The following is a 70,251-nucleotide window of genomic DNA, read 5'->3' as shown; positions in this document are numbered from 1 at the left end:
CCGGCCCGCCGCGCGGCAGTGGCGGCGCCAGGAGCCTGCGAGGCCCGCGAACGCGCGGTGTCTCCCCACGCCGCCCACCTCCGCCCCCGGGGCTCGTTCCCGCGGATGCCCCTTCTCTACTGAACACCTACGCGTGCCAAGGGACGGGGCCTGCGGGGCAAGGCAGGAAAGACTGCGCAGGAAAAGCACTGCCAGTCGCCAGTACCGTCCCTTTCACGTGCTTTTGGACAGGGGAACTTTGACTCGCTCCCTTCCTCTGTCCCAGCTGATCTGTTTCCCCAGTTTAACTGTCTGTTCAAACCCACGCTACTTAAGAAGACATTCCCGCTTTATTTCATTTATCTATTATCTGCTTATCACCTATCCATCCATCAATCTGTCTTTTTTTCTTTTGAGGTAGGGTTTCACCCTAGTCCAGGCTGACCTGCAATTCACTCTGTAGTCTTAGGGTGACCTGGAGCTCACGGTGAGGTGATCCTCCTACCCTGCCTCCCAAGTGCTGAGATTAAAGGCGTGCACCAGCGCATCCGGTCGCAATCTATCTTTTTTGTTTGGTTTTCAATTTTTCGAGGTAGGGTCACACTCTAGTCCAAATTGACCTGGAATTCACTATATAGTCTCAGGATGGCCTCGAACTCACAGAGATCCTCCTACCTCTCCCTCGCGAGTGCTGGAATTGAAAGGTGTGTCCCATTCCCCCCACTTATCTATCATCTGTCTATCTTCTGGGCATTCAATGCCTTTGTCTGGGTTCTGCAGGTTGCAGCAAAAGGTAGTTCTGGGAAAGAACCTACAAAGGGACCAGGAAAGGTGTGGTAAAACGGGATTTGCATTCATGGACAATGTAGATTTTGGAGCAAATCTCAGCAATCATAACACTTCTTCAAGTAGTCTTGAAAGATAAGAATTTTTTTTTTTTTTGGCAGACCAAAGAGTAATTCCTTTCATCAAATCTATAGTTGATGACAGCTTCTCTTTAGAGAAGTACTGGAGCTCATAACTGAAGAAGTCATAGGAATAGAGTGTCACAATTTGGCACTCTCTAATGAAACAATGGACCCAGGCGATCAATGTTCCCACTAGTGTGTCTAATTCCTTCATTGTTGTTCAAAATAGCATTCGGTGCATTGCCCCTTTTAATCTGCCCCCCCCCACCAGAAATATTTTTGTTCCTCCTTAAAATTCATGTGTTGAAGAAACCAGGTCATTTGTTCTGTAGAATTTTTCAGTCTAGATTTTGTTAAATGTATCCCTATGGTGTCATTTAACATGTTCTGCAGCCCCTATTACTTCCTGTAAATTGGTCATTAGATATAGAGGCACAATCAATTAATGTTTGATTTTCCCTCAGAATATTTCATAGACAATATTGTTTAATTCTATCAGGAGTGATGTCCCTTGTCTGTTTTGTTGTTCTTATATGAGTAGCCAACAGTGGTTCATATTTCACTGGTACATTCATATTTCACTGGAGAGTGCTAATTTAGGACATCTCATTTGTATGATTTCCTGTTCATTTATGAGCTGGGCCACTTCTTTAAAGAGAACTTTATGCTATTTGTTTACCCTGTAGTTCATTTCCAATAAGAAAAGCAGGGTGAGGTTTGATCCTCTCCTTTACTATTATTTTTTCAATTATTTTGCATCCTCTAAAATTGACCAGTGGCCCTGTGTGGTGATGCACACCTTTAATCCCAGCACTTGGGAAGCAGAAGCAGGAGGATCAACTGAAGTTTGAGGCCAGCCTGAGACTACATAGTGAACTCCAGATCATCCGGGGCTAGAGCTAGACCCTACCTCAAAAAAATAAATAAAATAAAATTGACCAACGATTTAAAACCAAAAACCAAACCAAAACAAACATACCATCACAAAGGGCTGGGGATATAACTGAGTGGTACTACACTTGCCTAATATATGATACGCCTTGGATTTGATCCCCAGCACTACAAAAACAAAACAGAATAAAATATCATTATCATCTCATCGATTTAAATATAGTTGATGTGTTTCAAACTTGGTAGGTACTGATTGCATGAGGTTTTTAAGTTAGAAGATTTCGTATTGAAAACACTAAGCTCTAGCTTATGCAGATTTGGCAACCTGGAACCCTTTCCAGAAGTCCAGTTGGGCAGCTTTCACTGAGGGACATTGTCTCTTCAGTGGGCACTGATTCTTGCCTTGGTCAGTTCAGGTCTTTCCAAGCAAGCACCTTTAACCTCTGAGCCATCTCCTTAGCCCTGTTCACGTCTTTTCCCTGAGCCCTCAAAGTATATGTTTGTAAACTAGATACATTCCAATGGTCTTAGCTTATAAATGAAAGAACTAAAGCAGTAATTTCAGTAGCTTAGCTAGTACTAGACAGCAAGTGCCCTAGATGCCCACCAAGAGGAGAAAGCAAATAGGAGATAAGCTAGCGGCCTGTAAGTGATCTGTGCCTCACCTTCAACCTGAGCTGAGTCAGGGATCTGGGAACACCTCAAGATAACCCTCCTGATTCCCCAAGCAAACTTTGCAGAGAAAACTTGGGAATATTCCAAACTCCTCTCCTTTTGCTTCCAAAACCTAGTTAGTCACCTAGCCTTCTAATTAGTCTCTCTGCCTTCGTTCCTGGCCCCATCTCATTCAACCTCTTCCTGTGCAAAGAGGTTTTTCCAAAATATAGGTCTAATCGTGTCACTCTTGGCCTCTAAAATCCACCATCATCTAAATCAAACTTGTAAGCATGGGCTAAAAGGCCTGGCTACCTTCTGTTTTCTAGTTTGTCATGACCCTGTCTTCCAACCAGATCAAATCACCCATAGTGCTCTGTGTGCACAGTTCTGTATATATTTTTGTTCTTTGTATTTTCTGTTTGCTTCTTCACATACCCACTCCCTGACAAGCTGACTCCCACTTACAGATTAAGCCTCACTTCCAGCTTGGGCCTGAGAAAACTCTCTTGGCATGTCTTGGTTGCACCGTATGTGTGTCCTACTCTGCCATCTGCAACATGCCCTGTTTCAATTAATACCTTGCAAGGCCTGGGTGGAGCCTCATGCTAATCCCAGCAATACTCTGAAGTTGAGGCCAGCAGAGCGAAATGAGTCAAGGCCAGTCTGGGCTTCAGAGCGAGGCCTTGTCTCAAATATCCAGTAATAATTAATAATAATAATAATAATAATAATAATGGTAGTGATGTTGGTGCCGCTGATCATAACAGCATCTTGCTCTGCTAGCAGGTTTTGCTTTGTTTTGGGTACTTTAGTTTAGTTTGTACTTGTCCTCCTGAGGGCTAGGGCCGCCTCTCCCAACACCTCCCCCAGGAGCACACAGTAGGCAGGTCGGTGAGGATTCCTTAGCACACAAAATATGATGAAATTTCCGATTTCCTGAAGCTTGGGCGAGGATGATCTTCCTTTGTACAGAGACCGTGCAGAGTATTCCACAGTGGGCCCAGAAGGAGCTAGGGCTACTTGGGGTTGATAAAACATCTCTGTACCGTGCCCAGCGTCTGCCACTTGGCGGGGTTACAACAGGGCTGGCCCTGGCGGAGCCGCGTGGGTCTGTGGGTTCAGGGCGAGCGCCGCCACGCAGCGCCCCGCCAACCCTTCTCCTCCCGCTGGGAGGATAATTAAAGCGCCAAACGGCGGAGCGGGCGGGCAGTGTTCCCGGGGGCGCATTTCATCGGGGCTGATTAATGAGGCCGGGGAGTTAATGAGGAGGAAGTTAAACGGAGGGAGCTGAGCTGCGGAAGCCCTCTTGGCGGCCCTGGAGGGGGAGGCTCTCCGAAGGCATCTCCCGCCCTCCTCGCGCCAGCCACATGGTGCCCCTGGCCCAGGGAGAGGCGGGGTGGCCCCGCCACATGCAAGCCAGCCTCGGTGGGGAAGACGTTATGCTTCCTCTGCAAATGCTAAACAGAGAAATACTTTGCCTCTACCACGTAAACACAAGACCTCCGAAGAACCCACGTTTCCTTGTTCCTGGGGGAATTTTGAACACGTGTCCCAGACCAATTGCAGATTTCGTTCCCAATCAGAATCAGGAACCAGCTCTGTTATTGCCAACCGAGTGGCCTTGGGACAGGTCATTTAGTCCTGTGAGACTTGGTCTCTGTGCCTGTAAAATGGCATCTTACTCCATATGGCTGGCTGTTGAGAATATGCAGGACATGAAGCACTTAACAAGCAGGCTCTACTATTGCATCTTGATTTCACAGATAGAGACATTGAAGCAGGGGGTCATGGCATACTTTGCCTGTGGTCACTCAGCTACTTGCCTGTGTTGACCCAGTGACCCAACACTTCATCGAGGGCATCTGAGAAGTGAATGCACACCATCCCTAGCATGGTGCTAGCTCTCAATGGGATTGTCAAGATCAAATCATATGACACACATAGGCCTGTGTGGAATGCTAAGCAGATGTGAAAATAAGCCATTGTTTTTTTCTTTTTTTTCTTTCTTTTTTTCAAGGTAGGGTTCCACTCTAGCCCAGGCTGACCTGGAATTTTCTATGTAGTCTTAGGCTGGCCTAGAACTCACAGAGATCCTCCTACCTCTACCTCTCCAGTGCAGGGATTAAAGGCTTGCGCCACCATGCCCTGTGTTTGTTGTTGTTTTGGAGGCAAGCCCAACAGATTGGCCTGTTTTTATGAGAGAGAGAGGGAGGGTGGGGGAGAAGGAGGGACAGGGAACATTGGCTGGCCAGGGCCTTCAATTACTTCAGTGGAACTCCAGACATGTCTGCCACCTTGTGCACATGTGTGACCTGTGTACTTGTGTCACTTTGTGTGTCTGGTTTATATGGGATCAGGAGAGTTGAACATGGGTTCTTAGGCTTCACAGGCAAATGTCTTAACTGCAGCCCCAACCCCCTTTTTTTAAAGACAGGGTCTCATGTAACCCTGGGTAGCTTTGAACTAACTCTATGTAGCCAAGGCTAACTTTGAATTGACCTTCCTGCCGTCACCTTCCAAGTGCTGGGATAACAGGCATGCATGACCACTCCCAGCAGAGGAGCCACTATTATTCATATTGTTTGTGTCTTGTTTTAGACTCAGAGTAGACAAGGCAGTGTAGGATGAAATCCTCAAAGAACAGTCAAGGTTGTGGCCTTTCCAGGCTGTCTGCATCCTTGGACCTTAATCTTAGTGACAGAGCAGAGTCCACCAGTCACCAAAACCACCCCTCTGCTCGGTCCATAGGCACATCAAATGGCTCGTGCCTCCCCACAGGTTGGTACAGCTGCTGCTGACTAGAGGGTATAGCACAGAGGCATGAGGGTCTGTTTGGACTCACTACTTTTTCTCCTCTGGGTTAAACCCTGGGGCCAATGATAGTTAATAATAATAGTTACTCTTCAGCAAGATGAGATGCATAAATCTGCAATCCCAGCACTTGGGAGGTAGGCAAGAGGATCAGGAGCTCAGGTCTAGGCCAGTCTGAGTTACATAAGATCCTGTTTTAAAAATGTATATTTCCAGTGCTGAAGAGGTGGTTTAGTGGTTAAGGCACTTGCCTGCAAGGCAAAGGGCCCAGGTTCAGCTCTCCAGGACCCATGTAAACCAGATGCACAAGCTGGCTCATGCATCTGGAGTTCATTTGCAATGGCTGGAAGCCCTGGCATGCCCATTTTCTTTATCTCTCTCTCTTTCTCTCAAAAGTAACATATACATATCTATATATAGATATATATATAGATATATATAGAGATATATATATAGATATATATATATATTTTAAAGATACATTTCCATGGAGCTGGGAGATGACTCAGAAGTTAAAAGCATTTTCTTGTAAAGCCTGACTGGGTTTAATTCCCCAGTACCCCCATAAAGCCACATGCACAAAGTGGCACATGTGTCTGGAGTTCATTTGCAGAGCCAAGAGGCCCCTGGTGAACCCATTTACTTTCTCTCTCCATCTCTCTCTTTCTCCTTTCCTTCCCCCTCTCTCTTGCAAATAACAAATCAATTTAAAAAAAAAAAAAGATGGATTCCCATGCGAATCTGCCCCTGGACAGCCATGTAGGTCACTTGGGTTGTGTCTTATTTGCCGAAGGAGAATGGTATCTCTGTCCTTGTGTCACAGAACTGCTATAAGAAGGCAGGCATGAAATCTTGGCTGCAAAAAGACATGATTTTGCAGTTCTTTGTGTCTAGGAATGGTTTGGAAAGAGACTCCAGGTCACTCCCTGGGGCATACCAGGGGTTTCTAGCAGTAACAGCAGGGCAAAGAGCCTGAACTCCCCAATGAACTTACGTTCCTCCCCTCAGCAGCCTGACTATGGGATCCACAGCTCCATATTGATCTCCAATAAAGAATGATTTGAGACCAGAAGCCAATCAGTCCAAAGTGTGAAGGAGTTTGAACTGCGCCCATTGCCTCTAGATGGGTTTCTTCTGCTGAATTTGGGACACCAAGGCTGCTCAGGCCCTCTGAAAACATATGTATCTGTCTGTTCTTGTCAGACACTTCCACCCTTCCCACTAACCTAGTCCTGAAACCCCATGCTCACTAACAGTAGGCACCACCCATTCATGGTGGGGGCTAGCAGCACCCACAAAAGGGGGAGCACCAGTAATTTTCTCCAAAGGAGCTTGTGTCTAGAGAAACCAATATTTAACATTCCCATTTACATTGAAAGCGTGATTCTGATTATGGGATGGTAATGAGGGGATTAGCTAGAGAAGAGAACCCCCTGCCTGCCGCCCCTTCCTGTTACTCCCCCCCTCACTCTACATGGTGGCCTTACTCTTGGAGGAGGGATGTGGGGGAGGGGGGCTTGGGCACTCCCACTGGGAGAGCATCCAAGATGCCAGAGCAGGGCAGGGGTCCTCCAAGACCCCATGTGAGAGCCCCTTATTCATGTCTGGAATCAATTAGGCCCAGAAGGGGTAACAGGTGAGATGAGAGGCACCTGACTCTGGCCCTTCCCATTTGCACCCCTGTCCTATACAAAACCCCTTTCCTGCTGGATTCTGCCCTGAATTTCAGCTAGGTGAGTTTCTTATGTTATGCTTTGCTGAGATGCAGGACTAAAGGAAAAACTGTATTAAGAGAATGTTGGGGCCTGGCATCGGGGCACATGCCTATAATCTCAGCATTTAGGAGTTAGAGGCAAGGAGGATGAGGACATCAAGATCATCCTTAGCTACAAAGTAAGTTTGAGCCTAGCCTGGGTTACCTCAGACTGTCTCAATGCATACACACACACACACACACACACACACACACGAGAGAGAGAGAGAGAGAGAGAGAGAGAGAGAGAGAGAGAGAGGTGTGGGGGGGGGGAGAGGGGAGAAGAAAAGAGAGAAGAGGAGGGTTGAGGAATGGAGAGAAGAGAGCAAAATTTGGTTTGGCCCTGGCTCCTTTTCCCTGAGTTCCCAGTATCATCACTGGAATGGTGTCCTGGTTCTCCTTGTCCCAGACCATGTCTTTTAACCAGGCATCAGTTTACCTCTTGGTCTTCCTATGTGGCAAGCAGGGACGGAGAGTACCCAAGGGGGTCACCTATCCCAAGGCCCCTGTTTGTTGGTGGACAATGGTGCTCAGACAGGATAATTCAGTGTGTGATTGTGGTCACGCCCCCCTTTTGTGCCCCTTTCAGAGCCAATCTCCCAGGCCCAGATGGGTTAATCCATAATGCAGACGAGCAAGTAATTGGCTGTCAGCCCAGTCCCCTGAAACCCCTCCCTATTAGCACCACTGCCCTAATGAAGCCCAGCTTGGAGAGCCCCCTTCTCAATGAGGTGCCGGCCCCAACTCAGCCAGGCACACATGTGTCTCTGCTGCTCTGCCTGAAGCCTGGCTCCCTTTAGGGACCCCCCAGCCCAGCCTCCCCGGGGTGACCCAGCTGCCAGGGCTGCAGTGGCCCTGGAGGGGAGGCTGTGATGGATGGGAAGGAGTTAGTTAATAGAGCCCAAAACACATGGGCCCTGTCTCCACATACATCCTATCCCCCAAGACACTTTTACAGCTTACACTGGCAGCATCTCGTAGAATATCCCCACTCTCATCTCCAACATGAATTGTGCTGAAATACAGTTTAAACGGAGGTTGGCCCAATCTTTTGCCAACATAAATTCCTTTGTGAGTTTTGGGCAGAGTTAGCTTAAGACAAGTTAAAAGGTGAATTTGGCCCTTAGTCTTCAGTTTCTTAACTAATATTTGAATATTACTAAAATGTTTTCTTTCCCTTAATTTTTGGAGCTTTATCTTTCTATCATTTGTATATATATATATATATATATATATATATGAGATAATGAAAGAGAGAGTTAGTATGGGCTCACCAGGGCCTCTTGCTACTGCAAAGGAACTCCAGATGCATGTGCTACTTTGTACATCTGGCTTTATGTGGGTACTGGGGAAATCAAACCCAAACCAAGAGAGTTTGTAAGCAAGTGCCTTTAACCACAGAGCCTTCTCTCTAGTACCTGTCTTTATCTCTTGTCTTGACCATACCTCTTTTCCTACTCATTTCCAAACCAGTTCTTCATTTACAGGCAGGACCAGAACCAAGTTCAGTAGATGAGACCATAGCTCCAAACAGGAACTGCTTTACCTGGAACAGAAGATAACTCCACAGGGCTTCAACTCCCTGTCTCTAGAAGGATTCAAGCTACGCCTGGATGACATCTTTTCAGAATGCCATAGAAAAGGGTTTAGGAGTATGTTTGCCAGGATATGTACATACATTCATGATGAGAAGATTTACCTATTCCAGTATGTACCAGGATACAACAGTGTCTGAGTCCCTGCACATATGTCCTTTGCCCACCATTCTGTTCCTTCCTTACATCTAATTCAGATGTTGGCCTTGTGGCTCTTCATACCAAACTAATAAAGTAAGAAAGATTTGGGGATATTCTTGGATGACCATTGAGTCAGGGGCTCTGTATCCTAAGGAGATGATAATCTGCCTGACCCTTTTTGAGTGATAATTTTTTATTTTTCATTATTAAGGTAACAAAATCTCACAAGGCAGCCTTCACTGTGTCAGTGAAAAGTTGATGGATGCACATCCCAACAAGTTACACTTTTCTCATGTTTTGTTGAAATAAAGCACCATATTTGTGGAAGAGAAAAAAAAAGATAATAGAAGATTTGAGAATGGGAGGAGTGGGCATGGCAGCACATAGCAGTAAGGATTGTGAATGACAGGTCAGTTTGTTCACATAGTGAGACCATCTCTCAGGAACAATTAAAGAAAGTAATGAAGAAGTTGTATGTATTCCTAATTCACCCAGTTCAACAACTGCATATACTGTGGTTTATTTTTCTTTCCATTGTATATACATAATAGACAACAGATAAATGTCTTCTATGTACCAGGCATAGTGCTTAGAATTTTTCTATGTGGATTGTAACTCCAGATCCACTCCTATTCCTTCTCCTCTTCTAAATGACAGGGTGATTGTCCTGAAATAGGTAAATCTTCTCATCATGGAGTATTTAGAGATAGGAGTCTGGGACTGTCAGTATTACAATCTGAGGGGCTCTAGTCACAGTGAGAAATCCCTTTATGATTAAGAGAGGAAAATAAACCACATGCTGATAAGTGCAAGGCTAAAAGGATGGAGGCAAGTGACTAAGGAAAGTGTAGCCCCTGTATGATTAGGTGGGGGAGCCATACTTGGTAGTGAAATAGCATTCAGAGACTGCTCCTAGGAAGTTCTGAATATTTATAAGCTATGCAATCAGGTCCAGGAAGGCCAGGCTTAAAGAATAAAAGGGCATCAGGGTGGGGGTAGTGAAAATGGAACAGAGGAGATGAGAGAGAAGACATGAGAAAAGAACGACATACAAAAGGACTTAAGGAAAGAAAAAATATATACAAATTCTCAGGGCTTGTTAGCATAGTGACTTTGTATGTCCCTGAAAGTTAGGTGCATCTCTGATCACTGTGTTGTTGGGAAATGAAGTCACAATAGGGTGAGGATTTCCCACATCAGACCGTGCTTCTCTGTGGAAGCCCAGTGAGATCTTGGATATTTTTACACTTAGGAATTGAGCTCCTTGAGAGTCAGTGGAAAGGAGCTCTTTATAATGGGAGGCAAAAAAAAAAAAAAAAAAAAGGTTAGTGTGGGGCAGTGGAGGGAGGGGCTCTAGGGCAGAGGAATTCCTGCAGATTCTGGCACTAGGTCCAAATCTATGAATAATACAAGCACAAAGGAAGCTTAAACACTCAAGCATATAAAATAGAAAAGTCATATAAGTGCTTAACAGAAAGGCATTTCCCAGGAAAGAGGCAAGGGAATATTCCTTTTTAATTGAAAAATAGGACATAGGGGATTTGAAAATCTTAATTGGTTTCTTCCTTTGTGGATTGTCTCTGCCTACAGAGAAGGGTGTGGAAAAGGGAAAGAGGGAGGGAAAGACAGTCGAAAAACTAAGAAGTAACACAGAATCCAGATGTGGTGGTACACACCTTTAATCCCAGCGTTTAGGAGGCAGAGGTAGGAGTTCTAGGCCACTCTGAGACTACATAGTGAATTCCAAGTCAGCCTGAGCTAGAGCAAGCGCCTACCTCAAAACAAACAAACAAACAAACAAAATCTCAAAGAAGTAACACAGAAGAGAGTGGAAAAGTATGCCAGGAATGACAGACGTGAGTGGATAGCTACATAAGGCCAGAGGACTTCATAGCTAAAAACAGAATGGCAGAAAGAATCTGAGATCTTAGTGAAATTCATTGAGCAATGTGATTTGTCATTCTGTCCCTTGAATAACACAAGGAAGTGGAATGTGTGGGCATGAGTGTGGCATATTAGAGTGCAAACATGTCTTCTGCTAAACTAGGATGAAGGTATTTCATAGAGATGCTACATGCCCTCTTGGTAAAGCATACCTATGCAGAGTGGAGCCAAGTTTAAGTCCTGGATCCTCTATTTCCTGGTCAAATACTTTTAGGAAAGTTACTCAAGAACTCTGCTTAAGTCTTCCCATCTGTAAAATGTAGATGATAATTATAGTTAATCTAGAGTTATCAGGAGAACTAATGAATTCATCTACCTATCTGTGTCTCTCTGTCCATCTGTATGTATGTATATAACACACTCAGAACATTCCTAGTAATAGTAACTTTACAATACATGTCTTCATTAACATGAAATGAGAACTTTTACAATATGCCACATGTTATTTTTGGCACCAGAAATACAAAAGCAAATAAGTTCTCCTGCTCTTTAGGGGAAGGTGGAGTTTATGGAAACGATATAAGCAAATGAAACACCATCTATGAAGGCATATAGGACATGGATGAAACAAAGTGGAAGATAGAGGTAGGCTTCACTAATCAAGTGACTACAGCTGGATGGCCAAAGTGGAAGGAATTCATATGGTGGTGTTGACACAAAACATGCAACTCTTACCTTAGAGCAAATAAGAGATAGTTCATTCTGGAGTCACATGTGAGTGACCATGGCCTGGGAACACAGATTCAAGTTACCCAAGATTCCATGTTCCAATGTGTTAATAATTTCATGAAGGTTTTATGCTGAAGATTGCCCATGATAATTTGGTTTTGCACTTGCAACATTCTAATCTCTCCACATTGTAACTCTAAGCAGCTGCATGGTCTTCCAGTTTCTTTTCAGGAAATTCAGTCATGGTAGTCAATGGCAAGAAGAGAATACTCTAGGAGGAGAGAATAGAAATACAAACAATATCACACAAAGACTATCAAGTGGAAAAAAGGTAGTTTGGTGTTGGGATAAAGATGGCCAGAGAAGCTGGGTAAGATAAGGAGTAAAGGAGGAGGTCATGAGAAGACAGATGGCATCTCACCTATGGTGACATTTGTGTGTTACTTGTATGGGGTAACACACCTGTAGGCTAGCTAACAGGAAGTGGGTAGCCACTGTGATTTAAATTTTGAAAAATTTAATGTGTGTTTATGCATGTGTATGTGAAGAACTGAGGAACAACTTTTGACCCAATTTTTGCCTTCTACCTTGTTTGTAAGGTAAAGTTTTTGTTGTTATTGTACTGCTGAGCTACTAATAAATTCTCCTGTCTCTGCTTCTCTTCTCACCTTAGGTACACTGGGATTACAGAAGGTGCACTGGGTTTTACATGGGATCTGGGGATCCAAACTCAGGACCTTAGAGTCATGAGGAAAGAGCTTTATCCATGCAGCCAACTCCCCAGCCCAACCCAATTGTGAGTTTTAAATAGACATGTGGTAAATTGCATGATCAGATCTGACAGCTAGAGACAAGCATGTGCCTTAGTGACTAGAACTTAGGAGGTGCTTTGTAAGTCAGCATTGTCAAATATATCGCCACTCCCTATAGGATCATTAGAAGATGGATTCTCAGTGGGAGACTAAAGACATGGAATTAGAAGGCTTTGGATGGGTCAAAGCATAGTGGGAGCATAAACTGAAGCAGTGGTAATGGTGAGGTGCAAATGATGAAATTACAGCCTGGGGGGGCACATTCAGTTTAGGGTTTAGGGCTCAAGGGAGGTATAGAGCGGTAAAAAGGATGGCAGTATAGGTACCACGCCCAAGCAGCTTGGGGGGGGGGGGAGCAATAAAAAAACAAAACTCAGCAAAATACACACTTCTACTAAAAAGTGAGGTGTGTAGGAAATTGAGACAGCAGCAAAGAAGTAGGAGAGATCCAGAGTATCCAGAGCCGGCACAGGACCACAGAAGCAGCTCCAGCAGGTCCCGGCCGGTACTGTGACAGCAGTGTGCCAGAAAGCCGCCAGGCTCGGCTTGAGCTGCAGGAAAAGCCAGGTGAGGGGAGTTTCCATTCACACCAGAGCTCTCCACAAACTCAAGAAACATGAAGGGAGAATGGCAGTGAACAATGGAGGAGCAGATAACAAGGTAGAAGAACACGTGGAACAGCGAGAGAACTAGAGCAGCATCAGCAGCCTCCCCTCCCCCACCGCCAGTGCCCAGCTCAAGCAAACAGAGCAGCGGTCCAGGGACCTGGCCACGCCTACTTGAACCTACAGCGGGACCCAGGCAGGAGCAGAGGTAACTGACCTTACACCAGGGAAGGGTCTCACCTGGTCACAAACTGACTTGGAACACTCAACAGATCAGAAATCTTAACTTCCTTGTTGTCAAAATTAAGGGTGTGAGTGGGGAAACACACACCCTAAGGGACAGTTAGAGGATCTGGTTGTCATAATACCTACTCTTGGATAAATATTATGAGCTGTTTTTCATTGAAAGTGTACATTGTTTAGTTAAATTTTAGAAACTATCTGTATTTGGTTTGACTCAGCCTACTTGAATACTCTCATAGCAGGCAAACCCAACACCTAGGGTCACTTTTGTAGATACTCTGAGAGTCTTGAGAGCCACACCTAACACCATAAGCTCCTACCTTGAAGTTATATAACATCAGATTGATTGATACATCTAATAATACCCAGCTAACTAGAAAATCCAATCATTAAATAATCTAGGATTCAAAAATACATACATTATAACATAGGAAAAAACAAAAATCAAGACAATATAAGCCAAAAAGTATTAATGCATCAGAAATGAACTCCAGTGAGAATGAGTTAGAGGAAATGCCTGGGAAAGATTTCAAAAGAACGATTATAAATATGTTCAAAGAAGTCAAATAAGAAACCAAATGAAAGAGGAAATCAAAGGAATCAAAGAAAACATAGGACACCAATTTAATGAAATAAAGAGGTCTATACTAGACATAAATAGGGAAATAGAAATACTAAAAAAAAAAAACAAAACAGTGAGAATTACTAGCAATGAAGAACACAGTTAATGAAATAAAAAACTCTGTAGAAAATCTCACCAGTAGAATGGATGAAGGAGAGGACAGAATATCTAAGCTAGAAGACCAGGTAGCAGATCTAATACAGTCCAAAAAAGAGAAAGGCAAACTAATAGAAAAGTATGAGTGGGAATTTTAAGATATTGGATACACTATGAAAAGATCAACCATAAGAATTCAGTGCTTAGTAGGAGAAGAATTTCATTCGAAAGGCATAGTAGGCATCTTCAACAAAATCATATGTTGGAGACGAGGAGATGAGCCCTGAACAGATCTTTGCCCTGAAATAACCTCTGCCCTGAGATAACTTCTGCCCTGAGCAACTTCCGACCTTTCCTCATCCCCCCACCCTGCCATACCTAACTGATTCCATCCCCTCACCCCGCCACACCTAACTAATTAACATCCTGCCTGGTGACTGCAGAGACGTGAGAACTATACCGGGAATTCTTAGAATAACTGCAAACTGTCCTAGGCCAAAGGCCAAGAAGATTCTGTAACTTTCCACCACCTGCCTCCTCCAGCCCCCCCTCACCCAAGACCCTAACCCTAACCCTTAAAAAGGCCGCTGTGGCTCAATAAAATTGGACTCTTGACAAGTGTACATTTGCTTGAGTCTCTTCCTCTCTCTCGCCCATCTTATTTCAGGTTTGGGTCCCCCTCGCCCCCACGAATAACAAGGTCCCGCGGGTCAGGACAAGTGGCGCCCAACGTGGGGCTCGAGGTACGGACTCCTACCGGACGGAGACCCCCAGTTCAGCGACCTCCGGAGGATTTGTTAAGTGGTCACCGCTTCTCCGCCCAAGAAGACGGCAAGACCTGGTAAGTTTTCCCTCTTCATTCCGTCCCATCAAGATGGGCCATTCATTGTCTAAAGAGGCTTAAAGCCTCTCTCAGAGAGCGAGGAATACGGGTAAAGAAAAAGGATCTTATACAGTTTTTTATTTTTGTTGATAAGACATGTCCATGGTTTATGATTGATGGACTTAACATTCATCCCAAGAAATGACAAAGGGTCAGTAAAGAATTAAATCAAAACTTACTACTGAAGAAATGGCAAAGAGTCGACACCTCTGTCTCCTGCGTGAGATATGTGTCGACCCCAGAGCTCTGGTTTCCTAAATAAAGCCTCATGCTTTTGCAGCAAGTTGGGTCTCCTGTGTGTCTTTGGGTACGTGCTATCTCGAGACTTGAGTGAAGGTCTCCCTCTGGGGGTCTTTCAATTGAGAGCTCGTCCAGGGATTTGCACGTCTACCCAGGACTCCGGAGACCCCCTTGGAGGTAAACAATGTAAATGTCTGCAGCGCTGCTTGTCTGAGTGCTTGTCTGAGTGTTTGTCTGAGTGATTTCTGTGATTTCTGTTGCTCTGATCTGTTTTGATTTCGGTTTGGGCAGCTGTTGTTCAGGACCGTGAGGACCTGACAATGGTGGTTGGCAGGACCACAGGCTGCAACCCTGGGGGACGCCCCAGGATCTGAGGAGAGTCAGGGTGGCTGACAGTCTCCTATCTGGTAAAGGAAGATTGTGTATTTCTCCTTCAGGAGAAACCACGGAGGCATCTTCCATCTGAAACTGCATTTGGTTTTCTGTTCTGGATGCATCGGAGGTGTCACAGTTTTTGGTTTCCTTTTTGTCAGTATCTATTTTGTGTTTGTTTGTGGACTCTTGTTTCTAATTATGGGACAGACTATGATGACCCCCCTGACTCTGACGGTATCTCATTTCTCTGAAGTTAGAAGTAAGGCTCATGACTTATCTGTAAAAATTAAAAAAGGTAAATAACAGACTTTCTGCTCCTTTGAATGGCTGCCAGAGGGAGCATTTGATCTAACCATTATTTCTGCTGTTAAGAATATTGTTTTTCAGAAGGGACCCATTCTCACCCAGATCAACAGCCATACATCCTGGTCTGGGAGAGCCTAGTGATGGATCCCCGGCATGGGTCAAGCCCTGGATCCACCCCCCGCCACGGTCAGGCTCCCGAGTCCTGGCAGTGGCCCAACAAGCCACGAGAAAACCAAGCCGAATGGCCACAGACCCCTCGGCTCAGCCCAAAATATATCCTGAAATAGAGGACCCTCCCGAGTGGCCCTCTGCCCCGATTCCATCTCCCCCACCTTAGCCCCCTGCTCTCCCTGCTCCAGCTTTGCCCGAGGGAAGAGGAGATGGGCCCATTGCAGGGACTAGAAACTGAAGGACCTGATTCCACCGTACAAGCCTTTGGTCCTCCCCCTGACCCTAGTATGTCTCAGGCCCAAAGGAGCAGCCTACCTAGCTCCCAAATGAGATTGATGTGGGATTCCCTCTCACCTGACCTGAATGGAATTACAACTCAGCAGAAGGTAGGGAGCAACTGACAGTCTACCGCCAGGCTCTGATGGCAGGTCTCAGGGGGGCTGCTCGCCGCCCCACGAATCTGGCTAAAGTAACTTCCCTCTATCTTTTTAGAATGCTTGATGGAGGCTCACTGGAGATATACTCCTTTTGGCCCTACTTCTCCGAGTCAACAGGCAGCAATAACAATGACATAGATAAGGCAGTCCGCTCCAGACATTAAAAAGAAATTACAACATCTGGAGGATTTACAAGATCTAGCTTTGACAGACATAATTAAGGAAGCTAAAAAGGTTTAGCATAAGAGAGAGAGAAAAAGAAAAGAAAGACCAAAAAAAAAAAAAAAAAAAAAAGGAAGCAGAAGAGAGAAAAAATAATGGGAAAAGGAGACAAGAAAGGAACTTAAATAGGATATTGGATACAGTGATAAAAAAAAAAAAAAAAAACCTGAGGGCTTTAGGAAGCCCCTTGAGAGGGATCAATGTATGTATTGCAAGGAAAGAGGATCTTGGGTTCACGAATGCCCCAAAAAGAAAAAAAACTGGGAAGGAATTTTTCAATGTTGGGACATAGAGTGCTTGTTAAAAATGTCTTTTGAGTGGTACTTAGATCAGAATGTTAATGTAGATGAAGATGTGTGGATGTGAAAAAAAAAAAAAAAAAGAAAATTTTCAGGCTGAAGTATGTTGGGATAGTTTGCTTGAGCTTTATCAAATTTAAGTCATGGGTAAAACATAAAATTGTTTTATGTTAATAAAAATTTCTGTGGTGCATGAAATCAATAGCTATCAAGTTTAAGCCAAAATCATTGGTTGTCAAATAATGTTTTTTTCTTTCAAAAAGATTTATCAAGGGTTATATTAATATTTAGCTAGCTGTTTGGGCTCAGAAAAGACCAGATTCTACTCTGTTATATGTAAAATAACTGTTTCAATTTTGGCATCTTAAGTCCAGTGCTTATAACAAAATTAACCCTTAAGACATATTCCCTACTTTAGGGCACAGCCTCATGCTCAAACAATGGTCCTCATCTGAGAAAAAAAAAAAAAAAAATCAAGCTCCATGGTTCTGTTTCCAATGTTCTCTGGGTAATTTGTACCCACACAGGTATCTGAACTAATCAAAGATGTTTTCACACAGGTGCTAAGACCTTATACTGTCTTACTTTTTTAGGTTAAATAAGTTAAGTTTGTAAATCAACTGGTACTGTTTTCAAGACTGATAACAGGTTCTGCCTATACTTATAAATGTTGGATATTTAAAATGGGAGATGTGCCTACTTTCTATACCTCAGATATATGGCTTATGCTACCACAGTACAACAACAATTTTAAAAATAGGACAAAATGATTTTAGAAGCCCTGTGCCATTCTTTAGTTAAGTCTATTTCAGTAATTAAATGTGCTCCATATGTATGTATATCCAAGCTGATGTAACTTCCTTTCTAAGTGTGTTAATCACCTATGTAGAAGCCAAAGCCAATTGGAATCATCGGAGTAAAAAGTGTCAATATTTTGGCCTGTTCTCCCATGTCATGAGGCCACTGGAGATGATGGGACACTTCTACACTGGCCCCCTGGTAAGTCACCTGTCTTCCTGAGCAGGGAGGATATGGAGACCCAAACAAAAGTGGTGTACAATGTAAAACAGGAGAGTCACAATTGAGAAGCAATCAGTCCTCCTGACTTCCCAAAGAAGGGAAAACTACTTGGCCAGCATGGCCCTGACTCATCCTAACAGGCCAAAGACACCAGTAAGCTATGGGGCTACTCCTGTGTCCCTAAAGTCTCTTTGGAGAGCCATTAATGACCTCCAAAATTAATCCTTAATTAACTTTTGGCTATCTGCAAGGTCTTAAACACTCAGAGAAAAATGTATAACCAAAGATAAAAAATAGCTCTTTATTATTAAGATTAAATGTTATGTATATGTTTCTGATAACTCTGCTAGCATCTCATCTGTTTTACAAGCCATGTTAAATACTACTGTGCCATTTAATGAACAGTTCTGAAAGAAAATCTCAGCCAGCTCATCCTCAGATGGTCCTGAGATGATCCAAGCCTGTCTACCTGGATTCCCTCGACCTACAAAAAGACCAGTTTGCTGTGTGTTCACTTCTCAGTAACTCCTTACTTTTATTCTTTCTTTCCAAAGTTATCTTTCAAGATTATCTTCCTACACTCTGGGGTACATTAAAATAGTTCCCCTCTCTAGGAGAGATTCTCTAACTGCAACAAGTCTCCACTTCGTGTCCCATTCAGCAGGAAGTAGTAAATGATCTGATGTCTTCGACCCAGCCCCCTAAAGCAGTTAGAGTGTCTTCTCATGAGAGGGAGAAATAAAAGGGAAATAGACTGTCTATACCATACGTTCCTGTTGTCATAGATAAAGTTTACTTAAAATAAGTTTATTTAAAGTTCCTCAAATAAAATTATAGAGCTTGATTGAAATGCCATACAGATTAAAAGTTCTAGGACCTCCCTTTTATGAGGGAATTGCCAACCTTACATCTCCTGTGTCTACTAACAGTGCAGAGGGATTATTCTGGCACTCTGCCCCAGAGGGGGGTATTACTCTTGCATCCATTTCCGGCCTCGGACTGTGTCTATTAGGCCCTGATATGCTCCCTCCTCTGACTCTTGAACCAATATGCAACCAAACTGCTATTATCAATGACTCCTTTATATATACTAAAGCCCCTAGTAACTCCTATCTTGCTTGTTCCACGGGGCTGACTCCCTTTATTGTCAACAAGGACTTTTTACAGACTAAGGACTATTGTGTTGTAGTTATAGTTTTGCCACGATTTTTCATTCATGATTCTGAAAGTTTTACAACTACTATAGATCAAGGCATTGCCATTAGACCAAAAAGAGAGCCTTTAACTGCCCTCACCCTGACTGTGCTCCTGGGACTTAGTGCTGCAGGGGCCGGGACAGGTATTGCCTCACTGGTAACCTCCCAACAGCATTTTTCACAACTCAGTGCCTTAGTGGACAGAGATCTTAACCTCATACATGAGGGGATACAAGATCTCAAAGATTCTTTGGCCTCACTCTCTGAGGTTGTACTTCAAAACCGGAGAGGGCTAGATTTGGTGTTCTTAAAGGAAGGGGGACTCTGTGTAGCCCTCAAAGAAGAATGTTGTTTTACTTAGATAAGACTGGGCTAATACAAAATAGCCTTGATAAAGTTAAAAGAAATCTAGAGGATAGAAAAAGGACTCGAGAACAACAAGAATCTTGGTATAAAAATTGGTTTTCCACATCTCCCTGGCTAACTACTTTGCTTCCCAGTCTTTTAGGCCCTTTTGTTGGATTCCTTTTGCTTATCTCCTTTGGCCCCTGGGCCTTCAGACGACTAACCAGTTTCATTAAGCGTCAGGTAGATTCTGCAATCAAGCCGGTGGAAGTCCACTACCTCGCCTCGCCACAGAAGAAACATCTGCCGCTGACCCGCCAAAAGAACAAGACAACCCCCCATCTCGACCCTTAGACTTTACCTCCCTGCAAAAACCCACCCTGGGGTGGAAATTTTGGTCCCGCCCCTCCAAATAATAACTCAGGTCTCCGCGACCCCTCATACTAATTAGCTACCAAACATATTTCCTCCAGGATCCTTATGGGGCTTTGACGGTCTTGTTGAGAGCAAAATGCGTTACATTTCCACAAAGTGAGTGGTCTGGTAAGTCAGCGACGGAACGGGTGGTTAAGTCTTGACCCGCCTAAGACAGGACGACCTCGCCAGGAGGAGGCCGATCCAATGACGGGTAAGGGTCCAGCACTGCCCTTCTAACAGGCTCAGACCATTTGTGCCCCTTGTTCTAAGGTCAATCCAAATGACTTTATCAAAATCAATGACCTATGAGTAACAGCGCTCAACCTACTCTGGGGAACGCTCGCCTCTCTGATGTCAGGTTACTGTCAGGTTGCTCCTCTGGATCCATTTTTACTCTTAAACAAAAATAATTGGCCACCAAAACAAGCCCTTCTTTGGGACATCATTAAGGGGTCGCGGTAACCTCCCTATCCTGGTCCTTGTATACAGAAGAGGGGGAGATGTTGGAGACGAGGAGATGAGCCCTGAACACATCTTTGCCCTGAAATAACCTCTGCCCTGAGATAACTTCTGCCCTGAGCAACTTCCGACCTTTCCTCATCCCCCCACCCTGCCATACCTAACTGATTCCATCCCCTCACCCCGCCACACCTAACTAATTAACATCCTGCCTGGTGACTGCAGAGACATGAGAACTATACCGGGAATTCTTAGAATAACTGCAAACTGTCCTAGGCCAAAGGCCAAGAAGATTCTGTAACTTTCCACCACCTGCCTCCTCCAGCCCCCCCTCACCCAAGACCCTAACCCTAACCCTTAAAAAGGCCGCTGTGGCTCAATAAAATTGGACTCTTGACAAGTGTACATTTGCTTGAGTCTCTTCCTCTCTCTCGCCCATCTTATTTCAGGTTTGGGTCCCCCTCGCCCCCACGAATAACAAGGTCCCGCGGGTCGGGACAATCATAGAAGAAAACTTGCCCCAAATTGGGAAAGAGGTGCCAATGCACATACAGGAATCCTTTAGAACACCAGCCAGACAAAACCTGGAAAGAACCTCTCCTCACCATATTAAAATCAAACTACCAAACACACAAACCAAAGAAAAAATATTGAAAGCAGTTAGAGAGAAAAATCAAGTTACCTACAAAGGCAAGCCCATCAGGATTACAGCACATTACTCAACACAAACTTTAAAAGCCAGAAGGGTGTGGAGTGATGTATTCCAAGTCCTGAAAGATACCAACTGCCAACCAAGGTTACTTTATCCTGTGAAACTATCCATTCAAATAGATGGAGAAATAAGGACATTCCATGACAAAAGCAACCTACAGGAGTATTTGAAGACAAAACCAGCTCTACAGAAAATACTTGACAGAATCCTCCATGCTGAAGAAAAAGAAAAACACATATAAGTTATCGGGAAAAAACAAACAATACTCAAATGCTACTTAATACAAGAGAGCAAAGGTAAAACAGGAAGAACTACAAAAAAAATGGCAAAAAATAATACACCCCTTTCAATATTCTCTCTTAATATCAACAGCCTCAATGCCCCAACCAAAAAGCATAGGTTCGCAGATTGGGTTAAAAAGCATGATCCTTGGGCTGGAGAGATGGCTTAGCGGTTAGGCGCTTGCCTGTGAAGCCTAAGGACCCCGGTTCGAGGCTCGGTTCCCCAGGTCCCACGTTAGCCAGATGCACAAGGGGGTGCATGCGTCTGGAGTTCGTTTGCAGAGGCTGGAAGCCCTGGCGCGCCCATTCTCTCTCTCTCCCTCTATCTGTCTTTCTCTCTGTGTCTGTCTCTCTCAAATAAATAAATAAATAAATAAATAAATAAATAAATAAAATTAAAAAAAAAAAAGCATGATCCTTCAATTTGTTGTCTCCAAGAAATCCACCTTTCTACAAAGGATGGACACTATCTTAGGGTGAAAGGTTGGAAAACTGTGTTTCAAGCAAATGGACCTAGAAAACAAGCAGGGGTTGCTATCCTAATATCTGACAAGGTAGACTTCAGTCCAACGTTAGTTAAGAAAGATAAGAATGGTCACTTTATATTGATTAAAGGCACCCTCCAACATGATGATTTCTTTGATTTATATGACCTACCTAAATTAAATCAAGATGAGATTAATCACTTAAATAGACCTATAACAAGCATGACGATCCAAGCAGTTATCACAAAACTCCCAAGTAAAACAAGTCCAGGCCCAGATGGATTCACTGGTGCATTTTGCCAGGCCTTCAGGGAAGAACTAATACCATTGCTTCTTAAGCTTTTCCATAAAATAGAAAAAGAAGGAATCCTACCAAACTCCTTCTATGAAGCCAGCATCACCCTGATACCAAAACCAGGCAAAGATAGAACAAAAAAAGAAAATTACAGACTAATCTCCCTCATGAACATAGATGCAAAAATTCTCAACAAAATATTGGCAATCAGAATACAAGAATATATCAGAAAGATAATTCATCCTGACCAAGTAGGCTTTATCCAGAGATGCAGGGATGGTTCAACATACACAAATTGATAAATGTAATACATTATATAAATGGACTGAACGTCAAAAATCATATGATCATCTCATTAGACACAGAGAAAACATTTGACAAAATCCAATTCATGATAAAAGTCCTACAGAGACTGGGAATAGAAGGAACATATCTCAATATAATAAAGGCTATTTATGACAAGCCTACAGCCAACATATTATTAAATGGGGAAAAACTGGAAGCTTTTCCACTAAAATCAGGAAGAAGACAAAGGTGTCCACTGTCCCCACTTTTATGTAATAATAGTACTGGAATTCTTAGCCATAGCAATAAGGCAAGAGACACACATAAAAGGGAGACAAATTGGAAAGGAAGAGATCAAGTTATCATTATTTGCAGATGATATGATTCTATACATAAAGGACCCTAAAGACTCTACCAGCAAACTGTTAGAGCTGATAAACACTTACTGCCATGTAGCAGGATACAAAATAAATGCACAGAAATCAGTAGCATTCCTATATGCTAACAACAAACACACAGAGGTTGAAATCAGAGAATCACTCCCATCCACAATTGCATCAAAGAAAATAAAGTACCTTGGAGTAAACCTAACCAAAGAAGTAAAGGATCTCTACAATGGAAACTATAAAACACTCAAGAGAGAAATTGCAGAAGACACTTGGAAATGGAAAAACATCCCTTGTTCCTGGATTGGAAGAATCAATATTGTGAAAATGGCAATCTTTCCAAAAGCAATCTACACATTTAATGCAATCCCCATCAAAATTCCAATGGCATTCTTCATGGAAATAGAAAAAACAATCCAAAAATTCATTTGGAATCACAAAAAGCCTCGAATATCTAAAATAATACTGTGCAACAAAAATAAGGCTGGTGGTATCACCATACCTGATTTTAACCTATACTACAAAGCCATAGTAAAAAAAAAACAAAAAAACAAAACAGCATGGTACTGGCACAAAAGCACATATGTAGAACAATGGAACCGAATAGAGGACCCAGATGTAAGTCCTGGTAGCTATAGCCACCTGATATTCGATAAAAATGCCAAAAATACTCATTGGACAAAAGACAGCCTCTTCAGCAAATGGTGCTGGGAAAACTGGATATGTATCTGTAGAAGGATGAAAATAGATTTTTCTTTCTCTCCATGCACAAGAATTAAGTCCAAATGGACTAAAGACCTTAACATCAGACCTGAAACTCTGAAATTGCTGCAGGAAAAAGTAGGGGAAACCCTTCAACATATTGGTCTTGGTAAAGACTTTCTGAATACAACCCTAATTGCTCAGGCAATAAAACCACAGATTAACCACTGGTACCTCATGAAATTACAAAGTTTTTGTACTGCAAAGGACACTGTGAATAAAGCAAAGAGGCAACCTACAGAATGGGAAAAAATTTTTGCCAGCTATGCATCTGATAGAGGATTAATATCTAGGATATAAAAAGAACTCAAAGAGTAAAATAATAAAAAAACAAACAAGCCAATTAAAATATGGGCTATGAAGCTAAATAGAGAGTTCTCAAAAGAAGAAATACAGATGCATATAAGCATCTAAAAAATGTTCTACATCCCTAGTTATCAGGGAAATGAAGATTAAAACTACATTGAGATTCTATCTCACTCCTCTCAGACTGGCTACCATCATGAAAACAAATGATCATAAATGCTGGCGGGGATGTGGAAAAAGAGGAACCCTTCTATACTGTTGGTGGCAATGCAATCTGCTCCAGCCATTGTGGAAATCACTGTGTAGGTTCCTAAGATAACTAAAAATTGATCTACTATATGACCCAGCTATAGCACTCCTAGGCATATATACTAAGGACTCATCCCATTTCCTTAGTAGTACATGTTCAACCATGTTTATTGCCACTCAATTCATAATAGCTGGGAAATGGAACCATCCTAGATGTCCCTCAACTGATGAGTGGATAATGAAGATATGGCACATTTATACAATTGAGTTCTACTCAGCAGTATAGAAAGATGAAGTTATGAAATTTGCAGGAAAATGGATGGATCTATAAAGGATTATACTAAGTGAGGTAACCCAGGCCCAGAAAGCCAAGCGCCACATGTTCTCTCTCATATGTGGATACTAGCTACAGATGATTGGGCTTCTGTGTGAGAAGGAAAGAACTCAGTAGTAGAGGCCAGTAAGTTAAAAAGGATATATAAAGGGAAGAGAAAGGAAGGGAGGAGGGTACTTAATAGGTTGGTATTGTAAGTAGAAGAATAGATTAACGGGGGTAAAAATGCCCAAAGTGAGGTCAGAGGAAGAGATTGAGTAAAGGAAAGGTGGAGGGAGGGCTAATCAAATAAATGCAAATAAATCATATCATATGGAATGCTCCGGTTTCAGGCAATGGAACACTCAGGAGCCATAGATCGTTGTTAGAAAATGTTCAGTGCCAGGTTAGGATACCTCCAGTGAGTTGTTGGCCAGGGAGGTCCCTGATGTCCCAAAAACATTATAGGCCATTGCCAAGGCCCTTTGTTTCCCACCAGGAATCGATAGGATGACGCTATTGCTGAAGACTCCACATACTTGAGCTGCAAGACCACTGAGAAATTCTGCTTGAACTGAGCTGGTAACTTCCTCCATGTAGATCAGCTGACGGAAAGCTGGAAGAAGCCATTCTGCATGTAGTTCAATGGGAGAAATAGATACCACCAGTGAAGATACTCAGCAGTGAACACTGCAAGCCTTATAATCAGCCAGACAGGCCAAGTGAGCCAACTGGTGCAACAGTGGCACATCTGTCATGGTGGAAACCAATTGACCTCCAATTGGACTGGAGGCCTGCTCCATGGGAAGGAATACATCCCTGGTACTGAAAACATAAAACAGGGGTAGTCATGAGCCCTAGGGGTGTAACAACTGCTGATGTGAAAAATGTATATACTATGCTTATCCAATTGCCCAGTAAGCACTTCTCTTAATATTTATACCCTTATATTAGTGCTACTCTCACCTTGGGTAGAGAATCTTCTCTATTCAGATGGCAGTGACCTTGGGATGACTCAGAAGGTATCATAGGGCTGGAAAGAAGTGACTGGAGTACTGAGTAACATCTCTATCACACCTTCCAAGGGTCAGGGTCTAATGCGGAAGAGGTGGCAGAAAGAATGTAAGAGCCAAAGGAAGGGTACGACTCCTTACAACGTGCTCCCTCCAGACAGAAAATGGTCTGAATATCCATGACTTCATAGTGCCTGACACTACCTACAGAAGACCATTATAAAAGGAGGAAAAGACCATGACATCAAAATAAAAGAGAGACTGATTGAGATGGGGAGGGGATATAATGGAGAATGGAATTTCAAAGGGGAAAATGAGGGGAGGGAGAGTGTTACCATGGAATACTTTTTATAATCATGGAAAATGTCAATAAAAATTGAGAAAAAAAAAAGAAATCCTGAAGACTAAAGCCCGTGTACAGTTGAAATCCAACAAGAATATTATCAGAATAAGGACCACAGAAAGTGTGCCAGGCAGAAAAGGTGAACACTTTAAAATTGTTAATATATAGTCAAGTCATGTAGGTATTTTGTCTCTCATGACCCTGCACTCCAGGGCTTCGAGGTGGAGTAGGCATACTCCTGCTTCCCACTGTTGATCTGATTCATTTTCCTCCTCACTCAAAATCCCCCACCTGTGAGGGCAGTGTCATAGTACACTGCTACCTGCCATCTCAGGACCACTCTACTGATGCCTGGGGTCAGCGCACTTCATTCCCTGCAGATTTTAACTCCTACATTACTGCCATTCTTACCAACTCTTCCTTTTCCTACTCTAGTTTTCCATGATTTTAATATGACTTTAATATCACTTCTGCACAATTTTACGACCTTCTGTCCCACCCCACAATCTCATCTATTCAACCTTAGCTATGAATTCCTGTGAGCTATGGTCATATCCTACTAGACTTCATCATAACCAATGACTGAACTTCTCTATGATTTCAATTCAAGCATTTACATTTTCTATCACTGTCTCCCAGTACACTTCTGTTATTCCCATTGCAACAAATCTTAGGTCACAGCAGAACAATATGTTCATCTCAATTCCTTTCTATTGACCTTTCCTTTCTGCTGTGGCTCCTTCAGTTTGTCCACTCATGGCCCCACTTCCCTCCTTACTCATCTTAAACTGGCATGGTAATCTTCAGATACATTCCCTGCGTACAGCCTCACTCAACTCTCACTCAGGTGAGTCTGTTGGTATCATCTATAATCTTATTTACGAGATTTTATTTATTTATTTTCCAGAGATACAGAGACTGAGAAACAGACAGAGAATGAATGGATGAATGAGTGAGCCAGGTCCTCCTGCAATTGCACCACTTTTTTACATCTGGTTTTGTGTGTACACTGAAGATTTAAGTCAGGCCCTGCAGACTTTTCAAGAAAGTACCTTAGCTGCTGAGCCATATCCCCAGCTCTCACCCACAATCTTTAGCAATTTGACTGCTGAATGTACCTAGGGAAAAAGATAAGAACATGTACAAGGCTTCTAATGTATGTTCATTAGCTTTAAATGGGCTTCTACTATATCTGCTCTAACCTGATCATTTTGCTTCCTATTTCATGGAGAATAGAGAAGCAATCAGAAGAGAAGGAAATCCCTTGAGCTCTCAATACCACATCTTACCACCTTCAGCATCTGTGTCCCTCTACCTACATTTTGTATGAACTACCTTGTGTCCCAGCTTAGCAAGCTCATTCACTTATCCCATATACCTCACTTCTCCTGCTCAGGGACATTGTTCCTGCAGCTTTTCCTTTTCTGCATTAAGTTTCCTCCCTCACAATCACAATTTTAGTTAACACATCAACATAAAATATTGATTCTCTTCTTTTAGTACAATAAATTTATGATCTCACTGTTTTTCAGCTGTCTCAAAGTCTCTTTCCCACTTTACCAAGACCTTAGCTCCTTTCTTCTATTTATTGTTGAATCCATTCCAGTTATATTTTGTTTCTACCAGTCTACCAAAATCAGCTTTTTTAAAAAAAAATGATTTTTACTATTTGTATTCATTTATTTGCAGAGAGAGAAAGAAGGGAGACAGAAGAGGAGAAAGGACACACTAGGACTCTCAGCCACTGCAAATGGTGCTACTTTGTGCATCTGGGTACTGGGGAATGAAACTTAGGTCATAAGATCTGTAGAAAAGTGCCTTAACCACTTAGCAATCTCTTTGTCCCCAAACCAGCTTTTAACAAGGTGAGTAGAGATATCTACATTACTAAATTCAGTGGTCCACATTACTCTTCAGCCTGTATGTCTTAGTCTATTTGGATTACTACAAAAATGACATAGCCTGGTTAGCCTAAGAGAAAGAAACTTATTTCTCACAGTTCTGGAGGCTGGGAAGGTCAAGGCCTTGGCAGAGTCAGTGGTGAGAACCTGCTTCCTGCTTTATAAAAGGCATCTTCTCAATGTGCTTTCACATGATGGGAGAGGTGGAGACAGACACCTCGAGGGCTTAATTTATAAAGTCAGTAATATCATTCATGTGGGCTCCATCCTCATGGATTTCTCAGTAGCCCCGCCATCACCTCCTACTCCCTTTGTGTTAGGAGTTCAACATTTAACTGAAGGGCAACACAAACACCCAGCTCATGACACAGTTGATGGTGACCACATTGCCACAGATTACTCCTTTCTGTTCACTTGGTTTCCCTTGTCCTCATTTTATTTCCAAGATCCTGCACTCTCTCACATTCCTCTTATCCCTTCTTAGTCTCCCTGCTTCTTCCTCTTCAAGTTATAAATTCAAAATGTTACAGTTCTCAAGAGTGCTGTCCTTAGATCTGTCCACTTATATCTATATCCTTTGGTAACTTATCTCATTCTGGGTGTTTGAATTAATTTCTATTAGAGTGCTCAAATTCACATGCTGGCCTATGGCATTTCTCTGAACTTCAGTTAGTTCATTCACCTGCCCATGTGATGACCCTGCTGGGGTTGCTCCTGGATGTCTCAAACATCACATACCATAAACCAAGTTCCCAATATCACCCACTGATCCCACAAAGTCTATAGGTTTCCTTATATCAGGAAAGCTTTATTAAAGCACTATTTTCAAACCAAATCCAAAATCCAGCTATTTCTCATGACTGTTGGTGTCTCCCTGTTCTTAATCACCATCATCACTTATGTGTGAATTGCAAATGTTTTCTAGCTCATTTTCCTTGCTACCACCTGAGGTGGTGAGTGTCTGAAATCCCAGAATGGAGGAAGTTGAGCTGAAACACTATTGATTGTTCAAGACCAGCCTGGGCTATATAGCAAGACCCTGTCTCAAAACAAACAAACAAACAAACAAACAAACAAACAAAATCCCCATTGTCTCAGCCTGGTTGGACTGGGATGCTGGGGGAAGGGGACCCTTACTCCCACATGGCTCTCTACCCTTCCTGCCTTCCACATGGCAGGAAGCTTTCTGCACTTCCTCCTCTTAATCTAATAAAGTCTCTCTGAATCTTAAAAAAAAAAAAAAAAAAAAAAAGACCAAACTAACCAACCAACCAACAGCCAAAATAACAATTGATTCTACAGATATATGAGTATACAAAAATATTTATGTATGTATATGATTTTATTTCTAGCATTGTTTGTAAAACAAAAACCCAGAAACAAACCAACTCTTCTATAAGCAGTAGACCAATTACAGATATATGATACATCTATGCCTCAATTATTAAGCATAAGGTGGTCATACCCATGTTTTTAAAAGGATAGAAATAGGTGTCTAGATGCTTTTTTTTTAACATGTGTATAGTTTGTGCGGTGGGGTGCATGTGGGGTATATGTGTGTGTGTGTGAGAGTGTGTGCAGATATGTGTGCTGTGCATACACACTCAAGGACCATATAATGACCATCTTGCTCTTCTGGATTGTTTTCTTTTCTTTTCTTTTTTTTTTTTTTTTCGAGGTAGGGTCTCACTCTGTCTCAGGCTGACCTGGATTTAACTGCGTAGTCTCAGGGTGGCCTCGAATTCACAGCGATCCTCCTACCCCTGCCTCCTGAGTGCTGGGATTAAAGGTGTGCGCCACCACGCCCGGCGGATTGTTTTCTTTGAGACAGGGTCACTCACTAAGCCAGAGCTGAAGACTGGCTGAAGAGTGAACCCCAGTGCTTCTCCGGTTTCCACTCCTCACAAGACCAACGTTACAGGCATGTGTGTTCATGACAAACTTTTTATGTGAGTGCTGAGGTTCAAATTCAGATGGCTGAACTCAGATACTCAGGTCCTCATGCTTGCATGGAAAGTGGCCTTCCTCATTGAACCATCTCCCTAGGTCCTTAGATGTTTTTCTAAAAATCTGGAAGCCTGGAGCTTGGGATATAGCTCAGTAGTACAGCATTTGCCTATGAGACCCTGGTTTTTCATTTCCAGAACAAAAACAACAACAAAGTAAAGGAGAAAAATAAAAGAGAAAGAAACAGAAAAAAGAAAAAAAATATTTGAACAAACATCAAGGAACACTCAGTAGTTACTCTCAGGCAAGTAAGTCTGTAGGATTAAGAAGAACTTGATGGGGAAAGGACTTAGATTTTTCCTCTTATACTTCCTGAGTGTTTTTTTATGAGCATATATTATCTTTATAATAATAAAGTATTTTCTTTTGAGGTAGGGTCTCTCTCTCTCTCTCTAGCCCAGGCTGACCTGGAATTCACTATGTAGTCTCAGGCTAGCTTCGAACTCATGGTGATTCTCCTACCTCTGCCTCCCAAGTGCTGGATTAAAGGTGTGCACCACCACACATGACTCAATGAAATGTTTTTTAAGACTAGAATAATAGCGCTCATAGGAAAGCATTGGAAATACTGAAGAAAGAAAAGTAGGGGGTAGGAATAAAAAGACAGTACACTGAGTTGAATACCTCTCCAAAATATTCATTAACACCTGGAATTTCAGAATATGATGTTAGGATTAGGGGTGTAGCTCCATGGTAGAGTACATGCTTAATATGTGTAAGGCTGTAGGTTCAATTTCTAGTGTGTGAGTCATACACCACTGACCTTATTAGGAAATAGGGCTTTTAACAGGTATAGTTAATGCAGATGGCATCATACTGAATTGGGATGGCCCCTAATCTAATGACTAGTGGTTTCCATAAAGGAAAAGAGACACAAATACCTTACTGTCTACCTTGGTTTATAAAAGGAGCCAAGAGAGGGATACCTCCCAGTGAGTTTTTGGTCAGGGAGACACCTGATGCTCTCAAAACAATACAGGCCACTACTCTTGGTTGTCTACCAGAACTAGATGGTAAGATCCTGTTGCTAAAGACACCACTTGCTTTGGTTCCAGGACACTGAGAAACCAAGCTGGAAGTGAGCTGGAAGATTCCTCCCTGCTGGCCAGCTGTCATCCTTCATAGTGCTGGAAAGGATTTGTGGTTTTTTTGTTTTTGTTTTATTATTTGGTTTTTTTTTTTTTTTTTTTTTGAGCTTTTGAGGTAGGATCTTGCTCTAGCCCAGGCTGACCTGGAACTCACTATGTAGTGACAGAGTGGCCTTGAACTCATGACATTCCTCCTACCTCTGCCCCCATCTGGGATTTGTGTTTATGCTCATAGATTACTTCTTTTTTGCAATCAGCAGTGACTGTTGAGGAGACTGAAACTCATCAAAGAGAGTAAGTGTGGAGTGCTCAGTGCTAAATGAGACAAATGAGACATCTGCATTACCCTGTGCAAGGCTCAGGGAACACTGAAGAAGAGGGGCAAAAAGAACATACGAGCCAGAGGATGGGGAAGAGTGCTGGGAAATGCTTTCTTCTGGACATGACATAGCAGTTGTATTCATGACCTCATAGAGACTGTCATTACCTGCACAAGACCGATACAATATTGGGTCTATTAAGCTTTCACTGTGGATGACAGAGGAGGACATGGGCCCATCCCTCCCTGAGGAGTTATTTGCAGTTAATGGTTGCTGGGGAGCAGGACACAGTATGTGTTGTGGTGAAGCCAATGGTAAGTTGCATGCTCTCTCATAAAGAACCCCACCCATGCTTATGTAAGCAACCCTCATGAAACAAGCACATAAGGAAAACCAGGGGCACCAAAGCAGAAGATGGGCTAATTGGGAAAAAGAAGGTGTTCAACTGAAGGGAAATTGGAAGAGGTACAAGAGGGCAATGGGAGGGGGTTATGACCCAAATATATCATATACATGTGTAAAGACTGTCAATAAAATAAATCAATAACAAAAAATAAATGAAAAAAAGCCACAAAAGCTCTGGTCCCTCTACCCTTTGTTTCAGCTGTATTGAGACGTCCAGTTGCCTCCAGGTCCAGACTTGGCAGGGTATATGGCAAAGTGTGCACTGCAGGCTCCTCCACTGAAAGCCTGTGGGGAAAGGGATACTCCTGGGCAGAGGGCTCTGCCTTATTATCTCAGCAGCTACAGGGGTTGAGCCAACAAACTCTGGCTCCTGCCAGGGGCAGCTCCTCTGTCTGCTGTCCAGCTGGGTACTGCTCTTTGCTCTCTGATCCCCCCTCCTGTTGGCCCCCTGTCCCCTGCTGGCTGGGTCACTGCACCCTGGCATCAGAACTCTGAAGCCGGCAGCCCTGCTGGGCCATTCATTCACAGGCATAGCCTAGTGGGGGTGGGGCAGGTGTTAGGTCATTGTCCCCCTCCCCCCCAGCACACACACATATGTTCAATGGTTATCCATGCCCTGGGAAGAGGTCCAGGCGGGGAGAATGATGGGAGGTGGCAGGCTCTGGGGAGGAGGATATAAATGGACTGGGCGTTGTATGTGAGCCTCAGGGAGAGGCAGAGCCAGCAATCAGTGTGAGATTGGGGAGGCTGTCCTTGGACTGCCCTCCTGGGCAATCACATACCAGCAGGTTCATACACTACCAGCTGGCATGCAGGCTGTGGACCACCAAGAAGATTTTCCATAATGGCCCCCAGCTTGGTCACTGAAAATTTCCAGCTACATTCTCTGCCTTTTTGCTGGCACTAGGCCAAGGAAGTTAGCCTGAGGTAGCTATCCCCCAACACACATGTGTACACACACACGCCCCCCTCAGTGTGGCAGGTGGAGAGTTCCTTTAGAGGACTGATCCCACAAACACCACTCTTTCATGTAGGATTCCAGTGTCGCTCATAATCACTCCCCTGTCCCATTATCCAAAATGAAACCCTGGGAAAGGCGCACTTCTCTTCTTCCACATCTATTTAACGACCCCTGACCCCATCCTTTTGTGTGGCTCCCTGGCTCTAACTGTGGACACACACACACACACACACACACCCCTTCACACATGCCTTTTCCCATTAAAGATCATAACTATCAAACTCCCTTCTAAGTCCACAAATTCAACCCCTTCCATCTTCCCTGCTTGAAATTTTCTATTTTTTTTTTTTTGTCAAATCCTCTTTCAAATTTCCTCTTTGCGGGCTGGAGAGATGGCTTAGTGGTTAAGCGCTTGCCTGTGAAGCCTAAGGACCCCGGTTCGAGGCTCGGTTCCCCAGGTCCCACGTTAGCCAGATGCACAAGGGGGCGCACGCATCTGGAGTTCGTTTGCAGAGGCTGGAAGCCCTGGCGCGCCCATTCTCTCTCTCTCCCTCTATCTGTCTTTCTCTCTGTGTCTGTCGCTCTCAAATAAATAAATAAATAATTTTTAAAAATGTCCTCTTTGCCTGTAATTTTAGGAGGGTAAGGAGAAGATAAGTTCAAGGCACTCCCTTTCCAGAACTGCCTTTCAGAACATCCACAGGACCTCTGTGTTTGAAAGGGCCAGAGGGAAGGGAAGGGAGAGAGGGCTGCAAAGCCGCTGGCCCTTCTCACTCATTCTCTGCCACCCTGTCACCAGAGGTGCTTCAGGGTCACTGGCCTTGGGTAAGAGAAGGAGGGAGAGAACGTGTGCTATTGTTGGGGAACTTATTCTTCAGACTACCTCCCTTGAGGTTTCAACTGTCTTTTGTCTTTAGGTCTGAGTTAGTTCTTCCTTCCTTCCTTCCTTTCTTCTTTTTTTCTTTTTTCTTTTTGGTTTTTCGAGGTAGGGTTTCACTGTAGTCCAGGCTAACCTGAAATAATTCACTCTGTGTTCTCGGGGGGGAGGAGCTTTCTTTCTTTCTTTCTTTCTTTCTTTCTTTCTTTCTTTCTTTCTTTCTTTCTTTCTTTCTCCCTCCCTCTCTCCCTCTCTCTCTCTCTTTCTCTCTCCCCCCTCCCCACTCTCTTTCTTTCCGAGTAGGATTCTAGAGATACTGACAAACACTAAGAAAGAAAGAACAAAGAAAAACAAGCGGGAATAGTGGGGCGATGAAAGCGCACAGAAAGGAGTGAGGTGATAAGCAAGAGCCCTAGAAAAGAGGAGAGCAGTCCACTATTTGTCCAGACACTAAACCCAAAGCACAGGGATTAGAAGCAGCCTTGCCCAGGGCTGCGCTGCAGCCTCCGCTCAGGGAAACCTGAGCAAATACGTCCTGATCCTTACATAAAGGGCCAATTAACTGAGCGGTCTCCGGAAACAAATCTGCTAACAGGGTGACAAGCCCCTAGACACTGTCTGGCTGGTGTGTTTGCTGACAGGCCGGTCAGGAGCAAATGGGGGGATTAGGATGGGGCAGGGTCCGCATGGTGGGAGGGTTACCAGCTTTCTGGGGCCCTGGCGCTGGATTCCTATCTTGGTTGAGCTTTTGATGTGATGGAACTTGGATTCCTTGCCCCCCCCCACCCCGCCTTGTCAACCTGGGGGACAGCAATATGCCCCTGGGATCCTGAACCTGAAGGCCTGGGCACAAGTAGTTCAACCTCCTTAACAGACGGGGAAACTTTGATCTAGAATGGTGACGTCTAGTAAGTGGCAAATATATGATTGAAACCCACTTTGGGCTTGGTCATTCCTGAGGGAAAGAATTTCTGGGATACCCATTATCACTTGCCTGAATGTGGCCTGGCCCTTGATCAGGGAATGTAGTGGAAGATGTATAACCCTATTTCTTAATGTTCTTATATTTGGGAAGGAACTTGTCTACAGCTCCTCTCCCTCCTACCCCAAACTATCTTATGCTCAGGTCTGCTCGGATTTAGTATTCGGTGGGCCCCTGTTAAAGAACCGCCAGGGCTCTGGCTCCCATTGGCCATCCAGCACCACCCTTCCCCCACCCACCCCGCTGAGGCCAGATAGAGGAGAAGGGGTGGGAGGCAGGAAGACACCTAAACTCTCCGAAATCCGAGGCCCCCCTGGGAGGAGGACTGATTGAGGGAGGAGTCTTAGTCAAGTGTCTCACCCAGCTCCCTTTCGTGCTGCTCTCGGTCCCTAATCCGCCAGCGCTTGACCTTTGACCCTGGGGTCCGGGGTGGCCTAGCCCACTCCGCTCTGATATCCACCTGTTCACCTGCACCCTCCTGGTTTCAAAGCAGCCACGTCACGACTGTGGCCTCCCACACAGATGAACCAGTACTTGGCACTTCTTCAGTAGAGCCGAGTCCCTCCGCACACCCAACCTCATCTTCAGGAAAAAGACAGAATCCTAGGAAAATCAGAAGTGATATTTTTGTTGTGCCCCCACTAGGGGCTCCGGATATTATCAGGTTGGAGTAGATTTGCCCGAATTAAGCATCACGTGCCTTTTCAGAAACTCTAACTCCTTAGTTCCTCTTAGGTCTCCCCAAAATTGTGAACAACTTCACAAACATGTCAGAGGGCAGTAATACAGTGTGCAAATAAGTGTCTGGTTTTCCCTGGATCTTCCTCTGCACCCCCCACCCCACACTCACACACTGGGTCTCCTGTTTGGGGTGTCTGGCCCAGGGCTCCCCAGTCAAGGCGAGTCATCTCATTCCCTGGGCTCCTCGCAGCAGATCTAGGACAACTGCAATGTGGGCCTTGGTGGAGTTCTGTTCTCACCCCCAGCTCCCCAGTCTTTTGCGTGGAAGGGAGAGGAAAGGAATTGAAGCAGGGGTATTGGGAGCTAAGCAGCATCTGCTTGCACGTCGCCTCAGCTTTCCTGAGGTCCAGGAAAGGAGACAATTCCTGTTCTAAATCTGGGCAGAAGGGCAGGGTCTGACAGGGCGTCCTTCTTCCTCTTGGATGCTCTCAGGAAGCGGGAAACCTCCGCCGCGTCCCAAGCTGGATGCTGCGCGAGGGGGTGGGGCGGAGATTCCAAGTCGCGCGCAGTGCGACGACTCGAGATTCCTGGCCAGCTGGTGGCCGTCGGGGTAGGGGCGAGGGGAGTGTGGGGAGGCGGATTAAGCCCTTCATTACGCCGCGATCAGAGTGGCACCTGCTTTCGGCCGCCCAGCTCCCCCGGGACGCGGGCGCTGGGGGGTGGAGAGAAGCGGCGGCGCGGGCGGGCGGGCGGCAGCCCAGGCACCGGCCGTACCCGCGCGCCTGCAGGACGGCGGTACCGGCACCGTGGCTGCGGCGGCGTGCACGGGCTGTGGAGGGGCCGCCGGCTCCCGGCCCGCGGGTCGCAGACCCCGGGGCTGGGCTTCGAGCCCCCCGCCCCGAGCCCAGCCGGGCCGCGCCATGCTGCGCTACCTGCTCAAAACACTACTGCAGATGAACTTGTTCGCGGACTCCCTGGCCGCGGACATCTCCAACTCCAGCGAGCTCTTCGGCGGCTTCAACGCCTCCCTGGCGGCGGCCAACCGCAGCCTGCTGCCTCCTGGCGACTCCTCGGTCAACGGTGAGGCTGCCCGTGGGGACCTCGAAGGCAGGGATGGGAGCGAGGCGAGAGGGAGGCGTGGGGTGTAGGGAGGACGGACACCAAAGAGCGTCTGTCCCGACGTCCAGGACAGAGTGGCGCCTCCCAAGGTCCTCTCGGGAAGGGGCGCCCCAGAGGAGCCCTTGAGCGGGCTATCCGCGCGAGGTCGAGAGCTTGCGGGAAGGTGCTGAGTTCTTCCCTCCCCGCCTCTCCTGTGCCCACCACGCCCACCCCAGGTGAGGAGAACTGTGGCAGGTGGTGGGCGCATTCCAAACTTAGAAATTAGGGTAGAGGGTCTGGGTTAAGCCCATCATCACTCTGTGGCCCAGGTAGCAGGTCTGCCTGCAGGACTTGAAGTTTTCCAAAAACTCAGGACAAGGACGAGAAAGCCCAAGTGTTGGAGGTGTTGCAACCGTGGGGGACGGGCACTGCGATCGTTTCAAGGAAACTTGGAGCTGAGATTGTCTCAGCAGTGGGATTCACACCGGCCCATCCCGTTAGAGCGGCGGCGAGCTGTTGGACAGTGCCCGCGGCAAGGTTGTTACTGCTAATTACGGTGATTAATAAATGAGTGGGCGCGCTCCCTCCTCTAGCGCCGCGGGAAGCCCGCGCAGCCGACAGCTGCCAAGCCGGGGAGAGGCCGGATCTTGCCCCCTTCTGGCCGTGTCGGGAACTCCCGCCCTTAGTCCACTCCTGCGGGCGACGCCTATGCTGCCGCTGTACAGCCCCATCCCCCTCCTCTCCTCGTGCTCCCTGCTCGTGTGTGGAGCACTGTTTTGGAGACTAGAAGACAGAAAGAGGGATATCCGAACAATGTGCTTGTGTGTTTTATGTTGGGCTCTTCAGGTGCTGGGGAGGAGCCCCAGAGCCCTATTTGCATGGCCATTAGCTATTCATTAGTCTACCATGAAAACATCTCCTGAGACCAGGCCTGACAGGAAAGAAATTCCAGGGAAACGGAGTCTGCAGCTGTGTCTACAGGAATTAGAGGGAAAGCGCGGACCAGAAGGGTGTGGTATGCATGGAGTGGGACCCTGGAGGATTGCCAGGAGGTTAGTCACAGAGCTCTTCTCTCCGACTCTTAGCATCTTTACAGTATTTTTACCAGACCTCCATTCATCCAATCTTGAGAAGTTAGTGAGACACTCGGGGAAGAAAAGCTTTCCTTCGGCTAGAGAAATGGTTTAGCGGTTAAGGCGTTTGCCTGCAAAGCCTAAGTGCAAACGTTCGATTCCCCAGTACCCAATTAAGCCAGTTGCCCAAGGTAGCCCATGCGTCTGGAGTTCGTGTGCAGTGGCTAGAGGTCCTGGTGCTCACATTCTCTATCTGCCTCTTTCTCTGTTTCTTTCAAATAAATGAAATTAAAATAGTAGCTGGGCGTGGTGGCACACGCCTTTAATCCCAGCAGAGGTAGGAGGATCAGTGTGAATTGAAGGCCACCCTGAGTCTACATAGTGAATTCCAGGTCAGCCTGGACTAGAGTGAAGCTCTACCTTGAAAAAAAAAAGCAACAACAAAAGACTTTTGTTGATAGTCACATAGTTGCAGTAAAAGGACTCCAATTTATGGAGGATAAAGGGTATCCCACTGATCACATAAGCAGCATGGAGCAAAATCTTGATAATAACATGTATAAATCTGCCCTTACACATTATGTGAAAGGGGAGGAGACTACTGGAGCCTGCTTGACTGTCATTCAGGAAACTGTAGGAACCATGGTAAGGTAGGGTTTGCGGGGGAGGAAAAGCCTTTGCTGCTAGAATCACCATACTTGTGGGTTCCTCCTCACCGTGCACTTTACATCCATTATGGCTTCTATACTGTAACATTTCAGATAAAGAAAGTGTATCTCAGAGAGGTTAATTTATTTTTGAGGCAGGGACTAGCTAACTATGTAGTAGTTATGTAGACTGCTCTTGAACTACTGATCCTCTTGGCTCCACCTCCCTAGTGCTGAGATTTTCAAGCGTGGGCCACTGTGCAGAGCTGAGGTTAAATAATTTGCCCAAGTGCTACAGCTAGGAAGGGTTCAAATCTGAGATACCAACTCTGGCCATTTTACCAACATCTGGGCTCTAGCCTTGCCTGGGCAGTTCACCAAGGAGTGTTGGGGTAGGATGGAGAGGAGAGATGGGTGAACAGAGCAGAGATTTCCATTTGGGAGAAAGAAGATTGGGGAAATTGTTCCCTTCCCCACACAAGAGAAACCGATCTTGTCAGAACCAGTTACATAAAGTCCCTCAGGACAGCCCTGGCAAAGGGCAACCCTCCCAGCTTAGTCTATGCCAGAACTTATACAAGGAAGGGCAGAAAACAAAACCGAATCCCCCGCTGGTTTTAGAAGCAATAGGTCCCTGAGCATTTTGGAACAGGGTGGGCGGGATGGGGGCGAGGGGGAGGAGCAGAACAGATGCGCCAAGTAGTCCCTGGTTATTTAAGGACACCAGATTACACGAAGCTGTGGCGGCGCCTACCGGCAAAGGCAGGTTATAAATCCTCGTTTGAGGGGGGCACTGAGACCTGAGTCAATATTTAACAAGCCCAGGCAGAAAGTAAAACAGACCCCAAAGATTTGTAGGCGGTGCGACATAGGGGCAGAAACTGCAAACTAACTGATCTGAGAAAACGAGAGGAGTTTCTTTTCCAGCTGGTTCTTTGGCTTTTTCCGTTTCATCAATCAATAAAATAATCTGTTGAAAACTCAGCCTCTGAGGGAGAACATTTCCACTACCATTCACACTCACATTCTGAGGTGTCACAGAACCCCTCCCCCATGAAACAAGATTATCTGGGTTTTATAGTGTCCCAATCAAGAATCCTGGGCTGAGATGCACAAGGTAGTGCATGTATCTGGAGTTTTCAGTGGCTGGAGGCCCTGGTACACCTATTCACACTCTCCCCCTTTCCCGCTATCTTCCAAATAAATAAATAAATAAATAAATAAATAAACAATTTAAAGCAAAATCCTGGGCTAGTGAGATGGCTTAGAGATTAAGGCGTTTGCCTGTGAAGCTTAAGTACCCAGGTTTGATTCCCCAGTACCCACGTAAGCCAGATGTACAAAGTGGCACATGCATCTGGAGTTCGTTTGCAGTGGCTAGAGGCCCTGGTACCCCCATTCCCTTTCTCTCATGTGCCTTCCTACCCCTCTCACACACATAAATTATACACACACATATATATATATTTAAAGAATCCTTCTAGTCTCGGGCCCCAGTCCTCTATCCGTGGCATCTTTTTCTTTTTTTTAATAAGTAGCCCCCAATCTGCATGGTCCATTTTACCCCTCCCCAAACAGGGACCACATGAGCCAGGATGACCCCGAGCCAATGGAGACCGGTGATAGCCAGTTGTCTGGAGGCAAACCCTGGCCCAGTCATTTCCCACTTAAACTAGGCGGGAGAGAAGGCCAGGTGCTTAAGGCCACCCAGGACGTTGGCCTAGGGGTTTGTGGACTGATTCCTGGTAACTGCGGGCGTCTCCAGCTAAGAATGTACACCTGAGATACTAGAGCCTACAGAGGAAGCAGGTGGGCAGGTGCGGGCTGCACTCTGGCAGAGAAGGCATGGGAGATTGGATGATGCCCAGAGAGTTCTCTCTCCCTCTGGAGCCTCAGTCCTTCCGCCGATTTCCCTGTATGAGCTCTTCGGGCCATTTTCCCCCTCCAGTGACAAGAGTTGGTCCAGAGGACGCCATGCCGCGCATCATAGAGCAGCCACCAGATCTGCTGGTTTCCCGGGGCGAGCCAGCCACGCTGCCCTGCCGCGCCGAAGGTCGTCCCCGACCCCACATTGAGTGGTACAAGAACGGGGCGCGCGTGGCCACCGCGCGCGAGGATCCGCGCGCGCACCGCCTGCTGCTGCCCAGCGGCGCCCTCTTCTTCCCGCGCATCGTGCACGGGCGCCGCGCGCGGCCGGACGAGGGCGTCTACACCTGCGTGGCGCGCAACTACCTGGGAGCAGCGGCGAGTAGAAACGCCTCTCTGGAAGTAGCAGGTGAGTCCTCTGGTCAGCTGATGGCTGCTAGAGTCGGGGGTGGGGCGAGGGAGGCGAGAAGGCTTAGGGCAATCCCAGAAGAATAAGCTTCAGGGGTCTCAGCCCGCTTAGCATCTTTCTTTGGAACCTAGACACTTGGTCCCTAACGCTCATGCCTTGGCCTTGGAGGAAGAAGTGGGTCTAGTTCTAGTCTGGGAAAAGTCTGCTGTAATCCACAATTATGCTCCTGCAATCCTCATTCAGTTATATTGTTCCACCATGTTTATTCCCTGGCCCTTCAGTCCTACGTGATGATTTCCGGCAGTCTCCTGGGAACGTGGTAGTGGCAGTGGGGGAGCCAGCAGTGATGGAATGCGTGCCCCCCAGGGGCCACCCAGAGCCTTTGGTGACCTGGAAGAAGGGCAGTGCAAAGCTGAAGGAAGAGGAGGGAAGGATCACGGTAAGGGGTGGGTGGGTGCATGGGTTAAGGGGGTATGTCTTGGATCAGTCTCAAAAAAGGAATTTAAGGGTCCTGACACTTGGAGACAATATCTTGAGGTGAAAGATTTGAGATCACAGTATCTGACCAGAAGTCGAGATTCACCTACTGGGTGAGGGAAAAGGAGGGTCGGGTGGCATTGATGTAAGACAGGTCGGGAGTATATCCCAGGGACTCATATTTGATTATATAGGTCAATTTTATAGGTCTTTATTCATAGGCTGCTGACAACCAAATTAAAACACACACACACACACACACACACATTTTAATGACTGTAAAGGACCAATGTAACCATTGTTACTCTGCAGATACGTGGAGGGAAGTTGATGATGTCACATACACTCAAGAGTGATGCTGGGAAGTATTTGTGTGTGGCCTCTAACATGGCAGGAGAACGAGAGAGTGGGCCGGCTGAACTTGTGGTACTGGGTAGGCACTGGGTAGTGAGGTTATGGGAATGGGTAGCCCAGGAAGTAAGTAGCTGTGCAGACTTCCTGACTATTTGATGGCTCCCACTCTGTAGAGCGCCCCTCATTTCTACGTAGACCAGTGAACCAGGTGGTCCTGGCAGATGCTCCTGTAAATTTCCTTTGTGAAGTGCAGGGAGATCCCCAGCCTCATCTACGTTGGCGCAAGGAGGATGGGGAACTGCCCACTGGCAGGTGAGAAGCAACCTCCTTCCATCTGTAAGGAGCCCCAAGGAGCTCAAGAGCCTTCCCTAACCTAGAAAACCAGAAGGCAGACACCCTATCATTTGAAGGCACATGTAGTTTCTAGAGCCTGTGGCTCCTGTCCCCTCCCACCCCACATTGTGGGCACCAACTTCTGTGCCCTTTGAGCCCTGTCTTGCCTACCCTGACCCTGGTGTTTGTCCTGGGGGAGAGAAGGGATCTTTAGCTGTGGCCAACCTAACCTGGGGTGGGGAGTGGAACAGGTACGAGATTCGGAGTGACCACAGCCTTTGGATTGGACGTGTGAGTGCTGAAGACGAGGGAACTTACACCTGTGTGGCAGAGAACACCGTGGGTCGTGTTGAGGCATCTGGCTCCCTCAGTGTTCATGGTAAGGGCTCCACCTAGGACAGCCCGCAGCAGGCGTAATAAGAGGGCAGATTTCAGAGAAGAATGGGGGAGAAAAGACAAAACAGGAGATGTGGGTGGGTCAACTGTGACTTATAGAAGGAGAAAGGGTAAGAGAAAGCCAAAGAGACTTGAGCAGGACATCAAGACAGCCACGGCTTACTACCACTGACTTTCTTTCTCTCTCTTCTTCCCAGTCCCACCCCAGTTTGTGATTCAGCCTGAGGACCAGACAGCAGCTCTGGGAGAAAATGTGTCTTTCCAGTGTGAGACCAGAGGAAACCCCCCACCTGCCATCTTCTGGCAGAAGGAAGGGAGTCAAGTAGGTGCCCTCTCTGAGGCCCTGCCCAGCAGCTTTCCCACTGGACGATGGCCTCTTTTCCTCCCCTTTCTGCAAATTTCTCTCCAGGGCATCTGTTTTACCTTTGGTACTCCATTCCCAGAAACCCTTGTGGTTATTTGGGAGGATTAAATACTGTGGTAAATATAAAAGGCTCAGAAAGAAGAAATCAGTGGCGATACAGGAGCTGCTAGGAGTAAGGAGATCCTGGATTGTAATTCTGTAGATACTCTTCCTATTTTGGGCAAAGCTGTTGTGCGAATGTAGAACCCCAGTTAGATCCCTCTTGCTCCAGACCCTCTGGGCCATGACCTTTGGGTGTGAGTGGTACTATGGAAACCAAGGACTGGAGGTATTCAGGGTTTGCATGCTCTGATGATATATTGCCAACCCCATCAGCAGACATTCACAGCCTCCCCTTTATACCTAGTAATCAAATCCTAGGTCACACAACATGAAAGAACTGAAGCTACAATAAGCTAAGTAACTTATTCTAAGGAAAGAGTAGGAAATTTGTCACTAGAAAACAGGGCCAGTATGGCAATTCTGATTATCCCCACCCCACTGGAAAACCAGGCAACCCACAACTTTGTGCTAAATCCACTGCCACAGATTTCCAGCATCTCCAGCCTGTAAGACTGCTGGGTTGTCACCTGAGTGGCGGCAATAGCAAGAAGTTGTGGGAGAAAGTGTCAGAGACTCAGTCTGGTCCATTTATCTCCATATCCAAACTTGCTTTCTCTGCTTTTCACATGTCTATCTAGAGTAAAATATTAAAGCCAAAAAGTACCTAATGTGTATCACAGAGTATTAAAAAGCTTTCACATGAGCCAGGCGTAGTTGTGCATGCCATTAATACCAGCACTCAGGAGGCAGAAACAGGGGGATCGCTGTGAGTTTGAGGCCGCCTTGAGACTACAGAGGGAGTTCTAGGTCAGCCTGGGCTAGAGTAAGACCCTATCTTGAAAAAAAAAAAAAATGAACAAACAAACAACAAAAAAAAACCTTTCACATATTCCTTCATTTAATCCTAAATTTGATTCCTAATCGTCAAGAGTCAAACTTGAGGAAAATTGGGCTCACAAAGGTTTAAAAACTCAGAGGGTTTAAAACAACAACAAAAAATTTTTGAGGTAGAGTCTCCTTCTAGCCCAGGCTGACCTAGAACTCCGTCTGTAGTCACAGGCTGACCTCAAACTCACAGCGATCCTCCTACCTCTGCCTTTGGAGTGTTGAGATTAAAGATGTGTGCAACCATGCCCTTAAAAATACTTATTTTGGTTCATTTGGTCTCAAACTCATGATCCTCCTGCCTCAGTAATAGCTCAGAGTTTCAATTTCTCAGGGTTTCTCAACTCATTAGTCACAGAGCTGGGATATAGATCCTGAAAGCTAATAAATGTCCAGCATTTTGTGAATAGGCCTAACTAATTTGCTCAAGGTTACTTCAGTGATTATAGGCAGAGTGTGCACTAGAACCTTAGAGGTTTTCTGGATTCCTAGAACAGGAATAGGGAGTTCTTCACTCTTTGCTAATCTCTATCTTGATTCCTTGCTCTATCCCAGGTCCTGCTTTTCCCTAGTCAGTCACTTCAGCCCATGGGCCACTTCTCGGTATCTCCAAAAGGCCAGCTCAACATCACAGAAGTGCAGAGCGGAGATGCTGGTTACTATGTGTGCCAGGCTGTCAGTGTGGCTGGCAGCATCTTAGCTAAAGCTCTGTTGGAGATAAAAGGAGGTATTTGCCCACGAGAGGGTTGGACCTATGGCCAGCAAGAACATGGTCTAAAGAGATCTGTTTCTCTTAGACATCATGCTGTATGTCTTCAAAGGGGAGGGGGCATGTTCCTCAGGGATATCCTTGAAGTTTGGAAATCATCAGTAGAATGGTTCCAGGCAGAAACTATAAATGAGTATCAAAGTCCTTGTGGATTAGAGGGAGGGAGGGATGGGATGATGGAGCAGAACATGGAGGACAGGGCTGGATTCCTGACCCCGAGACTCTTTCTGAGATACCCAAGTTCTTCGTCTCTCAGCCTCCTTGGATGGGCTGCCTCCCATCATCCTTCAGGGACCAGCCAATCAGACGGTGGCACTTGGCTCCTCTGTGTGGCTGCCATGCAGAGTGACCGGGAAACCTCAACCTAGTGTTGGATGGAAGAAGGATGAGCAGTGGCTGCAGGGGGATGACCTCCAGTTCAATCTAATGGCCAATGGCACTCTGTATATCACCAGTGCTCAGGTGAATGTCACTCCTGGATCCCTTATAACTAAGACTGGCTATCTGGTCCACATTCCTAACTCTAGCAAGTACCTCATTTCTTCCCCTCTGCTCTCTCAGACCTTCTAAAGTATCCAGCATCTTCTTCATCCTTCTGTTACCTGCCTCCACCCCCTCACCCTACCTTGCTACACTCCCAGTGGGCCAGTACTCTACCCTCTCCTACAGGAGATGGACATGGGTTTCTACAGCTGTGTGGCCAAGAGTTCCATAGGGGAGGCCACATGGAGTGGCTGGCTTAGGAAGCGTGGTGAGTTTGTGTTTATTCTTCATTCCATCGTCTTGCCCACACCTTTCTCCAAACCTGCTTCCAAGGTAGTCATTATCTCCCAAGTCCTGGGGCTAATTTTATCTTCTGAAAGCTCTGACCCTGGTAGTGGGAATGAGGAGGATGGAGGTGATGCACTTGCGAGGCAGATGTGAGTCTGGGTTAGTGTAATTTGTTGCCATATAACCATGACCACTATCATATCTCCACAGTTCCTTTGAGAATAGGGCAGGTCACACTGAGCAGTCTTTTCTCATCTTTTTACTTATGATTATCTACCACTGCAGAAGATTGGGGAGCATCGCCAGGCCCCTCAACAGAACCTTCTCCTCCTCCGGGGCCTCCCTCTCAGCCAGTGGTCACAGAAATCACTAAGAACAGCGTCACCCTGACCTGGAAGCCCAATCCACAATCTGGGGTTACAGCCACCTCTTATGTGATAGAAGCCTTCAGGTATGGAGACACTTTTGAATGCAAACCTGGAGAGTTAAAAAGAGGGGACCCTTTGTCCTTACAGTCCTTGCATTCTGGGGAGAAGTCTGCTTCTCTGAAGGTGAGGTAGTAAGGTTTCATAAGCGGACTGGGGATATAGCTCAGTGGTAGACTGCTTACCTAGCAAGCCCGAGGCCCACGGTTCAATCCCTTTTGATCCTTGATACAATCAACCCTCCCCCCAAACAAAACAAAACAACACACACACACACACACACACACAACAAAGGATGAAGCAGCTGCTTGCAGTTTTTCACTACTAAACCTGCCTGCATTTTTGAGTTCTAACTCAGAAAGTACAATCCTTCCTTTCCTCCTATTTCTTCTTTGGATAAAGGCCAAAATCCTAAGCATACCTGCCTGACATTGGGCCTTCTCACTGATTTCAACAAGTCTCCTTTATTTGTTTATTTTAAAAAAGAAGGCCTGATATGGTGACACAGGCCTTTAATCCCAGAATTTGGGAAACAGGTAGGAGGCCAGACTGGGACTACAGTGAGTTCCAGATCAGCCTGGGCTAGAGTGAGACCCTACCATAAATAAAATAAATTAAAATAAAATAAAAGAAAAGGAGGAGGAGTGAAGGGAAGGAAGAAGAAAGAGGAATGGCTGAGATGGAGCTGAGGAGATGCCAGTTGCTAAAGTGTTGGCCTTGCAAGTATGAAGACCTGAGTTGGCTCTCCAGTGCCCATGCAAACGCTGGTCCTGGTGGCTTCACTTGTAATCCCAGTGCAGGGGAAATCTAGCTCAACTGGTGAGCTCCAGGTCAATGAGAGGCCCTGTCTCAAAGGAGGTTGACAGTGTTTCTATGGATAACACCTGAGGTCATCCTCTGGCCTCCACATGCATGTGTGTGCACATATGCACACACACACATGTGCTGGAATACCAGTGCATGTGCCCCCTCAACCACACATAAACACATGCACACAAACCACACACAAATGCAAAAAGAATGGATGAGATGGAGTAGACAGTTTGGGGTTCCTGGCTTAGACAGCCCTATCACCTTATTCTTGTTGTAGTCAAGCAGCTGGCAACACTTGGCGGACAGTGGCAGATAGTGTGCAGTTGGAAACACACACGGTCAGTGGCCTGCGGCCCAATACCATCTACCTGTTCCTGGTGCGAGCTGTGGGAGACTGGGGCCTCAGTGAACCCAGCCCTGTCTCGGAGCCTGTCCGTACCCAGGGTAAGGTTAGATCTCCTGAGCTCATGGGTAGGACATGTAACATCGCAGAGAACACCTACTCCCAAATCGTGGCACCGTGACAGTTCAGAGTTCTCTTCTGCTATGTCAGGTCTATGCTGGTGGTCTAGCCTTCAACAGAAGGTCATGTTTTCCTCTCACAGAGGGACCAAGAGAGGAGGGAGAGAAAAATGAGGGTGTAGTTATTATTTTAGTAGTGCATCACTGCTGAGCCTTTTATCCATACATATTGTTGAGACTAGAAGGGACTTGGGGGAGAGTGTCAAGTTCATGTTAGAGCTGAAAATCTAAGGCCTTTAAAGGATGCCATGTAGTTATGCAGAAAAATCACATTCACTATCTCATTCTTTGTAATATTCCCCTGACCAGCCCTTCCTGACTCCATATTTTCTGTTGTACTGAATGGTACAGTTTGTGAACTAGGGCAGAAGTAGGCACAAACACATTCTCAGTCCTGTCTGTGCCCTCTGCTGAGTGGGCTCTTTGGTCAGCAGGTAGTAGCCCATCTAGGCCAGTTGAGGACCCATGGAGAGGCCAGCAAGGATTGGCTGAAGTGGTCGTGAGAATGCAGGAGCCCATAGTCCTTGGGCCTCGAACTCTGCAGGTGTCCTGGACTGTGAGTGTGGCATAGGAGTGAGATTAAGGGAGGGAACAATGATGGGGGACATCAGGGTATTAAGACGTAATATGGGAACGTGGGAGTTGAGTGACTATGGAAGGTGGCATGGTTGAGTAAAGGAATAGTTGGAGATCCTGTATGGTTGTACACTTTTGTCCTGGTTGCTACAGATGAATGGCCCAGTCCAGCTGGTGCAAGGTTTCCGTGTGTCTTGGAGGATAGTAGGCCTTGATGGGGGAAGCTGGACCGTGCTGGACTTACATACTCCACACCTACAAAGTACTGTGCTAAGAGGACTCCCCCCAGGGACACAAATCCAGATCAAGGTGCAAGCTCAAGGCCAAGAGGGGCTGGGGGCTGAAAGCCCCTTTGTGACCAGGAGCATTCCTGAGGAGGGTAAGGAAGATCACCAAGCTGATGGATAGACTGGAGGGCAGAGGGGGTGGACAGGATGGAAATTGCAGGGGAGATGGGAGGGGGATGCTTGGGGCAGCTTGCAATGACTGTCTGTGTCTTCTCACCATGCTCCACCCTGGCCTAGCCCCCAGTGGTCCCCCCCAGGGAGTGGCAGTGGCCTTGGGGGGTGATGGCAACAGCAGTATCACTGTATCTTGGGAGCCCCCACTTCCCTCCCAGCAAAATGGGGTCATCACTGAATATCAGGTAGAGTTTGACAAGGAACTGGGTGAGGGCTGGGGAGGAAAGGGACAGGGAGAATCTAGGGGCTGGGATCACGGTGGAGGGAACCTGGGGCTGGGACGAGGTTAGGGGAGAGGAGAGGGGCTCAGAGGGTTGTCTCGGGGCTGAGTTTGAAGTCTCCTCGTGTTCCTGACCACACTCGGGTCCCGGCCTCCCTAGATCTGGTGCCTGGGCAATGAGAGCCGCTTTCACCTCAACCGGTCTTCGGCAGGCTGGACGCGCTCCGCGACCTTGCGGGGACTGTTGCCTGGCCAGCTCTACCGGACGCAGGTCGCGGCGGCCACCAGCGCAGGCGTGGGCGTGCCCAGCGCCCCAGTGTCCGTGCAGCTGCGTGAGTCCGGGGGTGGGCGTGGAAGAGCCGGGCACGCGGCGGGAACACTGCGGTAGGCGTGCCCGCAGCTCAGCAATGGTGGCCCTCCTCCCTCACCTCTCCGTCCCCAACAGCATCCCGGCCGGCCCTGGAGCCCGAGCCCGAGCCGGAGCCCGAGGTGCGCGCGGGGTTGGCGGAGCGGCTGGCCAGGGTGCTGCGAAAGCCGGCCTTCCTGGCGGGCAGCGGAGCGGCCTGCGGGACGCTGCTGCTCGCGCTCTGCGCAGCCCTCTACCGGCGCAGGAAGCAGCGCAAAGAGCTCAGTCACTACACTGGTGAGAGGCGGCGGGGAGCGCTCCAGGCCGCAGCGTGCGGGGCGGGGCCCAGGATGGGGGCGGGCCAGAGGGTGGGCGGGGCCTCGGGCGAGAGGGGCGGGCCGAGCCGCAGGGGAAGGCGGGGCCAGAGGGGAGGGCCAGGATGGGAGCGGGGTGGGGCAAGAGGGACGGTCCTCAAGCGAGTGGGAAGGCGCCTGAAGGAGGCAAAGGGTTGGCTAAGACCTGACATAGCCTGGATTTGGGGAGGGGAGTGAGGTCTGATGCTGGGACACCTGGAGAAGAGGGCTCTGCACAGCTGTCTCAGTAAAGAGGAAAATCCATCTTTTGGCAGGGGAAGGGGTGGGGCTAGGATGTGGCCTTCTGGACGGCATGATTGGCCCGTTGGAAACAGACCGCCTGAATTGTGCTACTCCTTAATAAGGGAAATCTCTATTAGAACTCTTGGAAGTCAGCAATTTCCAAACTTGGATACATGTAGGAATCAACTGGGGGAGCTTTAGAAAAATGCTGAGACCAAAGCTGGACTTGGTGGTCCATGACTCTTATTCTAGCACTGGGAGGTGGAGGCAGGAAGATCAGAAGTTCAAAGCCAGCCTTGGCTACATAACCACATAGAGGTCTGCCTGGGCTACATGAGAGTCCGTCCCCCAAAATTCCACTGAGATTGGTCATGGTGCAGCTTGACTAGGAGAATTGGGACCAGGGCTGTTTAAATATTGGACAAGCATATGGAGGTTGCAGAAGGCCTTGCCTCATTCCCTCATTCCCCTGTTCTTTCTCCTATGGGTTCCTTTTCGGAAGCCTCCTTTGCCTACACACCTGCAGGTAAGCTGTTTCTGCCTGGGTAGGATTCTGACTCCCCAACACTGGCTTCTCACCAGTTCTCCCCCTCTTCTTCCCCAGTGTCCTTCCCACATTCAGAGGGCCTCTCCGGAGCCAGTTCCAGGTAATTTCTTGACCTGTCCTCTAAGGACAGCCATTTCTACAACAGGAGCACCCTTCCCACTCTAGGATTCACCATCATCCCATGTTGAGCATCTCCCAGCACCCACACTCCTGACTCCACCATTACTGCCCTGTGACTCTTCATTCCTGCCTCCTTTTGCTGGTCTTTTTTGGCTCCACACTCTCAACTCACCTGCTCCCCCTCAGGCCACCCATGGGCCTTGGCCCTACTGCCTACCCATGGCTGGCAGACTCGTGGCCTCACCCATCTCGAAGTCCCTCAGCCCAGGAACCCAGGGGAAGCCGTTGCCCCAGCAATCCTGACCCAGATGACAGATACTACAATGGTGAGGAGTTCTACTCCCCTCAGGGACACACTTATCCCTCCCACTTCGACTGGGGCAACCCGAAGGGACTTGAGGAGCCCTGGTCTTCTTGAGGTTGGTCAGTCCAGTCCTTGGAGGAAGTGGAATAAGACTTGGGCTAGAGTCAGGGAGTGTCTTCCTGACCTAATCTTTGTCTTAGTTTGCCAGAATTAGGGTGGGGGAGGAAGTTTATCCTATGGGATATCCTTTTGCCCTCCATTTTCCTTTTGTCCCCTATCTTTCTGTGTCTTCCCCTGCCTTCTCCCCTGGGCTGTCCTCTTTCTTCTCAGAAGCAGGAATCTCCCTATACCTGGCTCAGACTGCCCGGGGTGCTAATGCCCCTGGTGAAGGTCCTGTCTACAGCACCATTGACCCACTAGGAGAAGAGTTGCAGACCTTCCATGGAGGGTTCCCCCAACATCCTTCTGGGGACCCAGGCACCTGGAACCAGTATGCACCTCCAGAATGGAGCCAGGGGGACAGTGGTATGACCTCAAATCATAACACCTATGTCCACCCTTTGGCATTGGGTTTGGCATTTCCTTCTGACGTGCCTTCTCATCTGTGGCTCTTTGGTGCATGTTCCTGATGTGCCCTCTTCTCCACTCACTCCTCAGGAGGTAGAGGAGGCAAAGCAAAACTTCTGGGAAAGCCTGTGCAGTTGCCCTCTCTGAGCTGGCCAGAAACCTTGCCACCACCTCCTCCTTCCTGTGAGTTGAGCTGTCCAGAGGGACCTGAGGAGGAGCTAGAGGGCGGGTAAGGATGATTTGAGCTGTAGATGCCCTCCACATTTGGACTAGTCCATGACCTGTTTAGAGTGGGGAGTGGGCGGAGGTGTTAGCCATGGGATGGAAGGGATTCATGGAAGGCCAAAGGGAAGGTGCAGAAACTATTCAATCCTTCCCTTCTTTCCTGCCTTTTTGTCTCAGTTCAGAGCCAGAAGAGTGGTGCCCACCAATGCCTGAGAGAAGCCACCTAACTGAGCCCAGCTCCAGCGGAGGGTGTCCACCCCGAGGGGAAACCCCTTCTCCTACACCTTCCTATGGACAGCAGTCCACAGCCACTCTTACCCCCTCACCCCCTGACCCTCCCCAGCCCCCCACTGACATTCCACACCTCCATCAGATGCCCAGGTAGGGAGCTATATAGTGCCTCACACATTCCAGCCCCTCAATATGTCTACTCACTGGGTGACTGGGTGGATGGATGGAAAGGTAAATCGGGGGTACAGGCAGTTTCAGAACTGTGGTCATGTGGAAATGTGATGTGGAAAAGAAGGTGGGGGCTTATAGAGTCTCTTACTTCCTTCAAGCTGTCTCTGTGAAGTGTGTCTACAAGCTTCCAAGGCATCTTAAATATGGCTCTTCTCATACTAAGACAAACTAAGACTAGCTTGGCGTGAGTGGGGGACAGGCTGTGTCTTGTACATCTGAGTACTAAACTGAGTTGACAGCATGGTGCCTGACACATAGTAGACTCTTGGTTTTGCTGAGGTCTCATATCATTGCAGGAGGGTGCCCCTTGGGCCAAGTTCCCCTCTCAGTGTGTCCCAGCCCACTCTGAGTAGCCATGAAGGGAGGCCTGCTGGCTTGGGTGTTGGCCCCACAGCTTCCTATCACGTCAGCCCGAGCGCTGTCTCTAGTACAGCCAGCAGTGCCCCAGGTAAATCTGAAGACCCTCAACTTGCCCTGCCTCTCTGTACCCACACCAAAGCTTGTTTCCTTACCTTTCCTGATGCCCTCTTACACCTGTCCTCTCTCCATTTCCCAACACTGCAGGAAGAACCCGACAGGTGCCTGGGGAGATGACTCCCCCACTCCAAGGACCCCGCGCCCGAACCCGGAAGAAACCCAAGGCTCTTCTCTACAGGAGGGAACACAGTCCTGGGGGTGAGGGTGGGGCCTGGGCCTGGGCTGTGATGTCAGTAGAGGGTACAAACAAGGAACCAAGGGGAATGCTGCAGGTGAAACCAAATCTTGGGCCATTTACTCACAGCCTCTTCGTGGCAGGATGGAGATGGGGAAATACTAGTATCAGGTGAAGCAGGAGACTGAGCTGAAAAGAAGTTTCCCCCTAGATTTGCCCCCACCGCCCCTGCCACCACCAGAGGAGGAGGCACACTGGCCCCTGGGGCTGAGAACAGCAGGCAGCATGTCTTCCCTGGAGCAAGAGCACAGTGGGGAGAGGAGAATGGGACAGGTGGTGCCCCAAGGGGCCCAGCATGGGTCCCATCCAGATGGTAAGGAGGGCCAGGGCATTGGAAGGGACTGGAGGCCAGTAGAGTATCCCACATGATGCCTAGCTCACCTGTCACCTTGAGTTGGATTCATGTGACTGGTCAACATTGATGTTGATGGTTGTTTCTCTAGCTGTCTCTGTGAGCAAAAGTTCCGGTATTTCCCTTTTCCATGACAGAAACCCAGAACAAGAGAAGATTAGTGTTTGGGTGCTCTGTGTTCCCTTCCCCAAGCTCTCTATGCATGTTTTACAAAAATATTTTATTTATTTATTTATTTGAGAGAAACATGTGATATATGTGTGTGTTTGTGTGTGTGTGTGTGTGTGGTGTGTGTGTGTGTGTAAGTAATGGGCTCACCAGGGCGTCCAGCCACTGCAAACAAACTCCAGATGCATGTGCTACCTTGTCTGGCTTACATGTACTACTGGGGAATTGAATCTGGGTCCTTAGGCTTTGTAGGCAAGTGCCTTAACTGCTAAGCCATCCCTCCAGCCTTTGTGCATGTTTTTGAACAATTATTGTGTCAAGGCCTTGTGCTGGGCACTTTGCTTCTCTTTAGGCCCCAGTGCATCAGAGCGCAGTGTCTGCCCCTCAGCCATCACCCAGAACCGGGAGGTGGACAGAGCGGCAAGCGAGTACGCAGTGATACCCTGCATCCTTCCCCGGGCCCAGCTGTGCTTCTCTGTTGTGCTGCAGAAGAGGCCTGGCTCCCGTATGGCAGACCCAGCTTCCTGACCCATGGCCAGGGCACCAGCACCTGCTCCACTGCTGGCAGCAACTCTTCCAGGGGTTCTGGCAGTTCTCGAGGCTCCCGGGGCCCTGGACGGAGCCGGAGTCGGAGCAGGAGCCAGAGCCAAAGGCCAGGACAGAAACATCGAGAGGTAGATTGATCACAAGGAAACAGCAGAGGGCTGGGAGGGCAGGCCAAAAGTGACTGAAAACAGGGAAGTAGGAAAGGGCTTGCAGAAAAGGTCAAAACGAGAGGGCTCAGTAAAAGGGGAAAGGGTGAAATCCCAGAGAAGTGACAAGAAGTAAAGGCAAGATGACATGTAAGAGGAACTTGAACTTGGGTCCTTTATAGGAGAAAGGCTGGTTCCTTCCTATAGCCCATTAGAAAAGTCTCTCTCCATGGGCATGGTGGTATGCACCTTTAATCCCAGCACTCAAGAGGTCTAAAGTAAGAGGATAACTGTGAGTTCAAGGCCAGCCTGGGGTTACAGAGTGAGTTCCAAGTTAGCCTGGGCTAGAGTGACACCCTGCCTTGAAAAAACATCCCCCAAAAGAAAACTCTCTCTCTTTCTTTATCTCTCCATCCCTTACCCTCCCATTCCCTGTCTTTAGGAACCAAGATGACCCTTGAAGAAGCAATAAGAACATAGAGGATTCCATGGGGGAAAGGGTGGGAGCCCCTTCCCCGCTTAACCATATGAGCCAAGAGGAGCAAGGATGGGGGTCTTCCCTCTCAGCAATGATGCTGTGGCTCACTGAAGCTCACTGTCCTCAACATTTCCCATTGGCTTGGAAGCCAGAGCGTCAGCTCTTCCTTTTCTCTCTTTCTGACTGAGACCTATTTATACAAAAGACAATAAAAAGGTCTGATGCAAGTCCTGGGCCCTGCCTGTCTTTTTGTGCAGTATTTTGGGCAGAAGGGGACTTTGAGGGTCTGTAGAATAAAACACATGGGCAGCTTCCACATCCTTTTGAACTTTAAAAATCACAGAATAAAGACAGATGATGAGCAGCACTGTCCTGTTCTGAAGCCCACAGATCCCGACGGTGTTTCTCAGCTATTCATTGAAGTAATAAAATGCCTCACATATACAACTTAAAGGTGGAAAGATGTGTTTTGGTTCATGGTTTCACAGGTTTCGGCCCATGGTCAGCTGGCACTGTTGTTTCGTGGCTGTGGTAAGGCAGAGCATCATGGTAGAGACAGAGAGGGGTGACAGAACAGAACTGCTCACTTCATGACAACCAGGGAGAAGAAAGAGGCATACAGGAAGGAGCTAGGCTAAGACACGCCCTTCAAAGACATGCCTCCAGTGACTTCCTCCAGCCAGGCCTTGCCTACTTATAGCCCACTTGTTGATGAAGTTAATCTCTTCATAAGCCAATCAGTCACTTCTTTATGGTGCTGTCAGCTGGGGTACAAACCTTAAACACATGGCCCTTTGGGGGGGGGCACTAAATATCCAAACCACAATACTGTTAAAACAATAGAAATTTTCCAAATAGCCAATGAGTAGACACTTTCCCCATGTTCAGAGAATCAAGCCAGGCCCTTCTTTAGTACTCTCCCCTAAGTCTATTTGCAGTTCTGCAAGGGAAATGCCCCTCCCAGTAAGTATAAAGTTAATGACCCAACAGAGCCCCGCATGGTGGCACATGCCCATAATCCCAGCACTTGGGAGGTAGAGGCAGATGACCAGGAACTTATGGCTATCCTTGATACCACAGTAAGTTAGAGGCCAGTCTGAGCTGTACAAGAGACACTTTCTTAAAAACAGCAAAACAAATAAGTAAACAAGTACCAAAAGATGGGAGGAACATACCAGCATACATCGTGTTTCTCCATGCCTCTGGGCTCCCTCAGAGGGTGTCTGCTACATTGAGTCCAGAGGTTTAGCTATCACAGAATTACACAAGCTATTTGGCTGTGAATGCCCAATGGCTGTCATGCTTACCATATAGTGAATACATATGCACTGTCTGAGGTCCTTCCTTCTTGTCCACTTGATCCCCACTTTAGTGACTAGCATACATCCTCAGGCATGGCCCCTGCCCTCCAAGGCCCAGCCCTGACCTTGTCTTCCACTTTGACCTGGCTGTATGTGTATGTGCAAATCTCCCCTTCCCCTTCAGTCTGGCAAACAAAGTTGGAGTGTTTTCAAAAGGAATTTTACCAGGAAACTAACAGAAAAACAAAGTCCAAAAAAGGAAAAACAAATAGAACGGATATGTATCCGGAGCACTCATTTCTCCCTCCAGATCATGAAAACTGGCCCACATTTGTGTGTTAAGCACAGCTCAGGAAACACCCAGTCACCCTGGTCACACCCACTTGGCCTCCTAAGCCAGAGTAGTCTCCAAATAGAGCTCTGGTGGTTTGTGGAGGACTAGCACTGTGCCATCAGGCTCAAGGCCTGCACAGGACCTTTCCTGTCATGCAGAAGATGTAGGCCTGCCTACCCTTCAGCAGCTTTCTGTGGTCAGGACCCAGAAGCCTTGTAACACACCTTCTCTGTGTTCTGTAGTTTATGTCTGAAGAGTATTCACCAGCCAAGTGTCCCAGGTGCCACTACCTGTTGTGGAATTTAGCTTCTTTGTCTATCCTGAAGAGGCCATCTGGGACTGGGGACTGGTAAAGAGGGTTGGGACTACAGGAAGCAGGAGTTGGTTCCATAAGATCTGCAGACCACACCTCCCCCAAACTCCTCCACCCCTCCCTTTCCTAAATTCTACTTCAAGTCTGACAGATGCATATTGCCTTAAATCCCTAAATCACAATGATGGATGTTTGATTCCCTTCATACCCCAGGTGACTCTCCTACCTTTCAAGGTGCTCCTCCCAAAATGGAGCCCCAGGTAATGAGCTTATAGCATTCAAGTCTTTACTGTTTTATAGTGTCAAGTTTCTTAGGCTCACAGTGAAATAGGAGGAGGATGCTGCTGTGGTTTCATGCTCTTACACCTCCCTTCCTATGGCCTCTTCCTTAGCCAAGTTTTGAACCGTTGGCCTCAGCACCAGGAAAGGGCCATTGCATCCATGGCCTTTACTTTTCTTGCATGGTGTGACTGGGGAGAGAGTTCAGCTGACTTCTAGACGACACACCTAGGGTTGAGAAGGCTTCTCTGAGAAGTGCTCTTTTCCCTGGCTCTCTCTACAAGCCATTGCTGTTCTCTAGGAAGACTGCTCTGGCTCCCATACTTCCCATGATCCATGCAGGTGGGAAGAGCAGGAGGCAGGCTTGCTTCTTAGGCTACAGGCTCTGGTGGTAGGAGTTTGGGACAAAGGAGAGAGTCTGGAGTCGGATGGAGATGCCATGTTGCTCCTGACGGAATCCAGGTCTACTTTGCTCTAAGTTTGGTCTGCTTTCTTCCAGTGGGAGAACTGTCCAAAGTCTGGGGGAAGGTGAACCCATACTTTAGCATGGATGGGCAAGAGAGTAGCCCAGATGCTCTTCTGGTCATCTCAGGGACGATTCAGGAGGAATCTGAAAGTTGAAGGAAGGAAAGTCAATTTACGTCTTGCTCCTCTCTCCTAGCAGACCCCAGGCCCCTTCAGGTTAAGACTACCATGTTAGCCAGGCAGGAAAATACTCACCGCCAGCCTTGGGCCCAGGGCCACTGAGCCAGCTTCTCTGGGATGAGGTCCCAGAGTCAGGGGGCCAGGGAGGCAGTCCTCTTCCCAGCCGCTGGGTGTGGTTAATTTCAGCATCCTCCAACCAGTCTGGCCTCCACTCCCACAGAGGCAGGGAGAGACTACGTGTCAGAAAGAGGTCATCCCGCGGGGAGGGAGGTGATGAGGCATCTGATGGGGAGGTTAGAGGGGTCAAAGGAGCCCTCTTCCTGACCTTTAACCTCTAGAGACCAATTTAAGACAGAAAGCTTAGGACTAGCTTACAGTATACATCAGCCCTAAATATAAGCTAATTCTAACAGCCCATGAGTCCCAGTGGCTATACCCCCTTAGTCCCTACATGGGGCCTGTTTTCTCCCATCCCAGCTCTGGCTTTCCAAACTCTGTCTTCACTCTCCTGCCCCTTTCTTCTCCTTCTTTCTCCCTTGTTATGGATGCTCTTTGTCCTGTCCTGAAATTTGCCACAAGTCTCAGTGTTTTTCTTGGGGGGTAAAGAATAGAGTTAGCATTAGTAAAATGGGCATGAGAGAATCTACCAGGTATATGGGGAAGTTAACTCCAAAGGAGCCAGTGAGCCCAATGCTAACTCCTGATGAGTTATGATGTGGAAGGCAAGTAGGAGGTTTGGAAGAAAGAAGGAATAAGGAGGCATATGAAGCATGTGGGGCCCATGTGTGGACAAGAAGAGAGTCCTGGAGGCAGAAAAATGAGTCACCCACTGGCTGCCCTCACATATTAGAACTAGAGAAGGTGCACTTGCTCTGGGGGAGGGGTCCTGAGCAAACAAGTCCATTTATCTGACATCCTGTCTCCTGATTTGGAAGAAAGAAAAAGGGGTTAGAGGAATGACTAAGTTGATAAAGTGCCTGTGCAAGTTTGGGAACCTGAGTTTGGGTCCCTAGCACCCATGTAAAAGCTACATATGGTTGGTGTATGCTATAATCCCAGTTCTGAGGAGGATCCCTAGGGCTTGCTAAGCAGGTTGTCTAGCCAGATTGGTGAGCTCTAGGTTCAGTGTGAGACCCTTTCAAAACATAAGGGAGAGAGTGATCTAAGAAGATGCTTTATATTGACTTCTAGATGCCATATACATGCATACACACGTGTACCTGCACATACCCACACACACATACACATGCAAATAACATTCTTCTTGGAGTTGTGAATATTAATATCTTGTAGTACTTGACATATAGTAATAATTCAATTAATACTTAGCTACTCCACTTTTCTTTTTGTGCATGTGTGCAGATTCATGTGTGTGCAAGTACATGTGTGTGTGTGTGGAAAGGGGTATGGGGGGGCAAGCCAGGGAACCTCAGGTATTATCCTTAGGAACAGCTTACACTTTTTTTTTTAATTTTGGAGACAAGCTCTTTCATTGGCCTGGAGACACCAACTAGGCTTGGATTACAGGTCCACAACCATCACACTAGGCATTTTTACATAAGTATTGGGGATTGAACTCAAATCTTATTAACTATCTCCACAGTTCCAGCTGTCTTTTTTTTTTTTGTGAGACAGGGTCTCATGTAGATCACGTTGACCTCAAACCCACTCTGTAGCCAAGGATGACCTTGAACCCAGGTTGGACTGGAACTCATGATCCTTCTGCCTCGGCTTCCCAGGGCTAGGGTTACAAGTATGTGCATCAACACTGGCTAAAACTAGCTATTTTAATGACAGTGAGGATGATTAAGAAGTGTTTTCTTTGGTTGGGAAGGGGAGCTGTGCCCACTCTAAGGGGAGGAAGGAATGGGCTTGGTGGAGTGTTCCACATACCAGTGAAGACGCAGTCAGCCTCCTTGGGCTCCAGACCAAATCCAAAGCTATCCACAGCCACTGCCAGGGCCCGGGCAAAGTGGGTATCAGCAAGAAAGGAGCCATCAGAAGAGCTGACCAGGCTGGCTCTGGCACTGGGGGCATTGTCTTCAGAGGCTGAGCCCCAACCATTGGCCAGGGAGCCTTCACTGGGTGTGGGGGTGGGGCAGGGCCGAGGTGGACTCAACAAGCCACTGACCTCAGACCCCACCCGTCCACCAGCCCTGCCCATGTCTGCTAGGCCTGAGGCTGTTGGGATACTGATGTACCCATAGGTTGTTGGTGGTGATGGAGCTCTTGGCATAGGAGAGATGCTGTTCCTAGGAAGACAAAATGGGCAACAGTACACCAGTTAGGGTGTAGTAGCAGAAACAGGATCATTGAGGAGGGTGCATGTACTCCATAGCATGCTTAGCTGGACTTCTCTAGCTCTCTCCCAGGCTACTCACCTGGGTGTCTCCTCACCCTCACTGAGTTCCAGGCACAGGGCCACCTCCTCAGGGGTTAGCACACTGTCCTGATCCTCCTCCAGTGATGACAGTGAGGAGCTGGACAGGCGACTGGAAGCTGGGCTGGGACCAGAGAGGGAAGAGGCCTGGGGGCTAGGAGGCCTGGCAGGGTTAAGGTTGTGGAGGGAGGATCCAGGCTGTGGGTCAGAGGAGGGAGCCTGGGGCTCCACCACGCACCTGATTGGGGAAAGGGAGGGATGGCAGATTGGTTAGTGTCATTCTTCAGGTCCTCTTCTATCCCTTCCTAGCCCGGGCCCATTCCAACAAACAACAGTTCCCCAGCCCTGCTTCCTGACCCTGTGCCCCTCTTACTGGGCTTGTTGACTCTGAGTGGGAGATCCACGAAGAGAGAGGGGTGTTGGAGGAAGCGGGCGAGTAGCCAGCTCACTGGAGTTGCGTTGAAGCTGTGGTCCTAGGGCCCGCCAGGCAACCAGAGCATGGGGTGCTGCTCCTGCGGAGCAAGAGTCTGAACCCGAGAACTGCAGACTCTATGCAGCACCAAACCCAGCTCACCCAGACCCCAACCTGCTGCCCAGCCCCCATAGTCCCTACCTCCAGCCTCCATAAAGCCAGGAGAAGCCACCCACTGGAGTTTGGGCTGGTAGAATTTATAGCTTACTTCACTCCTCACTTCCCCCTTAGGGATCCTTTCTCACCTGGGCTTTGAGAAATGTTCTTGGAGGCTCTATTTCCAAACTCCCAAGCCCAGAGCTCCAAGGGATGGCTGCCCCTGAGAAGCGGGGAACTGTTTGCTTGGTGTAACTCTGCAAGTAAAAAGTGGCAGTTGCAGAGACAGCCAGAATGGGACTTTTAGACCCCAAACTCTAGGCTTTATCTTTTTATTTTTTAAAAGGTTTTATGAGGTAGGGTCTCACTCTAGTCCAGGCTGACCTGGAATTTACTGTGTAGTCTCTGGCTGGCCTCAAACTCAAGTGATCTTCCTTCCTCAGCCTCCTCAATGCTGGGATTAAAGGTGTGTGCTACCACACCAGGCTAGGCTTTTGTTATTCACTCAGCCCTTGGGATACTGAACTCAAAGAAAAGAGGGAAGAACTTCGCCCTGCCTCCCTCGTCCTCTAGGCTTCCATAATAGGGTGGAAGGAGCAGTGGCCTTCGATTCAAAAGAGCTGCTTTTTATAATAGCTCATTGACCTCTCTGACTCACAGGTACATTTGTAAGCATCCATTTCAAAGGATAATTTTGAGGATTCAATCAGTACAGATTGAAGGTTTCCTTGCCTCAATGGAGACTTTAAAAGCCAACTTTCCTTTCCTTGACAGTTTCCATTCCTGTCTTCCTGATCTCTATTCCCTCTCCGACAAGGACAGTGCTGCTCTTCTCGTCAGCCTTGGCTCTGAATACAAATATCTCTTTTCTTGGACAGAATCAATTATTTTCACTTCTCATGTTGTAAGTATCTCATGTGGTTATCACCCCTCCACTACACTTGAATGACTCTTACTTGGAGAGGGAAGGTTAGGCTGTGAAGTTGAGCTGAAGAGTAAGACAAAAGCTAAGAGACTGGTCTGGAGAGCAGTTGAGGGTGCTAGCTTGCAGAGCCTGATGGCCTGGGTTCAATTCCCCAGTACCCAAGTAAGGCCAGATACTAAAGTGACACATATGTCTGAAGTTTGTTTGCAGTGGCAAGAGGCTCCTGGCACACCCATTCTCCCTTGCAAAAAGATAAAAATATAAGCTCTCCCTTGTTTAAAACACACACACACACACACACACACACACACACACACACACACACAGCCAGGCACGGTGGTGCACGCCTTTAATTCCAGCACTCAGGGGGTAGAGGTAGGAGGATTTCTGTGAGTTCGAGGCCACCCTAAGACTACATAGTGAATTCTAGGTCAGCCTGGGCTAGAGTGAGACCTTACCTCAAAAAAACAAACAGGGGCTAGAGAAAATGGCTTAGTGGTTAAGGTATTTGCCTGCAAAGCCAAAGGACCCTGGTTCAATTCCTCAGGACCCACGTAAGCCTCATGTACAAGGTGATGCATGCATCTGGAGTTCGTTTGCAATGGCTGGAGGCCCTGGCACACCCATTCTGTCTCTCACTCTATTTCTACCTCTTTCTCACTCTCAAATAAATAAAACATATTTAAAACAAATAAACAAAAAACACATATAGACTGATGACGCAAGAAGAAATCAGATGACAGCAAGAAGAATTTGAAGGCCTGGTTCCCAGCCAGTAATTTTGTTTTGAGTAAACAAGTGAATGCATGACTAAACTCAGAGATGCAGATGTAAATTCAAAGTGAGAAGAGTCACCTGCAAGATGGCAGTTCCTACTTGGCCCACATGGGCACCAAGACAGGACTTGGAATGTACTCTGGCCACAGAGAACCTAAGGAAACCGAAGGACATTACATAGCCTGTGAGCATACTTCTTGGTGAGGCCAGAACTCAAAGAAATCCAGGGCTGGGGAGATGAATCAGCAGTTAAAGGCACTCGCTTTCAAAGCCTGGTAGCCTGGGTTCCCTTACCTATCACCCACATAAAGCCAGTTGCACAAGGTGGTACATGTGTCTGGAGTTTGTCTGCAGTGGCAGAAGGCTTTGGTGCACCCATATACTCTCTCTCTTTCTCAAATAAATAAAAATATTTTTTATAAAGAACTCAAAGAAATCCAAACTTAACCAAAGAGGCAGAGAATAATAGATATTCTCAGGACTCATAGCCAGGAAACCATTAGGAAAAAAAAAAAAACAGCCTACATTATTATTGTCCCATTGTGAGAAGCCCCAGGTAGGAAAGGGTTTCCTGGTGATTTGATGCTCTAGTAAAGGTGGCCAGTTAGAGACCAGGGAGGACCTTCAGGGTGGTACCATCTGCTCAATTTGATTTAAAAGCTTTGTGTGTGTGTGTGTATATATATATACATATACATATATATAATATATGTATATGTATATATATATATATATATACACACACATTTGTGTGACATACATACATATATACATATGACAAAGTGATCAGAACAGAACATGATATAATGGATGAGAGATAGGAGAGCAGCTATAAAATCTCAATCATGGAGAAAAATCTCTAAGATCCAATACTAAGAAAAAGGAATATATAGGCCACTTAAAGTCAAAGGAGAGCTCATGTTAGCTTTAGAAAAGAAAGGGGCATCAGTGCTCTGGGCTAGATGACAGTAGTAAGTCAAGTCCCTGGCTTTGAGCAAGGTCATAGTATGACTTTGTTGCCATTACTGAGGCCCTGGGAGCCAGGGGTGTAATATCATGTGTCCACCAACCAAGAGGGTTCAGTATAATTGATGTATCTGGGGACAGTGAGGAGATGAGGTTGAGATGAGGGGAAGCAGGGCTAAGTGAAGACCAAACCACAAGCCAGGAAGCTCACTGGAAGCTTCTTTAGAAGTGTAGAGCTGAGGGTGGAGCTTAGTTATAGGACACATGCTTAGCGTGTATAAAGCTCCAGCATCAAAGAAGAAAAGAAATATTTGGCTATAGGAAATCACTCATTTTTGTCCGGTAGTAACACTATTCCAAGAAGCACCTCACATTCCATTAAGATCTGTGTAACTAGCCATACAAAAAGATTATTATTTTTGTTTGTTTTGTTTTGGTTGGAGGATTGAATCCAGAGGCTTGCACCCACTGAGTTTGTGTTCTACTGCTGAGCTTAGACCCGCAACCCCCTATGTAAGACTTATTCTGCTTCTTTTTAGCTGGCATTTCATTAATAACCTGGATTTTTAATGTAATAGCTCTGACGCAAAGCTGGTAAGAATGCCAGCTTTGTTGATATTAAAAGTTATAAAATTGCACAAGCTGTACAAGCTCTTAATTACTCTTTATCCATCTTTGTCTTCTTAATAAAAGTTGGATTCTATCAACTTAAAAACAATTGGCTGTAAAACATTTTCCAAGTCTTTCTAATCAATACAGAAGACTCAGGACACCAGCAGGGAGAGCGCAGGGCAGGGCTCTGGGGCCAGAGGAGGGAGAAGACAGTCGCACTGGGAGAGGAATCCCTAAGGGAGGTCCAGGGAGGTGCAGAGGAGCCTTGGGAAGCGGATCCTTCTGGCTTCAAACTGAGCTCTGCAGCTTATTACGGGGAGGGGAGTGTTGCACAGGTTATCTAGTCATGCTTACTCGCTTTCCCTATTGGTAATTTAGAGAAACACTATCTACACAATCCATCACAAGAATTAAACAAGATAATGAATAGATGCAGCACAGCTAGAATACAGCAGTTGCTCAAGAAATAGAGACTATAATTATTTCCCTCTGAAAATCAAAGCAGACACTTGGAAGCCAGGAGAAAAATCTGCCTTGAAAGGATACATGGTCATCTCTTGATATCAAGAACAATTTCCCTTGGGGATAGTAAAGTCTATGGATGCTCAACTTCCTTATATAAAACGATATAGTATTTGTACATAATTTCTTTCACTTTTTGGTTTATCTTAAACGGCCTTAGGTTACAATGTAAATTCTATGCAAATAGCTCTTGTAATGTATTGTTTAAGGGATACTAAGACAAAAATTAATTCAGGCTCAGTACAGACACTTCTTTTTGAGACAGGGTCTCATATGTCTCAGGCTGGCCTCAAACTGGTTTATACGATGTTGGGGATAGAACCCAGGGCTCTGTGCATGCTAGCCAAGCACTCTTGACAACTAAGCCACATCCTCAGTCCCCAGACACTTTTTTTGTTTTGTTTTGTTTTCCAGATAGGGTCTCAAGGGTCTCACTCTATCCCAGACTGACCTGGAATTCACTATGTAATCTCAGAGTGGTCTTGAACTCAAGGTGATTCTCTTATCTCTGCCTCCCACCAACTATCCCCTTCAACCTCCACCCCACAAGATGGCTCTTCTTCCGGTCCTTACCCTGTTTCTTTTTGGCCTTCCAAGCCTCTGCAGGGGCCAGAGACAAGCGTGGAGAAGACAGCCCCCTGCGGCTGCAGAGGCTGTCTGAGCTGGGCCAGAGGCTGGAAGTACTTGCCAGCTGGGGTGGGAGACGCCTGGCAGTTAGTGTCTGGGGGCTCGGCCGGGCTGGGGGAGTGGAGGGCAGCTCTGCGATGAGGGAGCCGTAAAAAGTGCTAGTGTCTGGAAGCAGGGGCACACCAGGGCTCCGGGGGTCCCAGGAGATCACTGCCATAAAAATGACAGGAGAAATTATGAGCACATCGCACCCCACCTCCCCACTCTTAATCCCTGGGGTCCCGACCCACTATGCATGCTCACAGGAGCGCCTGCAGTCTAGTGGGTCCCGGGGGTCCACTCCTAGCCGGCTGCTGAGACTGCTGCTGCTGCTCAGGTCTCGAGAGCCCGAGGTGGAGCGCCAGGTGTTAGCTAGCCAGGGCGAGTCACTGTGGTCCATCCTGGAGAAGTGGTAGGGGAGAAGTGAGAACTAAAAGGGCCAAGACCTTTCACTCAGACGTGGAGGAGATGGTGGTATTGGCTTTATCTTTGCTATTGTTTCTCCAGCCCTTCAGAGACTCCTGGGATCTCTGACCTGTACCCCAACTCAGCACCCCTTTCTATTCTGGGATCAAGGAAAGGCCAAGGTGCTCAGAGCTAGGATGGCTTAGGAGAGACTGCTGGGGATGCTGAGAGAGAAAAGATCTGGAGCCAGGCAAACCTAGATTAAAAATCACTATCTGGGGTCTGGGGAAATGGCTCAAAGGTTGTTTGTTCCACAAGCCTGCCTATTCAGTTTGATACCCTACACCCACATAAATCCAGATGCAATGAAAGGCAAAGCCCAGAGAACCCCAAAGCTCACAGGCCAGCTAGTCTGGCTTTCACAGCAGCAAAAATAACAAGAGACACACTCTCAAAAGAAAGTGGAAGGAGAAGACCAACAGACTGAAGTAGTCCTCTGATTTCACAGATGCATGCACCCTGGCACAGGTGTGCCCTACATACATGCATATATGTGTTCACATACAAATAAGTCAATCAAATAAATAAAAAATTGAAAAAGAAAATGTCTTCCTGCCTTAGTTTAGCTGTACCACCCCAGTTAAGTAAGTCAATTAGCTTCTGAGAGCCCCTATTTCCCCACCTGTTAAATGGCAACAAGACCCTCCACATAAGGCTGATGCTGTGAATTTAGCTCAGGAAATGGGAGGTCATTCAGTGGTGACCAGGAGTTTGCTCTGTGGATGTTGGCTTCCAGCTGTCCATTGGTCCTTCAAGAACAATAATCTGACCAAGGTTCTCTGCCTAGAACCTTTGATTGCTCTCCATTTATCAAGATTCAGCACAGCTTTCCTTTGCCTATGGTCATAGTGGACTATTCCTTGATCTCCCCATTCTCCTTATCATGATAAACGTGGATTCTGTGGTGTGTGTGTGTGTGTGTGTATGTGTGTTTGTGTGTATGCATGTGTGTGTGCACATGCCAGTCTCTTGCTGCTGCAAATGAATGCCTATCCAGATTTACATGGGCAGCTGTAAGATTAAACCCAGGCTGGCAGGCTTTGTAAACAAGCATCTTTAACCACTTAGCCATCTCATCAGCCCCTCTCTTGTTTCTTTATCTGCATCCCTTCCATGTATTTGGTATAACTTCTGCATCATCAATGCCAGGTTGCTCTTCTGCCTAGTCTGTAAGTTACTGGTGGATAGAGAATATTTTAAAGGAATAAATCAACCAGTCAGAATAGAATTTCTCCCAATAACAAAGAAGTTCCCAGGGGAGCAGAACAGACAAAGCCCAGAGGTAGCTGGAAAAAAGAAGTCAGCAAACACACACACACACACACACACACACACACACACACACACACAATAAAATAATGTATAAAAGAAACAATCCTCAGGAATGCAACACAGGAAGGCAGGTTGGAATCTTGCTGAGGATCCAAAAGGAACCTAGCAGCCCAAGGCTTGTGTACACATGACACACTGTAAGTGTTCAATAAAGTCTTGTTGAATAGTTGAGACCTAGAATTTGAAGACCAGTAGAGAAAAATGGTATTGTAATGTAAAATTCAGCCAGTAGGTGGCAGAAGGATATACTGTTTCTTAGAATCGTGTCTCAACCACAGATGTCTTCTGGCGCCAGAGCAGAAGTGCCTACTCTTTGGCTTTGGTTTCCTTTTTTTTTAGTTTAAGGAAGGGATTTATTTCACACGTATAGATCCAGGGGAGATTCTACAAAATGCTGGAAGAAGCTGGCTCCTATTTAAAAAAAAATCCAAAAGGAGACCTCACCAAACAGTCAACACCATAAGAAAGCCCAGGCAGAGATCAAAATCTCTCTACACACCTTTAAGCTAAAATCAGATCCACCCCCAGTGATAGTCTCCCCCCCCCCCCCCCCCCCGCATCACCTCCATAGCAGGAATGTGCCTGCTAGGGGCTGGAGCAGCAAATTTTTTTTTTTTTTTTTAGTTTGATTTATTAGTTTTCTTTTTATCAAATACAGGCAGTTTGGTACCATTGTTTAGGCTCATCTATGATCTACCCCCTTGGCTCTGGTTTTCAATCATGAGTAAGAACCTATGATGTCAAGGCAGAGCGCCCTCTGCTGGAAGCATGGTGAATCATGTGCCGGACCTGATAGCTCAATAGGCAATACACAGAATAAATACAAAGGCTCTATTAGATGCTCAGTATGCAGAGAAAAACAGGACACCAAAGTTGGTCACCTCCTGCCAGCTACAACTAACTCACTTAGCAGCAGGAGTATGTGGTGCATGCTAATGAGAGGTGGGTGACAAAAGCACTAGGTAGGGAGTTGGGAGACCAGCAACTACCTGCAAAGCCTTTGGCAAAAGAAGTTTTATGATCAGTTTGTGATCTGTTCATTGGCAACAAACATCAGTGAAAGAGAAATTCACTGTCCAAGTGCTTCAGGTCCTAGGACACCCTAGGACCCACCAATGCTGTGCTGCCCCAACTCCATGGACTCTTGATGCTTCTGACCTGCCTTCACCTCAGATCCCTCTCTTTTAAAAGCCTCTCACCTGTGTTTTAGGATGGCATCTTCACTGGTGTATCTGTACAGACCTAGGAGAAAGTGGAAGAAAGGCTAAATGCAGAACTCATCATCTGCCCAGAGATCGATGCCTCCTGTGGCATTTTGGCTGAACCCAACGAGACTTATGTACCGGGGTCCCCACTCTCACCTGGGCCCAGGTGCACCCCAGCTTGGTGCCGGCGGTAGATGCACACAGCAATGCCCATCATCATCAGCCAGAGCAGGATAGCCCCACTGGCAATAACCTCTGGCCGTCTCATGGTGGCCCTCAGCCACTCCAGTGTCCAGGAAGCATGCTCCATGGGGTCTCTTGCTGATCGCTCCATGGCCTGCTCTGTATGGGATGTGGACCTCAGGTGGAGGGCAAATGAACCAATGAGGGATGGGCAGAGGAGAGGGAGGATCTGGAAGTAGGAGGCAGGAGCAAGGAGACAGGAAGGTGGCATGGAGGCTGAAGGGTTTGGGTAGGGAATGTGTGCACTGTTCCTCACCTAAAAAGAGGCACACAGGGCTACTAGGCTCCCCAGCCCCAGCCCCAGTGACTGCAGCCACTTGCACGCAGTAGGAGCCTGGCATTCGTGTGGTGATCTCCAGCTGGGTCTGCTCCCCCACGACAGTCCAGTTGGTCAGGGGCAATGAGGTGTTGCCCAGGCTCCAGACCTGGTTCACAAGAGAAGGTAAGAAGCCGCCCCCAAAGCCATCCTGTCAGTGGAGCTCTCCATCTACAGACCAAGCCCTGCGTGGTCCTCCTGCCCGGCCATCCACCTGTAGTCCCTTCTCCCGAAGTACCACAGTCGCCATTACCCTTCCTCTGCCAAGTGAAAGAAACTTCATTCTAGGCTGACAGAAGGGAAAACATGACATGCCAAAATATGCCCATGACTAGTGGCTCTCAAACTTCAACATGCTTCTGAGTCACCTATGGGCTTATTAAAATACAGATGCCAAGTCCGCCCTTGAGTTTCTCATCCAGGAGGCCTGGGAAGGGATCTGAGAAGCTACATTCCTGATGAGTTCCCAGCTGGTGCTGACGTCACCTGCCTGTGGGGCCACATTCTGAGCACCTCTGTCCTAGAGGCTTATGCCTCTCCCAGACTAGTTTGATTTCTATTCTGTTTATTGCATCTCAGACCACAACCTTGCTTTTCTGTGCGAAGTGGGAATAATAACGCAGGGTAGACTGTGAGATCAAATGAGACAGTGGAGTTTGTAAAATGCTTGGCAGACAGCAGTCCTTCCTTACCTCCCCCCCCACCCATAGATGTCCTTTACTTTCTCAGTGTTAGACCAAGGGTGCACAGGGTTCTGGGGCTGGGGGATGCTGGTTCTCATTAGGAAAGCTGTGTTGGCTTACAGGAAGTACCTGGTAGCCACGGATGATGCCGTTATGGTTTTCAGTAGGTGGTGGTGCCCAACTCACAAGGACACTGCTGTTGCCAGGTTTTAGGGTCACTTCCTGTGGTGGAGCACTAGGGACTGAAGAAAAGAAAAGAGAATGTTCAGAGTGCTGAAGGAGAGGACTCTGCCCCAGGAAAGAGTTGGAATGGAGGACACTGGATCAGCGTTCCACCAAGAAGGGAAACTTCCCACTGCTCTGCCTGCCTTGCCAGAAATAGGAACTTCCATCACCCTCAACAGGACTTGAACAGTCAAGCAGGAGCCTAGGACCTGGGAAGAGCTGTCCCTGACCTTGTTCAGGTAGTCTCAGCAGCAACACATTGCTGTCAGGGCCTTGAGCCCGGCCGGAGGATGCTCTCACTTTGAACTCGTAGTCTTGGCCCCAGCTGAGGCCCTCGAGCTCAGCATTCTGCCAGCCAGCCAGCAGCACCTCTGACCATGGAGCTCCCTGGGTCCCGGGAACCCTCTGGGCCCTGAACAATGCTGTGTAGGACTCAGCAGGTGCAGCCGGACCACTCACCTGTGAAGGAGTCAGAGCTGAATTCATGCCAGCCCTTTCTTGAGCTCTGGTACTCTTACCCCTAGGTCCTCAGCCTCACCTTCCAGCTGAGCCATACAGCTGGCCCATGCTTGAGGCCTTTCACAGGCTCTGGGTTCAGCAAAGTCACATTTTCCAGGTGAATGTTAACAGCCAGAAGCTCCTTGTGGTCCCGGGACTCTGTGGGGAGCATAAAGCCAGGAGGGGGACAGACTGAAAGAATGAAGTGGGGTACCCCCATCCATGAAGGAACCTACTGTCCCTGAGTTCCTAGGTCTAGAGCACACTTATTTCCCTCTATCCCCACACTGGGGTCTCCACTGTTTGGGCCACAAACTTGGGGTGCACACCATATACCCGAACCCAAGCCCATTCTTGGATGTACCACCTTAACTGTAGGGCCCCCACCTTACCTTGGACTTTGGCTGACCCCTCTCCTTACCCTGGACAGACACCCTGGCTGCCCGGCTCTCCCGCTGTCCTGCATTGTTGGTAGCCACACACATATAGATCCCTGAGTCACTCTTCTCTGCTCTTGCCACCAGCAGAGAACTCCTAGACATCTGTAGGGATAGATACACTTTGAAGTTTTCAACATGAGGAGAGGCTCAGAGTTTGAGACCTCATTACTCTCCCTTCTTCAAAGATACAAGGGGACATGGGGCTGGAGAATAGGTCAATCCCTTAAATTTGCTCAGCTGCAGGCAGGATCGAATGACAAATGAAGAAAGGAACTTTACTCACTGTATGCCGCCCTGGTTGGAGGGCCAGGGGTTTCCCGTCTTTCCACCATGAGACTGAGGGCTTTGGGTAGCCCCGAGGTGGCCCACACTCAAGAATCAACTGCTCACCCACCACAGCCACTGTGTCTCGAGGCTGGACCTGGAAATCCTCCTGGAGGACTATGAGGAGGACAGTGGGTCAGCAGGGAGTGGGGCGCTGGCCTCCCCTCCCTAGCACACTCGCCCATTTCTGTGATGCCCACTTCCTGGACCTCTCATGCAGGGCTGGCCTAGTGTAGCTCTCTCTCCCACGTCTCCCAACCCAGGCCTCCCTTCATAGACACTCCTCACCCTGCCCTCCACACAGGCATCTTAGCCCATCTTTGCCACAGTGTGGCCCTTCCTTCCCAAGCCTTACCAGCCACAGACAGCCGAGCACCTCGGCTGACTGCTGTGCCCAGCTGGTTGCTGGCTTCACATGTGTAGACACCCAGTATTGCTGAAAGGGTGTCCTCGTCATTGTGGGGTTGTCCCTGGGAAGGGGGCCGCCACAGCAGGAGGGTCCCATCAGGAAGGAGATGGTGCAGATCTGGGGTCAGAGGCTGGCCATTCAGCAACCAGCGGATGGTGGGAGGAGGCTGGCCTGATGCTCTGCAGCTCATCTTGGCAGGGCCAGAGCCCTGGAGCAGCTGGTCCTGGGGGTGAACTAGGATCTGGGGTGGGGAGTCCTGAGCTTTGCCTCCTGGGAGGGAAAGAGAGGTACAACCTGGCCTGACTACCAAGGCCTCTAACTCCCTGCATTACACCCCTTCTATGTCTTGCGTAGTTTGCCTGATCGCCTCCAAGACGGAAGGTATATGCTCAAATGAGAAGCTAGCATGCTTGTCATCCAGACCAGGGCTTGAATAGCTCTTTTGGTCTCTGTCTCACCCACGCACTTCACCACTGCCATCAACTATGGCATTCCCACTGGTAATGGGAAGCAAAGGCATCAGGGAACTCCTTTTGCCCTGTTGGGTCTTGGATCCAGGCTTTGGATCCAAAAATGTGGGCTGAGGGGGCAGGGTGGCACTCACCAATGATGAGCAGGAGTAGAAGAGTCAGGGCCCACCTGGCCCCCAGGAGGCCCACTCCTCCAGAGCCCATGACTGCTCTCTGGCCTCTGTCCTTGTCCCACTTTGTCCTGCTGCTGTGAGCTCGCAGCGGTAAGGGAAGGACAGGGCGGGGTGGGGTGGTGGTAGTTGTTTGTGCCTGAGACTCTGTCCCAGTAGGGAAGCAGCTTTGAGGAAACCGATGCTTCCTGCCTGGCCCTCCAGGCCTTAGAGAACTGGGAGGAGACCAGAGGCGAGAAACTCTCTGACCTCTTCCCCTTAGTCATAACCCCTGACTTAAGCACAGCTCTAAGGTTCACCTCAGG

At 47.2% G+C, this 70,251-nt stretch overlaps 2 protein-coding genes across 6 annotated transcripts; one reads left to right on the top strand and one right to left on the bottom strand.

The window, feature by feature from the left end:
- Positions 1 to 35,668: 35,668 nt before the first annotated feature.
- Positions 35,669 to 53,105, top strand: Robo3 (roundabout guidance receptor 3). 2 transcript variants are annotated; one of them, XM_004670611.2, is made up of 28 exons: positions 35,669 to 35,828; positions 39,515 to 39,841; positions 40,123 to 40,280; positions 40,631 to 40,751; positions 40,846 to 40,984; positions 41,257 to 41,384; positions 41,599 to 41,723; positions 43,308 to 43,479; positions 43,778 to 43,983; positions 44,191 to 44,272; positions 44,578 to 44,743; positions 45,808 to 45,974; positions 46,487 to 46,608; positions 46,782 to 47,007; positions 47,153 to 47,274; positions 47,470 to 47,641; positions 47,755 to 47,952; positions 48,754 to 48,777; positions 48,856 to 48,898; positions 49,105 to 49,244; positions 49,553 to 49,747; positions 49,880 to 50,018; positions 50,192 to 50,395; positions 50,773 to 50,924; positions 51,041 to 51,151; positions 51,340 to 51,501; positions 52,198 to 52,382; positions 52,843 to 53,105. In XM_004670611.2, the coding sequence occupies exons 1-28, from the start codon at positions 35,669 to 35,671 to the stop codon at positions 52,852 to 52,854; spliced, it is 4,158 nt and encodes a 1,385-aa protein (XP_004670668.1). In that variant the 3' UTR covers positions 52,855 to 53,105. The 2 variants fall into 2 exon arrangements, with proteins under 2 accessions (XP_004670668.1, XP_045002184.1); XM_045146249.1 differs by lacking the exons at positions 35,669 to 35,828; positions 39,515 to 39,841; positions 40,123 to 40,280; ... (12 more) ...; positions 47,470 to 47,641; positions 48,754 to 48,777 and having other exon boundaries at positions 47,877 to 47,952.
- Positions 53,106 to 53,975: 870 nt separating this feature from the next.
- On the bottom strand, positions 53,976 to 70,032 carry Robo4 (roundabout guidance receptor 4). Of its 4 annotated transcripts, none has more exons than XM_045145882.1 (18): positions 69,911 to 70,032; positions 69,253 to 69,576; positions 68,857 to 69,014; positions 68,555 to 68,675; positions 68,174 to 68,292; positions 67,866 to 68,094; positions 67,531 to 67,652; positions 66,668 to 66,836; positions 66,325 to 66,510; positions 66,163 to 66,205; positions 63,431 to 63,567; positions 63,074 to 63,337; positions 58,848 to 58,955; positions 58,504 to 58,642; positions 58,132 to 58,368; positions 57,644 to 58,002; positions 55,826 to 56,032; positions 53,976 to 55,715 (listed from the first exon to the last, which is right to left on the bottom strand). In XM_045145882.1, the coding sequence occupies exons 1-18, from the start codon at positions 69,978 to 69,980 to the stop codon at positions 55,705 to 55,707; spliced, it is 3,003 nt and encodes a 1,000-aa protein (XP_045001817.1). In that variant the 5' UTR covers positions 69,981 to 70,032; the 3' UTR covers positions 53,976 to 55,704. The 4 variants fall into 4 exon arrangements, with proteins under 4 accessions (XP_045001817.1, XP_045001818.1, XP_004670628.2 ...); XM_045145883.1 differs by having other exon boundaries at positions 55,826 to 55,956; XM_004670571.3 differs by having other exon boundaries at positions 67,540 to 67,652.
- Positions 70,033 to 70,251: the final 219 nt, after the last annotated feature.

Source organism: Jaculus jaculus, chromosome 3 (genome assembly GCF_020740685.1).
Source record: "Jaculus jaculus isolate mJacJac1 chromosome 3, mJacJac1.mat.Y.cur, whole genome shotgun sequence".
Taxonomy (NCBI): domain Eukaryota; kingdom Metazoa; phylum Chordata; class Mammalia; order Rodentia; family Dipodidae; genus Jaculus; species Jaculus jaculus.
This window is presented reverse-complemented; position numbering and strand designations above follow the sequence as displayed.

What these genes read in the sequence shown, in the direction of transcription:
- Robo3 (XM_004670611.2), top strand. Translation starts at nt 35,669, where the DNA reads ATGCTGCGCTACCTGCTCAAAACACTACTGCAGATGAACTTGTTCGCG. An exon ending in CCCAGTGTCCGTGCAGCTGC is followed by an intron (nt 47,642 to 47,754) that starts GTGAGTCCGGGG and finishes CGTCCCCAACAG; the next exon opens with CATCCCGGCCGGCCCTGGAG. An exon ending in CTTTGCCTACACACCTGCAG is followed by an intron (nt 48,778 to 48,855) that starts GTAAGCTGTTTC and finishes CTTCTTCCCCAG; the next exon opens with TGTCCTTCCCACATTCAGAG.
- Robo4 (XM_045145882.1), bottom strand. Translation starts at nt 69,980, where the DNA reads ATGGGCTCTGGAGGAGTGGGCCTCCTGGGGGCCAGGTGGGCCCTGACT. An exon ending in GCTGAGACTACCTGAACAAG is followed by an intron (nt 67,653 to 67,865) that starts GTCAGGGACAGC and finishes TCTTTTCTTCAG; the next exon opens with TCCCTAGTGCTCCACCACAG. An exon ending in GGCTGACTGCGTCTTCACTG is followed by an intron (nt 56,033 to 57,643) that starts GTATGTGGAACA and finishes CCTCCCCATCAG; the next exon opens with ATGCCTCATCACCTCCCTCC.